The 72089-nt window shown below is 34.6% G+C and overlaps 3 long non-coding RNA genes across 3 annotated transcripts in view; all 3 read right to left on the minus strand.

Annotated features, from left to right (window-relative positions):
- Positions 1-21121: 21121 nt before the first annotated feature.
- On the minus strand, positions 21122-34822 carry LOC137644055 (uncharacterized). The gene is made up of 3 exons (XR_011045120.1): positions 34709-34822; positions 32696-32831; positions 21122-31726 (listed from the first exon to the last, which is right to left on the minus strand). It is a non-coding gene; the product is annotated as an uncharacterized lncRNA (long non-coding RNA).
- A 3611-nt stretch (positions 34823-38433) lies between these two features.
- LOC137644056 (uncharacterized) lies at positions 38434-47397 on the minus strand. The gene is made up of 3 exons (XR_011045121.1): positions 46369-47397; positions 45440-45636; positions 38434-40478 (listed from the first exon to the last, which is right to left on the minus strand). It is a non-coding gene; the product is annotated as an uncharacterized lncRNA (long non-coding RNA).
- Positions 47398-64564: 17167 nt separating this feature from the next.
- LOC137644057 (uncharacterized) overlaps positions 64565-72089 on the minus strand; it is a 19523-nt gene continuing 11998 nt past the window's right edge. The window contains exons 2-5 of the long non-coding RNA XR_011045122.1: positions 69847-70070; positions 68882-69152; positions 66510-66677; positions 64565-66210 (exon numbers count right to left, since the gene is read on the minus strand). This is a non-coding gene — a long non-coding RNA (uncharacterized lncRNA). The remainder of the gene's footprint in view (positions 66211-66509; positions 66678-68881; positions 69153-69846; positions 70071-72089) is intronic.

The raw sequence follows: 72089 nt of genomic DNA on the forward strand, positions 1-72089 counted from the left end.
GTTTCTCTCTCTACTAAAGTTTCTCTCTACTAAAGTTTCTCGCTACCAAAGATTCTAGTTTCCTAAAGATTCTCTCTAGTAAGGTTTCTCGCCACTAAAGTTTCTCTCAAGTTTCTCTGTAAAGGTTTCTCTCTCTACTAAAGTTTCTCTCTACTAAAGTTTCTCGCTACCAAAGATTCTAGTTTCCTAAAGATTCTCTCTAGTAAGGTTTCTCGCCACTAAAGTTTCTCTCAAGTTTCTCCATAAAGGTTTCTCTCTACTAAAGTTTCTCTCTACTAAAGTTTCTCGCTACCAAAGATTCTAGTTTCCTAAAGATTCTCTCTAGTAAGGTTTCTCGCCACTAAAGTTTCTCTCAAGTTTCTCTATAAAGGTTTCTCTCTACTAAAGTTTCTCTCTACTAAAGTTTCTCGCTACCAAAGATTCTAGTTTCCTAAAGATTCTCTCTAGTAAGGTCTCTCGCCACTAAAGTTTCTCTCAAGTTTCTCCATAAAGGTTTCTCTCTACTAAAGTTTCTCTCTACTAAAGTTTCTCGCTACCAAAGATTCTAGTTTCCTAAAGATTCTCTCTAGTAAGGTCTCTCGCCACTAAAGTTTCTCTCAAGTTTCTCTATAAAGGTTTCTCTCTCCACTAAAGTTTCTCTCTACCAAAGTTTCTCTCTACTAAAGTTTCTCGCTACCAAAGATTCTAGTTTCCTAAAGATTCTCTCTAGTAAGGTCTCTCGCCACTAAAGTTTCTCTCAAGTTTCTCTATAAAGGTTTCTCTCTCCACTAAAGTTTCTCTCTACTAAAGTTTCTCGCTACCAAAGATTCTAGTTTCCTAAAGATTCTCTCTAGTAAGGTCTCTCGCCACTAAAGTTTCTCTCAAGTTTCTCCATAAAGGTTTCTCTCTCCACTAAAGTTTCTCTCTACTAAAGTTTCTCGCTACCAAAGATTCTAGTTTCCTAAAGATTCTCTCTACTAAGGTTTCTCGCCACTAAAGTTTCTCTCAAGTTTCTCTATAAAGGTTTCTCTCTACTAAAGTTTCTCTCTACTAAAGTTTCTCGCTACCAAAGATTCTAGTTTCCTAAAGATTCTCTCTAGTAAGGTCTCTCGCCACTAAAGTTTCTCTCAAGTTTCTCCATAAAGGTTTCTCTCTACTAAAGTTTCTCTCTACTAAAGTTTCTCTCTACTAAAGTTTCTACTACCAAAGATTCTAGTTTCCTAAAGATTCTCTCTAGTAAGGTCTCTCGCCACTAAAGTTTCTCTCAAGTTTCTATATAAAGGTTTCTCTCTCCACTAAAGTTTCTCTCTACTAAAGTTTCTCTCTACTAAAGTTTCTCGCTACCAAAGATTCTAGTTTCCTAAAGATTCTCTCTAGTAAGGTCTCTCGCCACTAAAGTTTCTCTCAAGTTTCTCCATAAAGGTTTCTCTCTCTACTAAAGTTTCTCTCTACTAAAGTTTCTCGCTACCAAAGATTCTAGTTTCCTAAAGATTCTCTCTACTAAGGTTTCTCGCCACTAAAGTTTCTCTCAAGTTTCTCTATAAAGGTTTCTCTCTACTAAAGTTTCTCTCTACTAAAGTTTCTCGCTACCAAAGATTCTAGTTTCCTAAAGATTCTCTCTAGTAAGGTCTCTCGCCACTAAAGTTTCTCTCAAGTTTCTCCATAAAGGTTTCTCTCTACTAAAGTTTCTCTCTACTAAAGTTTCTCTCTACTAAAGTTTCTCGCTACCAAAGATTCTAGTTTCCTAAAGATTCTCTCTAGTAAGGTCTCTCGCCACTAAAGTTTCTCTCAAGTTTCTCTATAAAGGTTTCTCTCTCTACTAAAGTTTCTCTCTACTAAAGTTTCTCGCCACCAAAGATTCTAGTTTCCTAAAGATTCTCTCTACTAAGGTTTCTCGCCACTAAAGTTTCTCTCAAGTTTCTCTATAAAGGTTTCTCTCTCTACTAAAGTTTCTCTCTACTAAAGTTTCTCGCTACCAAAGATTCTAGTTTCCTAAAGATTCTCTCTACTAAGGTTTCTCGCCACTAAAGTTTCTCTCAAGTTTCTCTATAAAGGTTTCTCTCTACTAAAGTTTCTCGCTACCAAAGATTCTAGTTTCCTAAAGATTCTCTCTAGTAAGGTCTCTCGCCACTAAAGTTTCTCTCAAGTTTCTCCATAAAGGTTTCTCTCTACTAAAGTTTCTCTCTAAAAGTTTCTCTCTACTAAAGTTTCTCGCTACCAAAGATTCTAGTTTCCTAAAGATTCTCTCTAGTAAGGTCTCTCGCCACTAAAGTTTCTCTCAAGTTTCTCTATAAAGGTTTCTCTCTCTACTAAAGTTTCTCTCTACTAAAGTTTCTCGCCACCAAAGATTCTAGTTTCCTAAAGATTCTCTCTAGTAAGGTTTCTCGCCACTAAAGTTTCTCTCAAGTTTCTCTATAAAGGTTTCTCTCTACTAAAGTTTCTCTCTACTAAAGTTTCTCACCAAAGATTCTAGTTTCCTAAAGATTCTCTCTAGTAAGGTCTCTCGCCACTAAAGTTTCTCTCAAGTTTCTCTATAAAGGTTTCTCTCTCTACTAAAGTTTCTCTCTACTAAAGTTTCTCGCCACCAAAGATTCTAGTTTCCTAAAGATTCTCTCTAGTAAGGTCTCTCGCCACTAAAGTTTCTCTCAAGTTTCTCTATAAAGGTTTCTCTCTACTAAAGTTTCTCTCTACTAAAGTTTCTCGCCACCAAAGATTCTAGTTTCCTAAAGATTCTCTCTACTAAGGTCTCTCGCCACTAAAGTTTCTCTCAAGTTTCTCTATAAAGGTTTCTCTCTCTACTAAAGTTTCTCTCTACTAAAGTTTCTCGCCACCAAAGATTCTAGTTTCCTAAAGATTCTCTCTAGTAAGGTCTCTCGCCACTAAAGTTTCTCTCAAGTTTCTCTATAAAGGTTTCTCTCTCCACTAAAGTTTCTCTCTACTAAAGTTTCTCGCTACCAAAGATTCTAGTTTCCTAAAGATTCTCTCTAGTAAGGTCTCTCGCCACTAAAGTTTCTCTCAAGTTTCTCCATATAAAGGTTTCTCTCTCTACTAAAGTTTCTCTCTACTAAAGTTTCTCGCTACCAAAGATTCTAGTTTCCTTAAGATTCTCTCTAGTAAGGTCTCTCGCCACTAAAGTTTCTCTCAAGTTTCTCTATAAAGGTTTCTCTCTCCACTAAAGTTTCTCTCTACTAAAGTTTCTCGCTACCAAAGATTCTAGTTTCCTAAAGATTCTCTCTAGTAAGGTCTCTCGCCACTAAAGTTTCTCTCAAGTTTCTCCATAAAGGTTTCTCTCTACTAAAGTTTCTCTCTACTAAAGTTTCTCTACTAAAGTTTCTCTCTAAAGTTTCTCGCTACCAAAGATTCTAGTTTCCTTAAAGATTCTCTCTAGTAAGGTCTCTCGCCACTAAAGTTTCTCTCAAGTTTCTCTATAAAGGTTTCTCTCTCTACTAAAGTTTCTCTCTACTAAAGTTTCTCGCTACCAAAGATTCTAGTTTCCTAAAGATTCTCTCTAGTAAGGTCTCTCGCCACTAAAGTTTCTCTCAAGTTTCTCCATAAAGGTTTCTCTCTACTAAAGTTTCTCTCTACTAAAGTTTCTCTCTACTAAAGTTTCTCGCTACCAAAGATTCTAGTTTCCTAAAGATTCTCTCTAGTAAGGTCTCTCGCCACTAAAGTTTCTCTCAAGTTTCTCTATAAAGGTTTCTCTCTACTAAAGTTTCTCGCTACCAAAGATTCTAGTTTCCTAAAGATTCTCTCTAGTAAGGTCTCTCGCCACTAAAGTTTCTCTCAAGTTTCTCTATAAAGGTTTCTCTCTCTACTAAAGTTTCTCTCTACTAAAGTTTCTCGCTACCAAAGATTCTAGTTTCCTAAAGATTCTCTCTAGTAAGGTCTCTCGCCACTAAAGTTTCTCTCAAGTTTCTCCATAAAGGTTTCTCTCTCCACTAAAGTTTCTCGCTACCAAAGATTCTAGTTTCCTAAAGATTCTCTCTACTAAGGTTTCTCGCCACTAAAGTTTCTCTCAAGTTTCTCCATAAAGGTTCTCTCTAGTAAGGTCTCTCGCCACTAAAGTTTCTCTCAAGTTTCTCTATAAAGGTTTCTCTCTACTAAAGTTTCTCGCTACCAAAGATTCTAGTTTCCTAAAGATTCTCTCTAGTAAGGTCTCTCGCCACTAAAGTTTCTCTCAAGTTTCTCCTAAAGATTCTCTCTAGTAAGGTCTCTCGCCACTAAAGTTTCTCTCAAGTTTCTCCATAAAGGTTTCTCTCTCTACTAAAGTTTCTCTCTACTAAAGTTTCTCGCTACCAAAGATTCTAGTTTCCTAAAGATTCTCTCTAGTAAGGTCTCTCGCCACTAAAGTTTCTCTCAAGTTTCTCCATAAAGGTTTCTCTCTCTACTAAAGTTTCTCTCTACTAAAGTTTCTCGCTACCAAAGATTCTAGTTTCCTAAAGATTCTCTCTAGTAAGGTCTCTCGCCACTAAAGTTTCTCTCAAGTTTCTCTATAAAGGTTTCTCTCTCTACTAAAGTTTCTCTCTACTAAAGTTTCTCTCTACTAAAGTTTCTCGCTACCAAAGATTCTAGTTTCCTAAAGATTCTCTCTAGTAAGGTCTCTCGCCACTAAAGTTTCTCTCAAGTTTCTCTATAAAGGTTTCTCTCTCACTAAAGTTTCTCTCTACTAAAGTTTCTCGCTACCAAAGATTCTAGTTTCCTAAAGATTCTCTCTAGTAAGGTCTCTCGCCACTAAAGTTTCTCTCAAGTTTCTCCATAAAGGTTTCTCTCTCTACTAAAGTTTCTCTCTACTAAAGTTTCTCGCTACCAAAGATTCTAGTTTCCTAAAGATTCTCTCTAGTAAGGTCTCTCGCCACTAAAGTTTCTCTCAAGTTTCTCCATAAAGGTTTCTCTCTACTAAAGTTTCTCTCTACTAAAGTTTCTCGCTACCAAAGATTCTAGTTTCCTAAAGATTCTCTCTAGTAAGGTCTCTCGCCACTAAAGTTTCTCTCAAGTTTCTCCATAAAGGTTTCTCTCTCTACTAAAGTTTCTCGCTACCAAAGATTCTAGTTTCCTAAAGATTCTCTCTAGTAAGGTCTCTCGCCACTAAAGTTTCTCTCAAGTTTCTCTATAAAGGTTTCTCTCTACTAAAGTTTCTCTCTTCTAAAGTTTCTCTCTACTAAAGTTTCTCGCTACCAAAGATTCTAGTTTCCTAAAGATTCTCTCTAGTAAGGTCTCTCGCCACTAAAGTTTCTCTCAAGTTTCTCCATAAAGGTTTCTCTCTCTACTAAAGTTTCTCTCTACTAAAGTTTCTCTCTACTAAAGTTTCTCGCTACCAAAGATTCTAGTTTCCTAAAGATTCTCTCTAGTAAGGTCTCTCGCCACTAAAGTTTCTCTCAAGTTTCTCCATAAAGGTTTCTCTCTCCTACTAAAGTTTCTCGCTACCAAAGATTCTAGTTTCCTAAAGATTCTCTCTAGTAAGGTCTTCTCGCCACTAAAGTTTCTCTCAAGTTTCTCTATAAAGGTTTCTCTCTACTAAAGTTTCTCGCTACCAAAGATTCTAGTTTCCTAAAGATTCTCTCTACTAAGGTTTCTCGCCACTAAAGTTTCTCTCAAGTTTCTCCATAAAGATTCTCTCTAGTAAGGTCTCTCGCCACTAAAGTTTCTCTCAAGTTTCTCTATAAAGGTTTCTCTCTACTAAAGTTTCTCGCTACCAAAGATTCTAGTTTCCTAAAGATTCTCTCTACTAAGGTTTCTCGCCACTAAAGTTTCTCTCAAGTTTCTCCATAAAGATTCTCTCTAGTAAGGTCTCTCGCCACTAAAGTTTCTCTCAAGTTTCTCATAAAGGTTTCTCTCTACTAAAGTTTCTCTCTACTAAAGTTTCTCGCTACCAAAGATTCTAGTTTCCTAAAGATTCTCTCTAGTAAGGTCTCTCGCCACTAAAGTTTCTCTCAAGTTTCTCTATAAAGGTTTCTCTCTCTACTAAAGTTTCTCTCTACTAAAGTTTCTCGCTACCAAAGATTCTAGTTTCCTAAAGATTCTCTCTAGTAAGGTCTCTCGCCACTAAAGTTTCTCTCAAGTTTCTCCATAAAGGTTTCTCTCTCTACTAAAGTTTCTCTCTACTAAAGTTTCTCGCTACCAAAGATTCTAGTTTCCTAAAGATTCTCTCTAGTAAGGTCTCTCGCCACTAAAGTTTCTCTCAAGTTTCTCTATAAAGGTTTCTCTCTCTACTAAAGTTTCTCTCTACTAAAGTTTCTCTCTACTAAAGTTTCTCGCTACCAAAGATTCTAGTTTCCTAAAGATTCTCTCTAGTAAGGTCTCTCGCCACTAAAGTTTCTCTCAAGTTTCTCTATAAAGGTTTCTCTCTCTACTAAAGTTTCTCTCTACTAAAGTTTCTCGCTACCAAAGATTCTAGTTTCCTAAAGATTCTCTCTAGTAAGGTCTCTCGCCACTAAAGTTTCTCTCAAGTTTCTCTATAAAGGTTTCTCTCTCTACTAAAGTTTCTCTCTACTAAAGTTTCTCGCTACCAAAGATTCTAGTTTCCTAAAGATTCTCTCTACTAAGGTTTCTCCACTAAAGTTTCTCTCAAAAGTTTCTCTCTACTAAAGTTTCTCTACTAAAGTTTCTCTCTACTAAAGTTTCTACTAAAGTTTCTCGCTACCAAAGATTCTAGTTTCCTAAAGATTCTCTCTACTAAGGTTTCTCGCCACTAAAGTTTCTCTCAAGTTTCTCTTTCTACTAAAGTTTCTCTCAAAAGTTTCTCTCTACTAAAGTTTCTCTATAAAGGTTTCTCTTTCTACTAAAGTTTCTCTCTAAGTTTCTCCTAAAGTTTCTCTCTCTACTAAAGTTTCTCTCTCTACTAAAGTTTCTCTCTACTAAAGTTTCTGCTACCAAAGTTTCTAGTTTCCTAAAGATTCTCTCTAGTAAGGTTTCTCGCCACTAAAGTTTCTCTCAAGTTTCTCTCTACTAAAGTTTCTCTCTCTACTAAAGTTTCTCTCAAAGTTTCTCCTAAAGATTTCTCTCTCTACTAAAGTTTCTCTCTACTAAAGTTTCTCTACTAAAGTTTCTCTCTCTACTAAAGTTTCTCTCTCTACTAAAGTTTCTCTCTACTAAAGTTTCTCGCTACCAAAGATTCTAGTTTCCTAAAGATTCTCTCTAGTAAGGTCTCTCGCCACTAAAGTTTCTCTCAAGTTTCTCTATAAAGGTTTCTCTCTCTACTAAAGTTTCTCGCTACCAAAGATTCTAGTTTCCTAAAGATTCTCTCTAGTAAGGTCTCTCGCCACTAAAGTTTCTCTCAAGTTTCTCTATAAAGGTTTCTCTCTCTACTAAAGTTTCTCGCTACCAAAGATTCTAGTTTCCTAAAGATTCTCTCTAGTAAGGTCTCTCGCCACTAAAGTTTCTCTCAAGTTTCTCTATAAAGGTTTCTCTCTACTAAAGTTTCTCTCTACTAAAGTTTCTCTCTACTAAAGTTTCTCTCTACTAAAGTTTCTCGCTACCAAAGTTTCTAGTTTCCTAAAGATTCTCTCTAGTAAGGTCTCTCGCCACTAAAGTTTCTCTCAAGTTTCTCTATAAAGGTTTCTCGCCACTAAAGTTTCTCTCAAGTTTCTCTTTCTACTAAAGTTTCTCTAAAGGTTTCTCTTTCTACTAAAGTTTCTCTATAAAGGTTTCTCTTTCTACTAAAGTTTCTCTCTACTAAAGTTTCTCTCTACTAAAGTTTCTAGTTTCCTAAAGATTCTCTCTACTAAGGTTTTTCGCCACTAAAGTTTCTCTCAAGTTTCTCTTTCTACTAAAGTTTCTCTATAAAGGTTTCTCTCTCTACTAAAGTTTCTCTATAAAGGTTTCTCTTTCTACTAAAGTTTCTCTCTACTAAAGTTTCTAGTTTCCTAAAGTTTCTCTCTACTAAAATTTCTAGTTTCCTAAAGATTCTCTCTACTAAGGTTTTTCGCCACTAAAGTTTCTCTCAAGTTTCTCTTTCTACTAAAGTTTCTCTATAAAGGTTTCTCTCTCTACTAAAGTTTCTCTATAAAGGTTTCTCTTTCTACTAAAGTTTCTCTCTACTAAAGTTTCTCGTTTCCTAAAGTTTCTCTCTACTAAAATTTCTAGTTTCCTAAAGATTCTCTCTACTAAGGTTTTTCGCCACTAAAGTTTCTCTCAAGTTTCTCTTTCTACTAAAGTTTCTCTATAAAGGTTTCTCTCTACTAAAGTTTCTCTCTACTAAAGTTTCTAGTTTCCTAAAGATTCTCTCTACTAAGGTTTCTCGCCACTAAAGTTTCTCTCAAGTTTCTCTTTCTACTAAAGTTTCTCTACTAAAGGTTTCTCTCTACTAAAGTTTCTCTCTACCAAAGTTTCTAGTTTCCTAAAGATTCTCTCTACTAAGGTTTCTCGCCACTAAAGTTTCTCTCAAGTTTCTATAAAGGTTTCTTTCTATACTAAAGTTTCTCTCTACTAAGTTTCTTTCTACTAAGTTTCTCTCTACTAAAGTTTCTCGCTACCAAAGATTCTAGTTTCCTAAAGATTCTCTCTACTAAGGTTTCTCGCCACTAAAGTTTCTCTCAAGTTTCTCTTTTTACTAAAGTTTCTCTCAAGTTTCTCTTTCTACTAAAGTTTCTCTATAAAGGTTTCTCTTTCTACTAAAGTTTCTCTCTACTAAGGTTTCTCGCCACTAAAGTTTCTCTCAAGTTTCTCTTTTTACTAAAGTTTCTCTCAAGTTTCTCTTTCTACTAAAGTTTCTCTATAAAGGTTTCTCTCTCTACTAAAGTTTCTCTCTCTACTAAAGTTTCTCTCTACTAAAGTTTCTCTATCTACTAAGTTTCTCTCTACTAAAGTTTCTCGCTACCAAAGGTTCTAGTTTCCTAAAGATTCTCTCTAGTAAGGTCTCTCGCCACTAAAGTTTCTCTCAAGTTTCTCTATAAAGGTTTCTCTCTCTACTAAAGTTTCTCTCTCTACTAAAGTTTCTCTCTACTAAAGTTTCTCTATCTACTCAAGTTTCTCTCTACTAAAGTTTCTCGCTACCAAAGGTTCTAGTTTCCTAAAGATTCTCTCTAGTAAGGTCTCTCGCCACTAAAGTTTCTCTCAAGTTTCTCCATAAAGGTTTCTCTCTCTACTAAAGTTTCTCTCTCTACTAAAGTTTCTCTCTACTAAAGTTTCTCTATCTACTAAAGTTTCTCTCTACTAAAGTTTCTCGCTACCAAAGTTCTAGTTTCCTAAAGATTCTCTCTAGTAAGGTCTCTCGCCACTAAAGTTTCTCTCAAGTTTCTCTATAAAGGTTTCTCTCTCTACTAAAGTTTCTCTCTACCAAAGATTCTAGTTTCCTAAAGATTCTCTCTAGTAAGGTCTCTCGCCACTAAAGTTTCTCTCAAGTTTCTCTATAAAGGTTTCTCTCTCTACTAAAGTTTCTCTCTACTAAAGTTTCTAGTTTCCTAAAGATTCTCTCTACTAAGGTCTCTCGCCACTAAAGTTTCTCTCAAGTTTCTCTATAAAGGTTTCTCTCTACTAAAGTTTCTCTCTACTAAAGTTTCTCGCTACCAAAGATTCTAGTTTCCTAAAGATTCTCTCTAGTAAGGTCTCTCGCCACTAAAGTTTCTCTCAAGTTTCTCTATAAAGGTTTTCTCTCTACTAAAGTTTCTCTCTACTAAAGTTTCTCGCCACCAAAGATTCTAGTTTCCTAAAGATTCTCTCTAGTAAGGTCTCTCGCCACTAAAGTTTCTCTCAAGTTTCTCTGTAAAGGTTTCTCTCTCTACTAAAGTTTCTCTCTACCAAAGTTCTAGTTTCCTAAAGATTCTCTCTAGTAAGGTCTCTCGCCACTAAAGTTTCTCTCAAGTTTCTCTGTAAAGGTTTCTCTCTCTACTAAAGTTTCTCTCTACCAAAGATTCTAGTTTCCTAAAGATTCTCTCTAGTAAGGTCTCTCGCCACTAAAGTTTCTCTCAAGTTTCTCTTAAAGGTTTCTCTCTCTACTAAAGTTTCTCTCTACTAAAGTTTCTCTACTAAAGCTTCTCTCTACTAAAGTTTCTCTCTACTAAAGTTTCTCTCTACTTAAGTTTCTCTACTAAGTTTCTCTCTACTAAAGTTTCTACTAAAGTTTCTCTCTACTAAAGTTTCTAGTTTCCTAAAGATTCTCTCTACTAAGGTTTCTCGCCACTAAAGTTTCTCTCAAGTTTCTCTTTCTACTAAAGTTTCTCTATAAAGGTTTCTCTTTCTACTAAAGTTTCTCTCAAGTTTCTCTTTCTACTAAAGTTTCTCTATAAAGGTTTCTCTTTCTACTAAAGTTTCTCTCTACTAAAGTTTCTAGTTTCCTAAAGATTCTCTCTATTAAGGTTTCTCGTCACTAAAGTTTCTCTCAAGTTTCTCTTTCTACTAAAGTTTCTCTATAAAGGTTTCTCTTTCTACTAAAGTTTCTCTCTACTAAAGTTTCTCGCTACCAAAGATTCTAGTTTCCTTAAGATTCTCTCTAGTAAGGTCTCTCGCCACTAAAGTTTCTCTCAAGTTTCTCTGTAAAGGTTTCTCTCTCTACTAAAGTTTCTCTACTAAAGTTTCTCTCTACTAAAGTTTCTCTCTACTAAAGTTTCTCGCTACCAAAGATTCTAGTTTCCTTAAGATTCTCTCTAGTAAGGTCTCTCGCGTCTAAAATTTCTCTCAAGTTTCTCTATAAAGGTTTCTCTCTCTACTAAAGTTTCTCTACTAAAGTTTCTCTCTACTAAAGTTTCTCTCTACTAAAGTTTCTCGCTACCAAAGATTCTAGTTTCCTTAAGATTCTCTCTAGTAAGGTCTCTCGCGTCTAAAATTTCTCTCAAGTTTCTCTATAAAGGTTTCTCTCCACTAAAGTTTCTCTCTACTAAGGTTTCTCCGCCCACACTATGTTCTCTAAAGTTTGTCTTAACTAACGATTCTATTAAGGGTTTTTTTCTGTCTTTACTAAGGTTTTTCTTCGCTACAGTTTCTCTAAAGTTTCTCGATACTAAAGATTATCTCTACTAAAGATTTTACTAGTTTCTTAAAGGTTCTCTACCAAGGTTTCTCTACACTATAGTTTCTCTCAAGGTTCTCTATAAAGGTTCCTCTCCATTTAAGTTTCTCTCAAGTTTCTCTATAAAGGTTTCTCTGTCTATTAGGGTTTCTCTCCACTAAAATTTCTCTGTAGTAAAGGTTCTCTTTACTAAAGTTTCTTTCTACAAAGGTTTCTCTTATCAACATTAAAGTTTCTCTCACTAATACAGTTCCTCTACTGAAGTTTCTGTCTCTGACTCTACTAAGGTTTCTCTCTCCACTAAAGTTTTTAAAACATTGCTTTTCTCACCACTAAAGTTTTTCTAAAGATACCATCTACACTAAAGTTTCTTTCACATAAAGTTTCTCTTTAAAGTTTCTCTCTCTCTCTACAAAGGCTTCGCTTCAATAAAATTTCACTAAAGATTCTTACAACTAAGGTTTCTCTCCACTAAAGTTTATCTCTTACTTAAAGATTCTATCTACACTAAAGTTTTTCTCTAAAGGTTCTATCTACACTTAAAGTTTCTCACCAATAAAGTTTCCCTTCACTAAAGATTATCTTTCTCTACTTTAAAGTTTGTTCTCCACTGAAGTTCCTCTACTAAAATTCTCTCTCTCTCTCTCTCTCTCTCTCTCTCTCTCTCTCTCTCTCTCTCTCTCTCTCTCTCTCTCTCTCTCTCTCTCTCTCTCTCTCTCTCTCTCTCTCTCTCTCTCTCTCTAAGATTTTAGTCATAATACAAATAAGATTTTTAACTACGTGAAAAGAATACATTTAAGGCGAAAATGTCAGTTGATTAAACTTTTTGAATATGTCAATAAAGGGAATCATTATCATCCAAACAGGATGATGTAATTCTCTAACCTCATGAGTTTTCCGTAATGTTAAAGTTAACTAGATGATGTAAACAAAACTCAAATTTTCTGCTAAGTTAAAGTTGTCAAGATGTAATATTCGCTTGTCATGAATATTGTCAACTTAGTGGTTCTATATGCTTCAACTACAGTATGGTGACCACAGTTTATTATTTATTTTAAGTATATTTTTGTGTATGTGATTTCATGTTATTTCTGCTGGTACATGGTACTGGCATAATGTAAAATAGTATAGTAGGAAAATAAAATTTGAATTTCAACCGGACGCTCTTTTAATTAAATCTCCAAAAATAAATTTCATGAGAATATACTGGTTACCCTCTTGGAATTCAAAGAAAATGGGAAGATTAAAAAAATATTTTTTTTTGTTTCCCTTGAAGCCAGCATTGCAATGACCCAAGGGAGGTTCTCGGCAGGGAGTAACCAGCCAGTTATCAGCTTCGAAGCAGATTCAAAGACCTGTTTTCTAAGGCGACAGTTCATTACCGAGATGGTAAAGCCTCCTTCCCCCCTCCCCTTGTGCTCTTCGAGATGTATCCCCGTTTTCTATGTTAACATTGAAGAATATTAGTACTTTTCCATTGTAAGGGAAGACTGCTATACACAGAAGTCCATTGGGTGTAGGAGGGGTACCCCTGAGAAGAGCCAAAGCTTACTCTCTCATATGGCTGGGATTTGGTACGTAGACAAACGCTAGTCTGACAAGTAACGGCTTGTGAAATATGGTGTGGGAATCCGTAGAGTCTCATCACTCGAATTTCGTACCACTGTCTGAGCGGAATGGACAAAATAAATTTCTCAGTACAATTCCTCTATGAATACCTTATGAGGAAATCTAAGGGGTGTAAACATAATGTTCGACATCCTACTTTCAGTTATCCATGACATTTTACACAGGAATTTGTCCATCTTGTTATAGAAAATGGATATGTTGCTTTCTTTAACCTCATAGAAAACCACGAAAACTCGCACTAAAGAGACAAAACAAGATATTACCGAGCGTGATATTGACTTCGTGGTCGATTGAAATCTAGACTTAAAGCTTTAACTTATGATTTAATAGCAAATATTAATCGATGAAGAGTTTCATCATACTTTACAGAGCTACTTATAATTGTAATTTACTTTAATTTCTCGACAAGAACAAATAACTAAATTCGCATAGCAAGTTCAGGTGACTTCACACAGCCAATTCCCTGACATTTTCCAGTATTCTAATGCCAATTTTTACATCAAGAAGTCAACAAATGTGACGAAACTTTAGTCATTTCATGATCATATATTATAACCACGAAAAAAATTGATTTTGTCACAACTCTAGACTCTTTGATGTAAAACATGAGGGTAAAATACATGTCAAGAAATATGCCTGCGTGATACCACCCACAGACGCAATTACTCTACTCAAGCGACTGCAAATTATTTCGATTTCTTAGATAAATTACCGAATTAAGGAAATTTTGATTTAAGATATAAAATGCAGATATTTTATCATTGTTAACAGAGCTGCTTATAAGTAACATTTACTTTAATTTCTTCATATGAACAATTTACTAAAATTACTTAGCAAGTCTAAGGAGCTCCGTACAGCATATTCCCAGACATTCTCTGGCATTTTGACGTCAAATTATACTTCAAGATGTCAATACATATGACAAAATTAAAGACACTTAAATTTTGCCACTGGAATTGACTAATTGATGTGAAACCCGATGCCAAAACTGCCTAACTATGTCAGACTATATGGCTGCATGACACACCTCAGAACATGAATATTCTATTTAAATGACGATAAAATCTTTTGATTTCTTAAACTGAGATTACGAAAGTATACTTTATGATTTAAACTGAATTACTAAAGTCTATTTCATGATTTAAACTGAACCACGGAAGGTTATTTTATGATTTAAAGTGAATTACGAAAGTTTGCTTTACAATTTGAACGGGATTACGAAAGTGACTTTACGATTTGAACTGGATTACGAAAGTTTACTTTACTTTGTGAACTGAATTACGAACGTTTACTTTACGTTTTTAACTCACAAAAAATTACTTTGTGATTTAAATTGAATTACGAAAGTTTGTTTTATGATTTAAACTGAATTACGAATGTTTCCTTTATAATTTGAACTGATCTACGAAGTTTATTTTAATATTTGTGCAGAATTGCGAACGCACACTAAATGATTTGAACTGAGCTTATGAAATTTAACTTTACAATTTCAATATTAGACTTAGTTCTTTCAAATACTCTTTTCCTGACCTTTTTCATGTGAATTTGATGATTTAATACTCATCTTTGTGACTTTGAAAACACCCAAGTTTCATGATTACAAACCTATCTATTGATAAGAGAAATTATCTACTGACTTCAATTTGATGCAGCTTTTGATGTAACTTGTATGAGAGAGAGAGAGAGAGAGAGAGAGAGAGAGAGAGAGAGAGAGAGAGAGAGAGAGAGAGAGAGAGAGAGAGAGTTAATGACAAGATTTCCTTACTGTATTTTGATTTTTCTCCAGTTTAATTTGAATTATACTGAAATTATCTTTTGTTTAAATTCTTTTGGTTAGTTTAAATTTTGCTGAAATTATTCTACGTTAAATCTTTTGATGACCAATGAATTTCACTAAAATTACATTAATTTACTTCTTTGGATTATTACTTGTGAATTTTGCTAAGCTTACTTTATTTTACATGAAATCTTTCGATGATTACTCATGAATTTTGCTAAGATTACTTTATTTTACTTTAATTCTTTCCTTAATTTGCATATTTATTCAATAAATTTATATTTTTTACCATTTTACTAATTTTACTTTAAATTATTTTCATCAAAATTTTAGCGGTATCATAACTTACTTTTATTAAGACTTTTATAAATTTACTTTTATAAGATTGGAAATTGATTTTTTAATTATCTTTTACTGATACTAGCTGCAATTTTACTTTACTTTGAAAAAAAAAAAACCCTAAATAAGCTCTTGGGGTTTTCTAAATACTTTAATTCTTTTGTAGACAAGTTATATACATACTGAATTTTACTTAATATATAGCACCTTACCTTGTACCTTTTGATTTATGAGAATTTAAATTCTTTTAGGGTTGCGTAATCTAGGTAACTTACATATCAATTTTGAATCAAATTTGGATTAAGCTAAAATTTCATATATTACCCAAACGATTTAATTCAAAAGGCAAAACTTTTAAACTTTGGTGGCAAAGTCAATTATACGTCAAAACTTAATCAGATTGGAGAGAGAAACTTTGTTATTAATTTGCATCTAGCAGTTATTTTTGTGAGAAATTTCATTACTTTAAATTATTTTATAACGGCATAGACGATATTTCTTAGGAGGATAAATTACGTTATTCCATTAAATTAAGTCATCTAAATTGAATTATTTAATCAAATTTAAGTTATTCAATTGAATTACGTTATTTCATTTAAATCAAGTTATTTTTAAGTAGGCTATGGAAAATTACGTTATTTCTTTAAATCCCCTTTTTAATGGCACATGAAATCTGCTTCATGGCGATAAATCAAATTATTTCATGAAAATTACCCTTTTTAACGCCATAAAAATATTTTAGTGGGCGGTGGACAAATTACGTTTTCTCATTAAACTTTATATTTAAAGGCATACAAAATCGTCTCTTGGGTAGGGGTATATTACGTTATGCAATCGTCTATATAAATACATATACCATTATGAAATACTAATTCATTATCTAATCTGGTGCTATAGTCAAAGTAAAGGCTTACAAGACTATCTACAAACGTTGTTAAGTATAAATTATACAACTGCATATTCTTTCCAGATGTCTTATGGGAATTTCACATGTAAACGAAACAAACATCAATAAACTTTTAATTTTATTCAAAATTACAAGTCATCCTTCAGTTTAGGTTATTACAATACAATTTAGTTACAAATATACACACACTGCTGGAGTAGGCTTTACAAAATTACCCCCTTTTTTTTAGAGAGAGAATTGTCTAAAATTCGATTACAACATTCCGCTGGGAATTTAGAAATTATGATATCTTTTGTTTTCCACTTGATTTTATACAAGGATATCAAACCACAGTTTCTGATTGCTTACGAGAATGGGTATGCAAATTTTGCTCACCAGAATAAACCTATAAATATATAGTGTGTTCACTGGAATAGCTCAACAATATATAGTGTGCTCACCAGAATAGCTCTACAATATATAATGTGCTCGCCAGAATAGCTCTGCAATATATATTTTGCTCACCAGAAATGCTCTGCAATATATAGTTTGGGCTTGCCAGAATACGCCCACAGATATATGGCGAATTTAACAGAATAGAGCTCACCTACAATATAGGGTGTTTGCCAGAATAGGCCTACAATTATATTGTTTGCTCACAAAAGTTCGTTTACAAATATATAGTGTGCTCACACGAACAAGCCTAAAAATATATAGTTTTCTCCAGAATAAGCCTACGAATATATAGTAGTGCTGGTATGAAAATTTCAGGTTTCCTATTGATCACTAAAAGGTGGTGACGAACAGATATAAGAGCTTCAAATTTGCTTACGACACTATAGATACATAGAGAGCACCATAAAACATTCCATTTTCATATTCCAATTAGTCATAGCTCATTGCTACATTCTTCACGAACTAGCAGTGGTTTGGAACAGGCTGCGGCGAGTGTCTTCTATTCTCAATACCTTCCTGATACCGATCATCTGATAAACCTAAAGTAACGCGTCATCATCATCATCTCCGCTATTGACGCAATGGGTATCAAAGTTACAGTTACTAGCCTTTTATCTGTTTTGGAGGGACTGAATTTTAGCCTATCATCTTACTTCAAGAGAAATTTAATTTACTAAAACTTTTAGAAATGATAATTATACTGTACTCAATTTTAACAACTTTCAAATAGTGCAGTATATTTTTGTTATTATTAAGTGATAAATCAATTTATGTCATTCTTCGTGCATTCAGATTTTCATCTCCATTCCAATAACTTATCATACATAATTCAGTTATTGAATTAATTCTTAACAAGACAGTCAACATGTTTTCAAAAATTCAAAGAAAACACTGTTATTACCACTGATGAGATTGGTAGAACTCCCGAAATGTTGGATGATCAAGACAAGCACTCTCAAACTGACAGACTTCCTAAACAAAAGAATTTTGAAATTATTGCACAGGCCCTTTGTTAATAGAAACTATTGAACAAAAACTTTAAACACAGCAAAAGGCACTCTTGAGCAGACTTTATAGCCAGCAAAAGGCACCATTGAACAGAGAATCTATAGGCTAAAAGGCAATCTTGAACAAAGACTTTATAGATGCAAAGGATACTCTTCAACAGACTTTATAGGCCGCAAAAGGGTCTCTTGAACAAAGACTTTTATAAGCAGCAAAAGGGTCTCTTGAACAAAGACTTTTATAAGCAGCAAAAGGGTCTCTTGAACAAAGACTTTATAAGCAGCAAAAGGGTCTCTTGAACAAAGACTTTATAAGCAGCAAAAGGGTCTCTTGAACAGACATTATAAGCAGCAAAAGGGTCTCTTGAACAAAGACTTATAAGCAGCAAAAGGGTCTCTTGAACAAAGACTTATAAGCAGCAAAAGGGTCTCTTGAACAAAGACACTATAAGCAGCAAAAGGGTCTCTTGAACAAAGACTTTATAGGCAGCAAAAGATACCATTGAACAGAGACTTTATAAACAGCAAAGACACCATAGAAGAGACTTTATAGGCAGCAAAAAGCAGTCTTAAACAGACTTTATAGGCATCAAAAGGCATTCTTTGAACAAAAACCATATAGGCAGTAAAGGGCACTTTAGAACCGGCTGTACAAGTAGGGCAGACTCTCTTGAACAGACCTTATAGACAGAAACAGGCACTCTTGAACAGACTTTATAGGCAGCAAAAGGCACTCTTGAACAGAGATTTGAATTTACAGGCAGCAAAAGGGTCTCTTGAACAAAGACCTTATTGGCAGCAAAAGGCACCATTGAACAGAGACTTTATAGGCAGTAAACGCCCCTCCTGAACAAAGCATTTATAGGACGCAATAGGTACTCTTCAACTGACTTATAGGCAACAAAAGGGTCTCTTGGACAAAGACTTTATTGGCAGCAAAAGACACCATTGAACAGAATTTATAGGCAGCAAAATGCAGTCTTTGAACAAGGGCTTTATAGGCAGAAAAAGGTACTCTTGAATAAAGATTTTATAAGTAGGAAAAGCTCTCTTGAACAGACTTTATAGGCAGTAAAAGGCATTCTTGACCATACTTTTTAGGCAGCAAAAGGCACTACTGAACAGAGACTATTTAGGCAGCAAAAGGAACTATTGAACAGAGACTTTAAAAGGCTACAAAAGGGTGTCTTGAACAAAGACCTTATTGGCAGCAAAAGGCACCACTGAAACGAAACTTTATAGGCAGTAAATGGCACTCTTGAACAAAGAATGTATAGGACGCAATTAGTACTCTTCAACAGACTTTATAGACAGCAAAAGGGACACTTGAACAAAGACTTTATATGCAGCAAAAGGTACTCTTGTAAAAAGACTTTATAGGCAGTAAATGACACTCTTGAACAAAGAATTTATAAGCAGGACAAGGCACTCTTGAACAGACCTTATAGGCAGCAAAAGGCACTATTGAACATGGACATTATAGGCAGCAAAGGGTACTCTTGAACAAAGACTTTTTAGGCAGCAAAAGGCACTACTGAACCTGGACTTTATGAATAGCAATAGACACTCTTGAACAAAGACTTTAAAGGCAGCCAAAGGCACTCTTGAACAGAGACTTTATAGGCAGCAAAGGGCACTCTTGAACAAAGACTTTTTAGGCAGCAAAAGACACTATTGAACATGGACTTTATGAATAGCAATACACACTCTTGAACAAAGACTTTAAAGGCAGCCATAGGCACTATTGAACAGACACTTTATAGGCAGTAAAGGGCACCCTTGAACAAAGACTTTTTAGGCAGCAAAAGGCACTATTGAACGAAGACTTTTTAGGCAGCAAAATGCACTATTGAACAGACTTTTTAGGCAGCAAAATGCACTATTGAACAGACTTTTTAGGCAGCAAAATGCACTATTGAACAGACTTTTTAGGCAGCAAAAGGCACTATTGAACAGACTTTTTAGGCAGCAAAAGGCACTATTGAACAGACTTTTTAGGCAGCAAAAGGCACTATTGAACAGAGATTTTATGGACATCAAGGGTTGTGGTGGCCAATGTCCAAAAGGCACTATTGAACAGAGTTTTTATGGACATCAAGGGTTGTGGTGGCCAATGTCCAAAAGGCACTATTGAACAGACTTTTTAGGCAGCAAAAGGCACTATTGAACAGACTTTTTAGGCAGCAAAAGGCACTATTGAACAGACTTTTTAGGCAGCAAAAGGCACTATTGAACAGAGATTTTATGGACATCAAGGGTTGTGGTGGCCAATGTCCAAAAGGCACTATTGAACAGAGATTTTATGGACATCAAGGGTTGTGGTGGCCAATGTCCAAAAGGCACTATTGAACAGACTTTTTAGGCAGCAAAAGGCACTATTGAACAGACTTTTTAGGCAGCAAAAGGCACGATTGAACAGACTTTTTAGGCAGCAAAAGGCACGATTGAACAGACTTTTTAGGCAGCAAAAGGCACTATTGAACAGAGATTTTATGGACATCAAGGGTTGTGGTGGCCAATGTCCAAAAGGCACTATTGAACAGAGATTTTATGGACATCAAGGGTTGTGGTGGCCAATGTCCAAAAGGCACTATTGAACAGAGATTTTATAGACATCAAGGGTTGTGGTGGCCAATGTCCAAAAGGCACTATTGAACAGAGATTTTATGGACATCAAGGGTTGTGGTGGCCAATGTGGTAACGTGTCTGACTGGTGAACGCCAGACTATGGTTCGAGTCCCGCTCAAACTTGTTAGTTTCTTTGGTCATCAGCAGCCATTGCCTGGCCCTCCCTCGTCCTAGCTTGGGTGGAGAGGGGGCATGGGCACTGATCATATGTAATATGGTCAGTCTCTAGGGCATTATCCTGCTCGATGGGGCAATGTCACTGCCCCTTGCCTCTGCCATTCATGAATGGCCGTTAAACCTTTAAAAAGGCACTCTTGAAGAGAGACGTTATAGACAGCAAAAGACACTCTTGGAATAAAGACTTTTTAAACAGCAAAAAGCCCTATTAAACAGAACTTTATAGGCAGTCAAAGGCACTATAGAACAGAATTTATATGCAGCAAAAGGCACTATTCAGCAGACTTTTTAGGCAGCAAAAGGCACTCTTGAACATAGATTTTATAGACAGCAAAAAGCAATCTTCAACAGTCTTTATGACATCAAAGGGAACTCTTGAACAAAGACTTCTTAGGCAGCAAAAGCACTACTAGGCAGCAAAAGCACTACTAGGCTGCAAAAGACATTCTTGAACCGAGGCTTTACAGGCAGCAAAAGGCACTCTTGAACAGACTTTATAGGCAGCAAAAGGCACTCTTGAACTGAGGCTTTATAGGCAGCAAAAGGCACCCTTGAACTGAGGCTTTATAGGCAGCAAAAGGCTCTCTTGAACTGAGGCTTTATAGGCAGCAAAAGGCACTCTTGAACTGAGGCTTTATAGGCAGCAAAAGGCACTCTTGAACTGAGGCTTTATAGGCAGCAAAAGGCACTCTTGAACTGAGGCTTTATAGGCAGCAAAAGGCACTCTTTAACTGAGGCTTTATAGGCAGCAAAAGGCACTCTTGAACTGAGGCTTTATAGGCAGCAAAAGGCACTCTTGAACTGAGGCTTTATAGGCAGAAAAAGGCACTCGAACTGAGGCTTTATAGGCAGCAAAAGGCACTCTTGAACTGAGGCTTTATAGGCAGCAAAAGGCACTCTTGAACTGAGGCTTTATAGGCAGCAAAAGGCACTCTTGAACTGAGGCTTTATAGGCAGCAAAAGGCACTCGAACTGAGGCTTTATAGGCAGCAAAAGGCAATCTTGAACTGAGGCTTTATAGGCAGCAAAAGGCAATCTTGAACTGAGGCTTTATAGGCAGCAAAAGGCACTCTTGGACAGGCTTTATCGGCAGCAAAAGGCACTCTTGGACAGGCTTTATCAGCAGCAAAAGGCACTCTTGGACAGGCTTTATAGGCAGCAAAAGGCACTCTTGGACAAGCTTTATAGGCAGCAAAAGGCACTCTTGGACAGGCTTTATAGGAAGCAAAAGGCATTCTTGGACAGGCTTTATAGGAAGCAAAAGGCATTCTTGGACAGGCTTTATTGGCAGCAAAAGGCACTCTTGGACAGGCTTTATTGGCAGCAAAAGGCACTCTTGGACAGGCTTTATAGGCAGCAAAAGGCACTCTTGGATAGACTTTATAGGCAGCAAAAGGCACTCTTGGATAGACTTTATAGGCAGCAAAAGGCACTCTTGGACAGACTTTATAGGCAGCAAAAGGCATTCTTGGACAGACTTTATAGGCAGCAAAAGGCACTCTTGAACAAAGATTTTTTAGGCAGCAAAAGGCACTATTGAAAAGACTTTACAGTCAGCAAAAGGCACTATTGAAAAGACACTACAGTCAGCAAAAGGCACTATTGAAAAGACTTTACCGTCAGCAAAAGGCACTATTGAAAAGACTTTACAGTCAGCAAAAGGCACTATTGAAAAGACTTTACAGTCAGCAAAAGGCACTATTGAAAAGACTTTACAGTCAGCAAAATGCACTCTTGAAGAAAGACTGGATAGGTAGCAAAATCCTTTCTCAAACTGACAGACTTTTGAAAAAAAAAACTCTAAAACCGAATATTTTCCTTGACAAAAAGTACTAATTTTGACCTTTCACTAAAAGCAAAACAAAAATGAGTAAATTTTCCAACTTTCTGGTTAGTTTTTTCCCCTCACAATGAAAGACATTCTTAGTAAAAACCTATCCCGATCTTCAAAAACTCTCTCTGCCAAAATTAACTCTCGAATTTACACCAAGGTTTTCCCAAAATAAACATCGAAAGTAAACCTTTTAGATAGCAGCAAATTAAAACTGTATAATAAAAAGATTTCACGAATAATACTTTCCTATGAAACAAACTTAGAAACACAAAATAGAAGGTTCGATCTTTGGGTAAAAAACACCACTTTTTGGGGAAATGAACATACTTTTCATAAGAAACCTTACAAATTTCTTGATAAAAACTAAAAAGGACTTTACATCTTGAATGAACATCTTGGGCAAATATTAAAAAAGCATTTTATGGAAATATTCCCGAATCTTATAACAATGTATGTATATATTTACATGTTATGCCAAATAATTAGAATAAATTTATGTCTAATATAGAAATTTCTGAGTCCGTTAATCAATTAATAAAGGTGCGCGCTAACATACTTTCTAGGTAAAAATTTAGATAAATACAGACTTCAAAGCTGGAAACAGTGTTTCAGGGAAATGATGAAAAAGGGAAAACTCGCAAACCCATATACATTCTTAGCATGTAAATTATTAAGAATTAAGCCCAATTAAGCCTAGACTTTCTAATATAGCAAAAAGTAAAATACAGTGAGGGACTTTCTATGTAAAATATTTTGCTAACTAATATACAGGCTTCTTAGATAAAGATAATAAGCCCAAAATGAAGTTTCTACACACGAACAGACTTCTGTTATGAGCAATTTGTATTACTCTTTCTGAATGCAAAGAGGGCAGAAAAATTCACGAATACAAAAGCGGTAAACTAAGATTAGTTCACAAGTCTAAAACTACTAAAGTCTAGTTCAACTTCGAGACCTTAAGTGCCGTAAACTAAGACTTCCTAAACCAAAACTTGAAACAGGAAGATTTCTTTAATTTGCATTAGTGTGTACTGAAGCAAAGAAAACTACCAAAGGCTAATTCATGAATATCATGAACTAAGAGGCTTCCTAAACCAAAAATTAAATAGTTTGAGCACTTCTAGACAGATTATTGTCTCCTGGAGCCAATATTATTAAAGAGGACAAAAATCTCGAGCAATAAACGTTTTCTGAATCTCTAACCTCTTCGAAATATCATAAACTGTAAAGTTTATAAGATGAGTTCAAAGATAACAGATCCTAAAACTGTCATGTAAAAACGAGGAAACTTGGATTCAACAACCACAAATAAATAGATATTTCAAGCTCCAAATCACTAACTCGCTCTGAAGTTACAAACTAATAATCAACAAATGTAAAAATCCATAATTAGGAATTAGATTCTGAATAGTATACTCCAGTCATAATTGATTTCTGTTTACCTCTATTGGGGATTAAATTTTGTATACAAAAAATCCACTATTACAAATAAATTTCTTACTAATAAACTTCTCTTCCCCATACTTGATGGTTGAATGGTAAATCTGCTGTCACTGCCTAACATCTTAATATCAAATACAACGTTCTCTAATAACATCAGAATACAAACTAGTGTACCACAAAACATCAACGGAATTGACAAGGTTGCCTTTGTTGGGAAATTTTAATGACCATGTTGGAAAAAACAAGATACGTGCAACATGAATGTTAATGGCCTGCGATTACTTTCCCTATGTGCTGAGCCTGATCTTGTCATTATAAACAATATTCCAGCTCAAGAGCAGGCTCTAAAACACAGACAAAGTGACAGCAAGTATGTAAGCAAAACTAAAGTCCTGCTAAACATATAATCGAAAAGTGAGATCCATCTTCAAATTCTAAATTTGACATACAAACCGGAAATAAGTTGCATTTAAGAAATTGAACTGTGTTGCACTGAAAAAGAGATGAGAAATCCTTTTCGTTCTCAAATTGTTGATTTCTTTTCCTTAACCCACACTCCTAAGGAAGATTCGGACACCGAGTGGGCAAAGTTCTGTAAAATATTGAGATACTACAGAAGCTACGATCAGTTTCATTGAGTACTCTCATGCAAACTGTGTCATTAAGAACTCTGAGACCATACACCAATTACTTGAACAACGAATAGCATGTCATATTTAAGAAGAAAGGCCCAGTCACTGAAGTCACCGAAACAGAGGCACAATCATCATAAGACACGGACTGAGGCTCTCAACTACCGAGCTGTACATTTCACTGTTATAAGCCATAATTAACATTGTTAACAAGACTGTTATTGATGCTCTATCTAACTTATCTCTTATCTATTACCACAAAATCCCCCCAAAATTGCACAAAGTTCTGAGTACAATAAATAGCATTAAAGAAGGCAGAAGCTGTTGTCCTGACAACATTATAGGTTAGATTTTAAAACAGAGGGACTACATTCTAAATGATCAACTGCACAGGATTATCTGTGCAAATACCTGTCCTGAATAGATTATTATTCCTCTATATAAGGATAAAAAGAACGGAAGCTACTGCAGCCGAGGTATTTACCTTCTATCTGCAACTGGTAAAATTGAGAGTTATGGTCTAGTACATAGCTAACCGTATTTCCGAATCTATGGTTCATATTTATACAGTATTTATTGACCTTACCAAGGCCTTTGAAAACTTGCTCTGTGAGCTTCCTTGGAGGATACTTGAAAAATATGAAGTTCCTAGAAAATCTCTCAAAATACTTCGGAATTCTTCATCTGTTTTATTCCATGTTAATCAAAAGTCTCTATTGATGGCTTAGAATTCTTATCCTTTTCTATGGAAATGGGAATAAAGTAGGGTGATTTTCTGGTTGCTCTACTTTTCAATCTGTTCATTGCCTTAACAATGACTGTGAGAAATATGGAAACCTGTCCAAGGTCAGATGGTTAGATGCTCATACAGAAAACAATCAACTGCCTATTGATTGACCTTCATTATGCTGATGACACGGGCATTTTGGTCCACACGCCGGAACCAATGTAAAGCATATTAAGGGCTCAGTCTTTAACATACCAGGCCCTTGGCTTACAGATACAGTAAATGCAAGGAAAGTAGAAGTCATAGCATAAACTAGACCAAATTAGAATGTACCTCTCTTCACTGTTAATGATACACAGTTTGTAATGTAGCATTTTTCACATATCTTCATAATATTGTTTTATATGGTACCAAAATTGATTGTGTGCTGGAGATAATGAAACGGCTTTGCATGTGTTTAGTAGGCTGAGGACCAGGGTTTTCCAGAACGAACACCCAAGATTGACCACTACAATCCAAGTATATAAAGCAGAATTTATTCATACTCATTTCTATGGTACAGAGGCCTAGACTGTACATTGATGCCATCTAGAACAACTAGAACACTTTCACGTATCCTTTTTGCAGAAAATTATGTACCTCACAAAGAAAGATCAGATTCAATGCATTAGAAATTTTAGTATTAACTAGATGCAAAAGCATAGAAGCCATGGTCACTAGACGCCAAATATGCTGACTTGGTCGTTGATCCTTATGGCTGAATAACTAATCAAAATAAATTTTGATAAAGGAGAAACATGTGGTTTATTAGCTATTATGAGGGTTTAATGTTTGTTTCATAAAATTTTACTTTATTATATACCGGTATTTGTTTGGACAACTAAAATAGGGCCATAGAAGACAAGGGGGCCTAAAGAAGGGATATACAGTAAGAACAAACCCAGATCAACCTTAAAGAACTGCAACATTCCAACATTTCCAGAGACATGGTATAGAGAATGATAGGCAATAAGGTGGTAAGTTCCCTGAAGGAGTGGTGAGGCGTCAGAAATATTATCCTGCAACACCAAATCTCCCTCCAACTTGTCCACGAAAGGGTCTTGTAAGCCACATAAATGCATCCATACTGCAGAAGCAAGGGTTGTGATAGCCTATTGAAAACGTTCCTGCCTAGCAATCTGTTGGACGGGAGTTTGAGACCCACTCAAGCTCTATAGTTTCTAGTAGTGTCTGCAACCTTACCATTCTTATGAGACAGGGATGGGGGTTTTGGGATACCAAATAAGTTAACCTGCTGAGTCATCAGCAGTCATTGCCTGACCCTATCTGGACTTGGGTTGATAGAGATGGGGTCTTGGGCTGATCATATATAAATATGGTCAGTTTCTATTGCACTGTCCGGTCTCTCGCTTCTACCATCCATGAGTGATCTTTAATCTAGGTATTAAGAACTCACCCTGTTCTAATCATCCCTTGTAGTAGAACTTCAAATGTTGTCATCAACTAACATGTTTGTTAGTCCAAAGCTAGACCATCAAGAACAAACTCTTAATGAATCCAGTACCACCAAAAATCAGAAGGCCTACTTCCTGGAAAAATCTCACGATTTACCATTTATAATCACATGCTGACATTGACAAGATTTCTTGTGTACCAAAATTAACAAATACGAAGTTGGATCAAAATAATCTAGGGAAAAGACTTTCCCCAAGATAAGTAACTACAAACAAGTGTTTGTCTAATGGAAGACTATGATAGGATTTACAAGGCTACTCAAAATGACATATCATAATATCCATCGTGACATCTGTCCTTCCTTTATGTCAAATACATTCAATGGATGTAAAGTCCAAGACGAAAATCTATTTAACCCCCAAATTTGGTGCCACCTTTTGAAACAACAGTGTGTGTACAAAATGTAAAAATATAGTACTGTATTGCAATATCCTTTACCAAAGGAACCACTTTGGTCTATTTCAATTAATATATCTAAATTCAACCTTTAAGACATCTGGCAGGAAATAATATATATTTATACTTATCAATATGTAGAATAAATTTTCAAGTAAACTACCGTAAAATTCAGCATGTGAAACAGTCAATCAAATTCACACTGTAAAATGACAAGTTCTGATCTAGAAAAATACAATTTAACTCTTGTCAAGAGTCCTTAGATTAAATCACAAATATCACACGAAATTGGCCAGAAATCAGTAGCTCAACGATTTGAATGAAAATATGGCAATTAGAAATTAGAAATATTTAACGACATGATAACGTTTCTAAACAAATAAATTTAAAAATCTAAATGTCTCTCGGCTTTCTATGAGGCTTTGCGAGAAGCAACAAATTTTCTTAACAAAATGACCTGTGAAAAATTGCATGAAAATTTTAAAGTAGAGAATGTCGATATGTTTAAACCCAACAGAGTTCCTCATGAGTTATTCATCCAGGAATTGCACATCAAAATTTTTGATGGCCATTACTCTTCGACAATGCTACACTGAAATTCGACTGGAAAAACACTACACATTTCTACATCATACTTCAAAAAACCATCACAAGTCAGACGAGTAATTTTGCCTACGTACTAAATCTCAGACATCGATTTGAGAAAGTAAGCAAATGGCTCGTCTCAGAAATAACCCTACCACCCCCCTTGGACTTCTATGCATAGCAGCTTCTCTTACACCAGAAAGGGACTGAACAGTCTCCAACGCTTACATATAAAACGGATATGGATCTAGAAGAGCACAAGGGAAGAGGAGTGGGGGACTTTACCACCTCAGCAATCAACTGTCGCCTTAGAAAACAGGTCTTTGAATCTGCTTCGAAGCTGATAACTGGCTGGTTACTCCCTGCCGAGAACCTCCCTTGGGTCATTGCAATGCTGACTCCAAGGAGTTCTCTTTATTTAAAGTCTTTCCAAGTTTTCTAACTACTACAATCTTTCGGAGTTTTTCTAACTACACATTTTATATCAGTGGACTTCTGTACTTCAACTTTGTTTTGGAATTGATAAGCAATAATTCATAGCTCTTTCTATGAAGCAATGTTTAAAGCAATTGCTCAAGTTCTCATTTTGTCCCTAACTCTCTAAAATAAGAGGTTTTCTTTCTTAAAAGCAAGAAAAAATTATACTTAAACTACAACCTAATACAGGACATTAACTAATCAAAATACTGTATATTGACAAAACTTGAAAATTTACTTAAGACATCTTTTGAATTTAAAAATATTAACCAGCAACGTTTTAATATAGTTTACCTTTCTGCTACGTTAAGATAAGAATGTCAAGAATAAGAAAGTTGAAAATGAAATATTATTTACGAGATGACTCAAGCCTAGAGTACTGTGATACTTTGAAGCTTGTCAAGTGTTCTGAGCAGCTTTCAGTTAAGAAATACTTCTATGCAAAGACTTCAATTTGTAATATCGGTATCTAGAGTAATCCATCTATTTTCTATGGTTGTCAACACTAAAAAGGATTATGGCTACTTCTAATTTCTCAACCTAGATTGTGAGGTCACACTGTATGCACCTGTGGGAACTCTATATACAGTTAATCCCTCAATACCTTGATGAGGACTAAGCTGGTCATTTCATCACGAGGTTTTATATGATTTGAGAACTGAGCTAGCCATAATCCCCAAGGGCTCAATATGACTTGAGAAATTAGCTGGTCATAATCTCACAAGGTCTTATATGACTTGAGAAATGAGCTGACCATTATCCCACAAGGTCCTATTTTACTTGAGAACTGAGCTGGCTATAATCCCACACGGTTCTATATGACTTGAGAACGGGGCTGGCCATAATCCCACTAGGTCCTGTATGACTTGAAAACTGAGCTAGCCATAATCCCACAAGGTTCTATATGACTTGAGAACTGAGCTGGTCATTATCCCACAAGGTTCTATATAACTTGAAAACTGAGCTAACCATAATCACACTTGATTCTATTTGACTTGAGAACTGAGCTGGCCATAATCCCACAAGATCCTCTATGACTTGAGAACTGAGCTGGCCATAATCCCAAAAGGACCTATATGACTTTAAAACTGAGCTGGCCATAACCCCACAAGGTCGTCTATGACTTGAGAAATGAGTTGGCCATTATCCCACAAAGACCTACTGTATATGACTTGAAAACTGAGCTAACCATAAGCTCAGATCCTATTTGACTTGAGAATTGAGCTGGCCATAATCCCACAAGGTTCTACATGACTTGAAAACTGAGCTGACCATAATCTCATAAGTTCTTAGTTGACTTGAGAACTGAACTGACCATAATCTCAAGTTCTTATTTGACTGGAGAACTGAACTGACCATAATCTCAAGTTCTCATTTGACTGAAGAACTGAACTGACCATAATCTCAAGTTCTTATTTGACTGGAGAACTGAACTGACCATAATCTCACAAGTTCTTATTTGACTTGAGAACTGAACTGACCATAATCTCACAAGTTCTTATTTGACTTGAGAACTGAACTGACCATAATCTCAAGTTCTTATTTGACTTGAGAACTAAACTGACCATAATCTCACAAGTTCCTCTTTGACTTGAAAACTGAGCTGGCCATAATCACACAACGTTCTTTATGACTTGAGAACGGGGCTGACCATAATCCCACAGGGTCCTATTTGACTTAAAAACTGAGCTAACCATAATCTCACCAGATCCTATTTGACTTAAGAACTGAGCTGACCATAATCCCACAAGGTTCTATATGACTTGAGAACTGAGCTGGCCATAATCCTATCAGGTCCTATATGACCTTGTAATAACTGAGCAGGGCAAAGTCCTGCAAGGACCTATATGACTCGATGAGAACTGAGCAGAGCATCAAGTTGAAATTCAGAAGTCTTGTACAATAAAATTGATATACAAATTGGTATTACAAAATTTTTCCCATTGTTTGAATTACTTGAATTTGCAAATTAAAATGTTGGACATAATATAAAGCTTATTAGGTCTAATGGGAATTATGTGTAGCACTTTAACATTTTTATATGATTTATGCCTTAACCTAAAAAAAAAAAAATTCCATATGTCAAGACACTGTGGCAATGGTAATTAAATTTTAAAAACCTTTCAAATTAGAGATACCAAAAAAGGGTCTCGTGCCATTAATATCTCCTTGCTAACATTGATCTCAAACAATGGCTGAAATAAAAGAGTTTATCCCTAATATGAGAGGAAGCTCTTTCTATAAACTGTTACTTCTGATAACTAGAGCTTGAACTATCCCTGATGTTCTGAAATTACCTAAACTTCAAGTACTGTAGCTACTTAAAAAGCTAATTTACAAAATCCTATGTGTAATTAAAGAGAAAATACCCAAATAGCAAAGCATGGCTTAAGGTAATAAGTTTTCTCTTTTTCTTACTAGATTTATAAAGAAAAAAAAAACAATGATCTGGGAAAATCCTAAGCTTTCAATTTCCTTTCCTCAATGGGCTATTCTTTCCTGTTGCCTGTTGGAGCCCTTGGGCTTATGGTTTCCTATTTTTCCAACTAGGATTGTAGCTTAGCTAATAATAATAATAATAATAATAATAATAATAATAATAATAATAATAATAATAATAATAATAATAATAATAATAATAATGTCAAGAAAACAATTATCAAGGTAAAATCAATCAAAATGAACCCTAATGTTATTGAAGCTACTTATCAATCTTTATATATACCAAAAAATATCTTGGTTTACTATCCAAAACTCCCCTTAAACTTGCACTTGTTTTGAGTTCACCTAATAACTTAGATCCTTAAAACTCTCTACATCAATAATGAAAAGACCCAAAAATCCTCAGTTATGAATTTTGTTTACTTATCAATTCAAACATCTACAATATCAATTTCCTATCTATTAGCACTTTTAATTAAACAGTGGTTAACTCAAATTCTCCATACCACTATCAAAATTCCCTTGAATCAGCATTTATCTTTTGAATTTATTTAGTAATTCACATGCTGCGACTAAAGTTGTCAGGGTAAAATCTTCCATTTTGAATTAGATACATTCAAAACGAATATCAACCTACAATCCTAGACTCCCTGTAAAACTGCACCTTTGAGTGTACTTGCTAATTCATACCCTATCCTGTATGCCGAATATTCCTTCACCAACTAAGCCATTTTAATTTAGATTGTGTACTAATCCATGTCCTTTACACGTGCCAGCAGTGTCTTGAAATATGCAGACATGCCATGATAACAATGCACTTGAGATATAAACAGTATTTAAAGATAATTTGCTTCTACTTAATTTTGGTTTTACTAAAACTTTGGTTTTACTAAATTTTGTCTCTTTAAAGTTTATCAAGATGCATTATTTTCAAGGCAAACTTATAAATATACGAAACTATCTAACGCTCAAGAATTATGGCAAATTCTCCATTGGTCAATAAATTCTATTCAGAAATATTTGCTATCAACGACGGTAACAATCTGAGAATTTAAGTCTAATAGGCTGCCTGCATTAAACTAGATTTTTTTTACATAACCTACCAAATGCCAATGCAATATCACAGTGCTGCAAAACTTTTAAAAGCTATCAATGAATTCTGACCTTTGCCATAATTGGTTATTTGTAATGAATACCCTAACTAAAAATCCCTATCATAATGGAAACTAATTAAACTAATCTATAAAACCGTGTAAAACTTTTCGCATTAATTTGCAGCTTTGCTAAAATTGACCGGGCCAATGTAAGTATTGACTCAGGTTCTACGTCACTAAATCATTCGTAACTACTACAAAGAAATGTTTGCAAAACATCATTCCTAATCTACATAACTAATGTAATGCCTGAAATAAACATAAGCTTCAGTTAAACTAGTACAAATCATGTGAATTACCTTACTGATCTACTTAATGTTGGTAATGATGTAATAGTTGCCGGTAGATAATTATAGAATTTGATCAGCTTAAATCTGGCGTTAAACTAATATACTGTATTGAGCTTGGCCTACCTGATATCACATTAGTATATTTCCAGGAGATTATATACCTAGAAATGGTAAATTTCCCTAATATCTGATTAACTAAATTAGATAAATATATCCTGATACTTGAAAATGCCTGACACCTGATACTATGGTAATCATGACTCTAAGCAATCCGAAATTCAATGAAAATGCCATTGGTTTCTCTAAAAAAAATAATGTTGACGCTTTTTTCTATTACTGCAGAGGCATCTTGATTTCGTAGGATTTTGATGTATGAATTTGAAGATTTCTTGATCACACTTTTCAAGATTATATCTGAGGAGTTGAGAAACAAGTTAATTAAGTCGTGTTACACCAAGATCTATCATCTTACAAAATATTAGGATGAAGACAATGAGCTACAGTATATCCAGGCTTCATACATAGGAGTATAGTATCTAGGTCCCATTTATATAGTGGAAAAGTTGGGACAGAGACTTTTGACTAGTCTTTTGGACGTCTGTAGTACTTTATCAAGAACAAATTTCTGGAAGTTTTATTTAGTTAAAATTACAATTACAGAAAATTTAATTACCCATGGGGTTAGTAATGCAAAATTTACTAAATAAAAAGGGAGTAGATTATATATATATATATATATATATATATATATATATATATATATATATATGTATATATATATATATAATATATATATATATTTTTTTTTTACTTGGGCTGGATATACCCTGTATTGAACAATTTCAACTTTTTCACACATCTCGTAAAATATTACAAGAATAGACATTGTCACAACCTTCCCTGATATGGCTCAAACTCTACATGTACTCCTGTAATTCGATCTCTCGTGTTTATATACAAGTAATTACTGTTCTCTATAATTTGCTTTCTCACGTTACTTGTCACATACCTTACCACTTATATAACGCACATAATTGACCTACAGTTATCAAGGAAAAGATAGAATGCAAGACGAGTCATGATGGTTGAAAATTTCACACGAAAAAGGTTTCTCTTTTATAAAATTTTAAAGAATAGGACTGGGCCTCCTAAACTCATTATATTCTTAAAATTAATATATAAAAAAAAGAGAATGCAGTATCAAAGATATATTGCCTGAGACTTATACAAACTTTAAAGTTAACATTTAATTCAACTCATTCAGTTTCGTCTCTGATTTACCTGTAATTTTCGATTGTTACAGTAATTTGATTTTCTTTAAACACCACTTAAGTTTAACATTTCACCCCAATAAAGCATATTTCTTGTTTACCGTGAACCTACCTCACTACGATGCTCCATACCAATAATTTCCTTAAAGATTTGTATTTCCTCTCCAAGACATTTTGAGCCGTATATATTGCAAAGAGCTTCTTAGCTTTTTAGGACTCAGATGTCAACCGAAAACTGCAGTTATTTTCTGAAAGAGAAGAACTCTGTGATTGCAATGGATAACATTTTAAATTCCTTCCTTCTTAAACTATATTAATATAAGGAAAATGAGCTTTATATTACCAGGCTTTAAGCATCTATATAGGCAGGCTCTTATTACTAAAAGGGTCATTAGATTGGACAGGAACCATTGGTTCGTGTTGCGATCTGTTACTATTCATTGAAGGCAATTTAATCAAATTCCTTTCAGTCATTGTTATAACAACTGTCTTTGCAATACAAACAACATTGATTACGAATGACATTATAAGTTACTGATTTTTTTTTTTTTTTTTTTTATAAGATTAACGCCACTGAGGCAGCTATTATTTTCAACGATATTATTATTATTATTATTATTATTATTATTATTATTATTATTATTATTATTATTATTCAAGCCTGGATATATACAGTAATTTTTAAGACCATTTCAAATACTTTGAAAATTAACAATGCTTACCGAAATCAGCAAGGAAGAGAAATTAATACAACGCCTCACCGTTGTTTACCAATTTCTTCTGTTACTCTCATATTTGACTCAAAATGATCTATCTAACCGTTTTAGCTAACTCTATAACAAAAAATCTTTCATTAAAAATGATTTACCTTTCCCCAAGTTCAGTTTCCCAATGTTACTTTCACTGGTTAGTTAAGGACTATTTTAAGAGCAACTTCCAGTTATAGTAATAAATTAATAATGAAATCAGCTTTCACCAGTATTGCGCCTTAAATGTCTCTTTCAGTTCCTAAACCAAAACTTTTAACAGCTTTACTTTGACTCCGTGAAATTAGAGAAATAAGGTATCGTATTGCAAAAAGGATTTTAAGCTGTTAAAAAGAATACAGTAGTTTTGATGGACTGAAATAAACCTGGATGATGATCATTATATTTGTTACTTCTTTTAAGTTCCATCTTAAAGCTTACTGCCAGCCTATCTCTTAAAGAAGCCCTTATTTTATGTTCAGTACACACCACTCTCTTGGAGCTTCTATTTCTTACATTACCAGAAAACGATAGGCAATTTTACTCGTTACAAACAACAGTTTAACCTCAAAATCTAAGCTGCTGCTAAAGTATTGAAACGACATAGCTGAGTGGGTTGAGCTTTAGTTATTAAATAAAAGCCTGAAGTTGAAACAGGAACAAACTCTCATTGAAACCACAGGGATATACCAAATTATGGGTCTCAGACTTCAGACAATACTATGTAATTATCTAAAACTAGCATCTACTCAGAAAAGTTTCTGCTATTTTCTATAACTAATATCAGTAACTCTTATGCATTACTTTATTATACTTTTCAACCAATACGAAAAGTTTGTTCTTTATGCTACTAATGTGAGTTTTATTCAAATATTCTTGCATCATTAAATTAGTTCTAGATTTTGAAGACAAAGTACACAGTACTTTTAATCGCTACAACATACTTAAGACACCAGTAAAATACCCAGATCAATTGCATAAAAATAACCCAATTATTTGCGGAAGACAAAACAACTACAGTACCATGTTTAGCATTGAATTGTACAATACAGAAATAATACCCTTAACAAAAAAAAAAAAAAAAAAAAAAAAAAAGCCTGCGTGGATACTAACATTCGTCGGCGTGCTCACCAAAAACGCTTTCACTTCTAACTCTTTACCACAGACGTATCAAGTATTATATATACTCAAATTCTATAGCTGTCTTCAAGATGGCCTGTTATTTTTGAGAGCCCTGTCCGTTTGAAATTCTGTATTGGTGTTCATAGATAAAGGTATTTACGGCTACACCATACTGTATTTTACTATCAATCAAAGGCATTCTCCTATTTACCATACTCCTGTAAAAAGAAAAAGCCTTAGTTCTAAAAGGATCTTACCTCTGCAAGATGTAAATCCTGACGACAAATATGCCATGTGAAGCCTTGGTTAACATTGCTATATAAAGAATAGACCTTAACATGTATTTTTAGATCTGGGTAAGCCATAGGTACCTGAAATATCATGATATTGTATAATATATCATAATAAACTTTCTAACTTGTTGTCTAAACTCTTCCAGAAAAGTCAAATTATGAAAACTTTAATGTTATAACTAGTTCTTTACTCAAGGCTATCTGCACAATGTACTGTGTACAGCATACTTCTAAAGAAAAAAAAAAAAAAAGATATGGGTTCTCTGGAGTCATGGGCAATGATACAGCATTCTTCTAATAAAAAAAAAAATATGGGTTCTCTGGAGTCATGGGTAATGATACAGCATTCTTCTAATGAAAAAAAAGAAAGAAAAAAAGAAAGAAAAAAAAAAGATATGGGTTCTCTGGAGTCATGGGTAATTCTTGTATCCTAACCTGACAATTACTTGAACTATGCAAATAAATAACGTAAATTAACATTTTATAGTTCCCTTTGTGAAATATAATAAAGTAATTTACACAATCAGATGCAAGACCATTTTTTAAGGAGTCATTAGAGAAACCAATGCATTTTCAGACAAATTCAATATTACTGGAAATTTGTTTTATCCCTTATGAAATATGTCCAGGAACACTTAAATGTTAGTGAATGATTTTGGGTCATACGGCCACATGCTGGGCTAAGTAATCCCATTAAGCAACCAAGTACAGAAGGGGTAAAATCAGCAGTTAACCATGAGGGGGAACGTTGTTTTTTGCTTAAAAAATACTGAATGCAGTTGTAACTGAGAATATCCTAACACATCATGAACTACAATTCTCTTCTATAACCAATAATTTCATATTCTCTTTACTGACCAAAAATATATTCCTTTTAGAATCTTACATTGACAGATTTCTCGTAATGACCATCAGACTTCACCATTAAAATCTTTCAGATACTCTTCATACTTTAAATTCATGATCTTTTTCTTTTGCAAGTAGCTATATTCAAGTGATAAGAATTAAGGATGGTATAGCCTGCTTAGCTATAGTCTCATTAGAAACAAACTAAAATATTTGATTACTAAATACTTCAAACTCACCCACAGAAATCTGGTTCCAATGGTCTATAAGCCTGATTCCTTCTGGATTCTTGGTAGTCCTTCTCTCAACTGTGTCTTGTGGCCACCTGCTCTGTAGGCATCTCAACTTTGCAAGTCTGGTTGTTCCGAGTTTGTATCGATTCTTTCCATACACCTGCTTAGTTCTATCAGTGGCTTGCCTTTACATGCTGTAAATCCTGACGACAAATATACCATGTGAAGCCTTGGTTAACTTTGCTGTATGATGAATAGACCTTAACATGTATTTATAGTTCAACGAATTTATTGTCATGGTCAGATGTTGATCCGCGAGTGAAGAGGATTTTTGACATGGACACAGACTTGCTTGACTGTTCCATGATTTTCACTAAAATTCATAAGCTTCATCGTTATAGTCTGTTTTGTTTTCTTTCTTCCTTCTTTTCATTAATGATTTTTCAAAACTTGCTACTTCTATGTTCATTCCTCTTATGATTAGCTTGTTCCAGATTTTCTTTTATTCAGATATATTCCATTGATCTTTCAGTCACATTTCCATAATAGATGGTTTTGTCTTCTGTCCCATGATTTGTCAAACCTTAGTTATTTCTCTGGTGTCCTCTTCTATTCTTGTCTAAGAGTTATTTCTTAATTTGGCATGTACAGTACTAATATTTCCTTTATTTACCATTTGTCCTTGGTTCCTCGTTGAACATACCATAGCACAAGTTTGAGAGCTATATCACTTCACTGTTAGATGTAAAGCTCCTTCTTCTTTACAGCATTATTAGCCCTTAAAAGTAAAGTAAATAATGAGCAAATACGGAGAATCAGAATGCCCAGCGGGCCACTTTTGGCAAGCGGAACTGGCGCTGTAGGATGAACCAAACTTATGAGTTATGGGGTCTAAAAGCATGCTAATATAGGCGCTATGAAAGGGTATTGGTTGCTATAGACAGCAAGGCTGTGGCCATGAAGTTGGAATCCGCTGTACCTAACTTGTTTCATACACTGTAATACTATTGTTTTAACAGGTTGCCATTGCATGTTTTACATTGTTGGAGTTTTAGTGACATTGTTGCTTTCAACTGTTTATTTATAAGCTCGTTATCTTGTTGAATACAGTCACTTACATTCACCTTGCCTCTCTGTTAGTACCTATCAGCTACTTTGTGACACCGCTAAGGAATGCATAACCACACGCCTGCTGAAGCAACTAGCCCTTAAAACGGGGTGGTGTTCAAGCATTCTCCAATTACTCGGCCGCTGGGGCACTGTCTTTGGTACTGAGAGAGGCGCTATGGAAACCTTGGCGAGTAGGAGGGTCGCAGAGACTTGGCATGAGCTGGCCTGGAGCAGCAGCTGATTATCTACCTAGGCACTTCCCCCATTTTTGGGGGTATCTGATATAAAACAGCAAACAAAAGGAGACTACTTCTCTTAGCTCCTCTCAGCCTGACGAGGGATTCCACTGAGTTTGGTTCTTACTGCCAGGGTGCCACAGCCGACCCTCCGTTATTAACCACAAATTAAGCTTCTATTATGCCAAATCCCCTACTGCTGCTACCCCAGGGGTCACCAAGATCTTAGAGGTAGAAGCAAATAATCAAGAGAGCGCCTCGTTAGCTGATGTGGAGAATAGAGTATTATCATATATTTGCATGTTATTCACTACTTTAATATTATATCACCATCTCACACTATTTCAGATGTGATCATTATTTTCTGTCAATATCAGTTGAACATGGGGTGAGTCAGGCTTAAGGCCAAGGATAAAGTTCCTGTGTCCAATGTGATAGATGCAAAGCTTATAACTACTATAATTGCAAGAGACCGACTAATAAACAGCCTTTTTACTTATATCGCTTTCTACGACAATTTACTACAGAATTGTGGTCTTGTATATTCCTTTTCAGTTTGATGGCTTGTCCTATAGCCAGCTCTACGGCTTGTCTTTTTTTTTCTATGCCATATCCTCCGGAATCACTCATTATTTACTTTACTTTTAATGGCTGTTTTTCTGGTCCTATACTGTAGGAGAATCCTACTCTTTATAGAACCTTTTGCAATTCATTTTATCATATTAATTCCAAGGCATTCAGTATTTCACACTGCATATTGCTTGTTTGTCAAATTCACATCATCGAAGCAATTAGTAAACAAAAAAAAGTCTTCAGTTTCCTCTTGGAAGCCATCATATCTTCAGTCTTTCGAATGCCTAGTAGGAGCTTATTGTACAGTATTGTCTTGGAGCTACATATAACAAGCTTTATAACCCCCAGTAGACATTATCTTGGCTACAATAATTCAAAACCAACTAACTATTGTCGTGTTAATAGTATTTGTTGGATGTACAATATGTAGCAATTCTCATAGATATTTTGGATGCACTGTTCAGAAAAATTGATGGGTTATTGTACATATTTCAAATTCAGTTCTTTCTTTAATAGGCAGCCAGTGTAAACCAATTAGCATACAGTAGAAGTAATCCTTTTTCGGGATGAGATACCTTTTATCAGTCTTGCTCCTCTTTTATGTTTTGTGATTTAAATTGCAATTTTGGTAGATTGTGGTAGATGGAGTTGTTCTTTACAGAATGTTCATCCTGATACTTAATATAAAAGCATTGTCTCGAAGATGATATTCAACAGTTTTCATTACATTATTTATTTAGCATTGAAAGACAAGTTTACAGTTAAGAGATACTCCTAGATAACAAACTTTATTAGATATCAGGACATGTATGTTTCTTAGGGATGTTTTTCTTTCCAACCACTGTAAAATCAGTTTTATTCTCATCCAATTTTAGTTGTTAAATTGTCATCCATTCCATAACACTGGTAAGAATTTTGTTTAAGAGTTTCTGCAGTGCCGTATATATCATTTATGAAGAAGTAAAATTGTGTATCGTCTACAGATAGTTTGACTTTCCTTCCATGCCTTTTTTTACTTTTTGTTGCTGATTCTGTCACTTCTAAGGTAAACGTGGCATTCTACGACTGTGCAAATCATCATTAAGTGATCACTGATATCTGCTTACGAATGATTTCCTCTCCTCGACTAGTTTTCAAAACTAATTTTCTACAGACACTAATGATAAAAATGCTTCCTTTGTTCTAAAGATATTTTTGGCTACTTTTCGTTCTTTACATGTCTGTCATTTCAATTTTGTTCTATTCAGCAAATCTACGTTTCAGGTCTGCAGTTGAAGTCTTCTTATCGGCCCTCATTTGGCACTGCCTTTGACCCGTCTGATCCTGAAACCAGCCCTCTTCTAGCTCTGATACCAGACCTCATCCAACACTATCATCATCCTTATATGACCCTATAACTGGCCCTCATCTGGCACTGCCATCGACCATTGTCTGACCTTGCAATCAGCCCTTATCTGACCCTACAATCGGTCCTCATCCGACTACAATTGGCTCTCAGCTGACCCTAACGTCGGCTTTCATCTGGCTCTAAAACAAGACCCTTTCTGGTACTAGAATCGAGCCTCATGTGACTACGATTAGCTATAATCTGGCCCTGCAATCATTCCTCATCTGGCCTTGCAATCAGTCCTCGTCATGCCCTGTAACCAGCTCTTATCTGGCCCTAAGATCTGTCACCCTCTGACTCTACAATTGGCCCTCATCTGGTTCTGCTACTTGCCCTAAAGCCAGTCCTCTTCTGGATCTGATATAAGCCCTCATCTGGCATACAACTGATCATGTAATCTAGTGACCCAACAATAATTCTTCATCTGGCCCTACGATCGGCCTCATCTGCCCTTGCAATCAGCCCTTATCTGGCTTTGCAATCAGCCTTAATCTGGCCCTACAAAAGGTCTTCATCTGACTCTACAATTGGCCTTCATCTGGCTCTGCCATTAACCTTCGTCTAGTCTTAAAACCAGCCCTTTTCTGGCTCTACAATCAGTTCTCACGTAACTGACCAAGTAGATAATTTTGGCCCATTCTCCTGTTTCATAACTTCTATGCCAGGCACATGAAACTATCTTTTCAAATATGCATTTTATGCCTTGGTTCCACAAATCCATATTCTTCTATGATCCTATTCACAGATGGACTCGTACTCTCCTCTAATGTTTTCTAAGATTTTCTTTTTTTTCAGTAATTGCAGTAATTGTCACGTTTTGAAAATAACAACCTTTTCATTGTCTTTTCAAGGATATTTAGCCTATTATATATCCTTAATATATAGAGCTCCAAAGTATTTCCAACCTGCCCTCGAGAGGAAATAATTAGGATTTTTACCGATTTTATGCAAAAAAAAAAAAAAAAAAAAAAAAAAAAAAAAAAAAAAAACTAATTGATTTACACTAGTTTACATGATCAGCTGTATACCATTTTTTTATAATTAATAATTAAGTGTGTCTTATTTCATGTTATATGAGTTGTGGTCTTCTCCTATTTTGCTTCCGTGCATATTATGTCCAAATTTCTGTCATTTCCAACATTTATTCAACGATGTTCATCCTGGCTATTGTAGCTTTTCTGGGTATTTCCAGCAGTTCATCCTCTTGATGTTCAAATTAACTGGAGTGATTTTCTCTGAGTAGCAGAGGGATTCTGTAGCCATAAGTATGTGATAGGTTTTCATTTACTCTTCACACCTTAGAGTTTCTTTGTTAGCAGACGATTCCTTCAGTAGCTCTACTAAAGAACCTGCAAAGAATGATATCCATTTAGAAACGAAGCTTATCTGAATATAAGATATTACAGCCTCACTTGATATAGTTTGTTAATAAGATACGTCATCTACATTCTTCTATATTCTTCCTGACTTTTGCACAGTGCATTTTGAAAACAAATAAACATCAGTGATGAAAGTGGGCACATGTACCCAATTTGCTTTACTCTATTTTTGAGATATTAAGGTAATGCACTAAAGATATATACTATAGGTACTCTAAGCTAATTATACACTGGAAAAAAAGAGACCACAATGTCATCTCTTACTTTTAAGTGTTTAGGTTTGTGCAGCACATTCAACAAGCAGTACTGCAGTTTGACTACACATTACAGCAAAAGACATTCTGAATGTTTTAATGCCTGCCATACTTAAATTGTTTTAACCTATGCACAAACTTGTTACTTGAAATATAAATTGCTATCAATAAGCATTGCATTAGATTTAAAAGGGATATCGTTACAAAGCTCTTAAATTTATATGGAAAAGTCGTTATTGGATATATTTTCCAAATAACTTTGAAATGAGAACTAGATATAGTGATCAATACCAGAGAGTTCCTTTTAGCTTCACACTATAACAGTTGGGCGTCAAATTTTCATCAGTGAAAACCAACATCGGGCCAAAATAGCGGAGATCAAATTTATTTGACTAAATAAGTGAACTCGTCATGCTATGCATGCTACGTTTCAAGTCATTCAAGAATGGGGTGTCAGTTTCATTTTACTAAGAACTTTATCAGTGAACTAAATTAAACCTTAATAGTCTGTATTATCCTATTTGTTTCCCCCTCTTTAACAAAGTCAAGAAAGTAGATGACGTTCTTTTTAAAATTCCTAACACTGATTTTGTAGTAACAGATCCAATTCTTTGATTATGGCAGAAGAATATATTCACAGATCTATATTGCATGACTTCAACATTTATAGAAACCAGACCTGAGAAAAAAATTGCATCCCTTAGTTTATACTTTCTTCAGTAGCTGTATTAAAATAGCTGTATAAATTTGATATCAATTTAGAAAAAAAAAATAAAGAATATAATGGAGTACAGTCTAATGTTTCTCTTGATATCGTTTGTTAATAAAAACGATCTACATCCTTCCTAACTTTAGTACTTGGAGGCAAATATTCTCGACAAAAATAAACACTAGCGAGCCCATTCTTTCACAGACATCGTAAATAAGTGAAGCTTAATATCCGAGATTCCGAGTTAAAGGGGTGTTGAACATGAAGGATCTATTCTAGGATTATGAAAATTACTGCCTCTTGTGAAAGGGAAAAGCGAGTTGTGTGCACAATATTTAGTACTTATGCAAAGCAAAGATAGCATAGAATTTAGTAAGAAGGGGAGGGTAATCTCAAAGAATATAATCTGTGAAATACATACATACATACATATATATATATATATATATATATATATATATATATATATATATATATATATATATACTATATATTATGTATATATATTATGTATATATATATATATATATAATATATATATATATATATATATATATATATATATATATAATATATATATATATATATATATATATATATATATATATATATATAATATATATATATATATATATATATATATATATATATATATATATATATATATATATAATATTACTAGCTAAGCTACAACCCTAGTTGGAAAAGCAAGATGCTATAAGCCCAAGCGCTCCAGTAAGGAAAAACAGCCCAGTGAGGAAAGGAAATAAGGAAATAAATATAAGTAAAGAAAAATTTAAATAAAATATTTCAAAAACATTAACAACATTAAAACATATTTCACATATAAACTATATAAGGACTCATGTAAGCCTGTTCAACATAAAAACATTTGGTGCGAGTTTGAACTTTTGAAGTGCTACTGATTCAACTATCTGATTAGGAAGATCCTTCCACAACTTGGTCACTGCTGGAATAAAAATTCTTGAATACTGTGTAGTATTGAGCCTCATGATGGAGAAGGCCTGACTATTAGAATTAACTGCATACCTAGTATTACGAACAGGATGGAACTGTCCGGAAAGATCTGAATGTAAAGGATGGTTAGAATTATGAAAAATCTTATGCAACATGCATGAACTAATTTAACGATGGTACCAGAGATTAATATCTAGATCAGGAATAAAAAATTTAATAGACCGTAAGTTCCTGTCCAATAAATTAAGATGAGAATCAGCAGCTGAAGACCAGACAGAAGAATACTCGAAACAAGGTAAAATGAAAGGATTTAAAACACTTCTTCAGAATAGATTGATCACCAAAAATCTTGAGACTTTCTCAATAAGTCAAATTTTTGTACAATTGAAGAATTTTTGTACAATTGAAGAAGAGACAGACCTAATGTGTTTCTCCAAAGTAAATTTACTGTCGAGAATCACCCCTAAAATTTTAAGTCATACAAAGTTAAAGAAACATTATCAATGCTGAGATCCGGATGTTGAGGAGCCACAGTCCTTGAACTACTTACAATCATACTTTGAGTTTTGTTAGGATTCAACTTCATACCTCATAATATGTACCATGCACTAATTTTAGCTAGATCTCTATTAAGAATTAGGACATTATATATATATATATATATATATATATATATATATATATATATATATATATATATATATATATAAAAACAATAGAAGACCCTGAGACAAGTTACATTGTCCAACAGACTATTTGATAGAATTTAAGTGTTCCAATGTTAACTCATATTGCATCTAGCCAATATGTGCGACAGGCAATGTCCGTTGAGTCAATGAAACACAGCTGTCTACCCTTTGCCATCAATCTCTTGAACAATAACAAAACACTAGAATCCCAGGCTGTACTGTATGCCAGTGATGCACTTCATATGTATTTACTTATGCCTAGTGAGGGGTACACCGTCACTGCTATAACTGAAAGTGGGCCTGTCCTCATTAGTTCCTGTCACGATATAACCCACCCACCCTTCATTCAGAAATTAAAGAGGCAAAAGTGTAGACTGATCTACCCGATATTTAGGAGGTTCAATTGCGCAGAGGGAAAATGGAGATATATCTAATTGTCAATAATTAGTTTAATATGGTCATGACCTAATTGTTAGTTACATTGATATATAAACTACCATTTCAATTAAAAAATGGCACTGAATATCTTAGCCAGCTTAACTAAGCTTCTAAGACAAGGAGGCTAAGGTATTGCTTCTCTTATTCTATAAAGAAAATCTAATCACGAACTAAAACTTCGGTTGCTTCCACCTCTTAGACATCTAGTAACTATTTCCTTGTATGAAGCTATTATATTTCTGAAAGATACCTCCTTTGAATACAAACAGGTCATTTGCCTTTGCATGACATTCCCAATCGATGCTGTTCACAATGTTGATTATGTAACCTTAATATCAAGCAAAGCATGAATAATTTATTTTTACATCTACGGAACATCAAAATTAGCCTTCAAGGTAATATATATGTGAAATAATTCTTTTTCTTCATTGAGCCTTCATTTTCCTGGGAATAATCATACTAACTACTAGAGTTAAATCAAATCAGTGAGAAAATTCCTAGGGAACTAAACAAAACGTTATCTTGTAATCAGTAGCCCACGTAACCCTACTAAAAAAAAAAAACGTTAATTTGTTTTAAATGGGATGTTCTAGGACTCAATGGGATAATAGAAATAAGGTAATGGCTTCCAAACATTACAGATTCCTGAGATGGCAGAGCGCACAGTACCAGTAGGCTCAACTTTTACTACCATACCCTTGAATATTTCTTTTGAGGGCCGTTTTTGTCATTTAGAATAACAGATAATAAACACTAGGGTAGTTAGTGTACAATTAGATTCCATTTGGCAAAACCAGATCGATATCTGTCAAGGCATTCGTTGTTGCCATTGAACGATAAATATCTTATATAAAAAGTAGGACTACTTATGATAATAGAGTTAAGAGAACTGCAACATAAATTTTGCCAAGCCCAGCTATACATATATGCCTTCTGGCTCAAGTTTACTGGCAAACAAAAATCGGTTTGTGCTTTCTTGAATGGACAAATTCATGAGGGGGAAAAACCATTCACACTTGAGCGGGGTTTATACGATCGAACGGTTCGTCCAACTCGGTTGTCTATCCTACTGTCAAACAGTTCGAAGAATGAGAGTCAGTCACAAATGCATAAGCTTTGTAGACAATGAAGCCCCGCCCACAAAAGTCAGGCAAGAACAGACTTTCTTCGAACCGTTCAACAAACGTGTTCGATAACCTAATACCCCGTTCACACGTTCCAACATAACGTCGAACATAACTGTGTTCGACGAACCGTTCGACCGTGTAAACTCGCCTATAGGCACATGTTTTGGTGGCTAACGTATTCTGCTATAAAAATCTATCAAAATTGTAAAAGGCATGATAACTGTTAGCCGACATCTTGTACCATTTAATAGTTTTCTACTTACGAACCTTGGTACATTGGTTGAGTGAAGGCGACATAGGAATAGAGAGAGAGAGAGAGAGAGAGAGAGAGAGAGAGAGAGAGAGAGAGAGAGAGAGAGAGAGAGAGAGAGAGAGAGAGAGAGATTTTTTCACATTGACCTCCCATAAGGTCACAAAGGAATCAAATTATTTTTCATTAACTAGAAATCTTATTACTTTCCTCAAATAATAAAAATCAAAACCGTGACAGCTGTCTCAATGCAGCTGGTCATAGTCAAGGTAGCACCTTGTAAAAACTACCTGTAATTTGCGGTAAGTAGACCTTGTCGTCATAAGTACAGGGTCATCTTCCGAGAATATCTACCACCAAGTAGTAATCATAACCCAATAGTAACTGTAAATAAGTTGTTTAATTTGCATATGGTTTAACGAACCAATTGGAATACGTGCGGTATGAATCTTTTAAGTGTGCGAGACGAAGACAATTTATATTTACCTTTACAGTAGTTAACGCATTCGTTTTGATTTTCTTAACAAGCACAGGTATCGAGCTCTAATGAATTTTAATTGACGGTGGTTTCCAGTTGAGGATGGTTTCCAGTTGAGGGTGGGTTCCAGTTGAGGGTGAGGCCCACTTGTTGGGGGTGGCCTCCAGTATCGTTGATTGAAAATTTGAGGATTTTATCCAGATATCTGAAAAAGTTCAATAATCAATCATTTCCTGAAACAAGATAACTTTTGTGCGCTCATTACATATGTAGGGTACCTTTATAAAATTTCTTATGATTTTCTTTTAATAATTCAGACTTGGGACAAACATGAGTAAATTAATAATCTGGACAAGTTATTCAACACCAATAATCAGAGAATGAATATTGGTTTATAAGTATTTTCTGTTCAAATCATTTTGTGCCCTCAATAGTCTTTTAAAATTAATGTTTTTATACAAAACAATTGTCACAATAAAAATCTTAACTTGGTTCTTTATCATGACATAAGCCGAATAAACTTGATCACATCTTATCTTTCACACGAGCATTATCAAGAAACCTTCAATAGCATTATCCAAAGCTGGAGGACAAAACCAAATCCTGTCCACTGCAGGACAAGGGCCTCACACATGACAATTCATGTCTGGGGTTTGACCAGTTTTCATCACCACGCTGGTCAGTTCAGATTGGTGAGAGATTTTCGTCTGATTGTGCACAGCAAACCAACCTATTATGTGGGGTTCTAACTGATCATGGCCATAAGCAAACCCTTTCACCACGATAAGATATCCCCAATCATAGAGTGAATGCAATGTAAAATTAAGGCATTTTAAATGTAGACTATTGATCTTACTTGATGTTAAAATTGGATCCGAGTGAAAGATGACGTTTTTCAAATGGAAATTAATGAAAAGTTCAAAATACGTAAACTTACCTCGACATCTGCTTTTCCATTTTGATGTTGAAGGAGACTTAGGTCAGATCGACTTGAAGTAATTGTTTACAAATTAAAGTCAAATCGATACTTCCATATAACGTCGACTCGATACAACAAAAGTTTATTATTATTATTATTATTATTATTATTATTATTATTATTATTATTATTATTATTATTATTATTATGATGCTACGACAATACTTGGAAAGCAAATTACTCTACACAATTTAAAGAAAAGAACTAATTTCTTCAAACTACTTTTTCATTAGTTGTATTTATGTTTTATTGATGGACCTTTATCGCAGTTTTATTCAAGTTAATAAGTAATTTAACTTATTGAAATTTGATAAGTATCCTTATCAATGTCTGAATTCAAATACACAACTAATTATTATCCATACTTAGGAATTCTAAGTTCATCAACGTCTTAATTGCATCGAATTCCGACATAAATTTACTACAAAAACGTTTGCAATAACATTAGTTAATGTTATATATTCTATATGTTATGTTATATTTGTATGAAACAACTTGCATGAAACAAAAACATTAATGATTAAAGATTGTTCTTTTAGGCTATGATTGGGTAGCAATTATAACAATTAAATAGCCCAATAAAAGTCACTTTACCTTTTGTTGAATACAAATCTCTAGAACATCAATGATAGAAGGTCGCTCTTTTAGGCTATGATTAGATAGCAAATATAAAAATTAAATGACCTAGTAAGTAAATTTACTTTTTGTTCAAAACAATCCCTAGAAATAAGTCCTCGTAGTAGTGTCACTTTGTTAGAGGACACTTTTACGCTTTTAACTAATGGTAGAAGCCAGCTAGTTTAATCATGCGATCGAATTAAGCGTTCTAAATGACTTCGGCAGTCTCTTACGGTGGAGTTAATTTTCAAAACTATCAAAGTTACTCGAGAGAATTTGACACTTGGCTCATTCTTTAAGGTAACTTGAGTTGTATTGAATTGAATTGATGGATGTATAAAACTGACTTTAATCGAGATGAATGGTGCCTTGTCTGGAAAGGAAAAGAACCTATATTAACAACTTACTGGATAAAGGTTCGATGAGACCTTTATAAATCTTCAGTGGCGAAAACAATTGCACTATATGCTCTCCATGGATATATAGCTATGTCAAAAATAATTATGAATTTCTTTCAGGGCAGAAATTATTCTGACTTTTATTCCAGTTTGTTATATATAATTCCGAAGCTCAGGATTTATTGCGGAAGTGTAATTAAATAGCAAAATTTAAAAAAAAATATTTCAGTTATGATGAAGATGTTTTGGGCATGCTCTTCGCTCTCTACAAGAGAGATTAGTTCACCAAACTTTCAAATGGGCTTCACAAGGTACTAGAAGAGTTGGAAGACCCAGGATTACATGACTGAGGACTATGAAACGTAATGTAGATGATGAATGGAGAAGTGTTGATTTAAGAGCTCAAGATAGAGACGACTAGCGAAATCTAACAGAGGCCCTTTGCGTCAATTGGCGTAGGAGGAGGAGATGATGATTATTGAAACCGGCTAAGAATGGGTTGAACAATACAAATATTAAAACTCAGTACTGGATAAAGACAATTGTTCAAAATCAGCCATGATTTACTCACAGGAATAGAACTTGTGGCAAAAGTAGCCCGCCGCTTCCCTCTTAAAGCAGTTTTGAAAACAATTTTGATATAAAGTGTGACAAAATTTAGCGGAGATAATGTCAGTATTTATTATATTGATACATCTAGCAGTCTTTTCCATATCACTTCACTGATGAATGTTCTCCCCGACCACGCTAAAGGGCTATATGGCCTAAAGTCACAAATTCAATATTCAAAATTAGCATATTTACATATATTGTAAAAACTGACACAGGACTAATCAACTGAAAATCAAAACTTCGGAGATCAACAGACTTAAAACCTATCTGTATTAAATATCAAGAAACTTAGCACGAGGCATAGCCAAACATATTTAGGAGAAAAATTAGGTTTAATGACCCCTATCAACTCCCTCGCCGTTGGAAAACTGGACACGACCGTTCTGGCCTTTTATGTTAACCAATACCACACTCAAATATTCGAACTTCCAGTAAGCATTACATAACTACTGCGTCACAAAAAGTGTGGTGTAATGTGACTTTGGATTATCTAATGAAAATTTACTCCAAATAATCATAGATATGTTTGTATATTCTAAGATATTTATGCGAACAAGATAAAATGTCTAATATAACCTATATATCTGGATATTTCATATTTTGAATAGAATTTCACATACACATTTTCTGGATGGTTGAACTAGTTTTCCACAGGTCCCTTAATACTTCCAACTCCTGACAAGGGCCTAAGCGTTGTCTTTACACCAACCACTATCATAGGGCCACTTTCACTTTTTATATAGCATAACTTTTATCACCTGTTTTCGGAAGAATTTTTCTATGTGAACAGATTACAACCATCAGGTTTAAACGGAAATGTTGCCTTATATTGCCCAGAAGTGAGCTGGTTAAAGGTATACTGATATAATTCATAAGCTTTACCGAGTAGCAGAAAACTAATATAAATTAAAATGCGATAAATCTAGTGTCTTAGGCTATAGCTATGTACAAACAGATTTTTAACTACAGCATCGATGACTCAAGTGGTTGGGCAAACCTATAATTTCTCCCTGATACTAATAAGGAACCGAGTTTGAAATTCACTGCAAACCCTCAGTATTTTTCAACTATCAAACACCTGAAACTATTTTTACATTCTTGCAAGTAATACACCTATAAATAACATTCCTTTTGCTACAATTTATCTTCCCAGCACTTTCAATGGACTAACAGTTGCCACGAGGTTTAGGCTACAACTATACAACTTTTTTACTTTTAATTCCAGCTAAATGCCAAAGAAAATTTCTGAAAACACGGTATAGGTAATCGGATTTTCTTGCTAACAAATATATCCTTACTTAATACCTTAAACAAAGGGCTCACTTTCCTGGGTCTGGATTTCCCAGAATGGGTCATTCAATCAATCATGAGCAGCAGTCCCCGGGTGGGGATGGGGGATGGGGGGTGGGGTGTGTGTGTGTGTGTGAGCTTGTTCTCATAAGCTTGGAGTATAGATAGTATTAATCCTCCTAGCTCATAAGACTCCCTATTTCCCTTTATCCAGATGCACATCTGCCACAAACTTTATCGAGGTCGACATCCTATCAGAACTGTGCATGAAATTCATCATGGCATACCACAATAATACCATAGGTGTAGGCTATTACTGGACTGCAACTTAATTACTGAACCTCTTATCTAATACAACCTACTCAAAGTGCATAATAAGATGTTAAAAAACATAAAAGGTGTCCAATCCCGAGAAACTATTACTCTGTACGGACACCTTCCGACAAGTGTGTTTCTATGTCTATAAACCTCTTGTATGTATTTCACGCATTCGAGATATTTTGTTCTGTATTAGTAAACGCAGAATTCTAATTCTCCGCTCTTTCTTCTGATGTAATAATAAAATATGTAAATTTGATATTAAGATTATTATTCCATGACTTTTGTACCAAAAGAAACAAATTTAAACCTAAGCCTGGCTAATCCGCTTTAGGGATTTTTCCGTGCTACTTATACGTCCGCACGTCTCTATGTAGTCCGACTCTCGTCAATAAATTATCAGTGTAGGAAACTGTTTCTCTGTACCCTCACAACTTCTATACTAATTTAAATACAGTAGCTACATATCAAAGATAAAATAGAGTTTAAGATATGTGCACAACCCATCAAGTTATTAGAATAGAACGTTAAAAATATCTAAGAGAATTGTTACATATTGTGCAGCCAACGCATCGTGCAGACACAAGAATAGTTACAGATGGTTTCAGGTGATTAGAGCCAATATGTACTGTGTGTTCTAGAGCTTTCAAAAATGGAGCCCCAGTACTATACACCAAGCGCCCACTAGACACGAAAGATTGTAGAGATTGAGGCTTTCAAGAAGAAAATGAAGGCTTTGTTTTGTGTGTTTCGATAAGGTGAATTTGATAATTAACACAGTACCCTGTGTGATACTCGAAATACCTAAGAATGCATACGACAAACAGATCTTGTAAGTCCTGTAGTGCGAAGGGTTCCCCTATGTGATAAGACCAGGAGACCAACCCTTAAATTAAGTAGGTAAAAGGGATGTAGACAGGACGTAATTTTGGGGTTGGGGGTGAGGTGCACAGTGCAATACGCTCCCCTAAAGCTTACAAGGGGACAGCCTCCAACTCAGCAATAGGGAAAACCTTTATGGATACAGATTTATATATAATTGTTATAAGGTCACGTCGAGTGTGTTGAAAAAAATATAACGTTTAGTGTAGGGAGGGATTAATTTAAATTAGTTAATTCTAACATGTTCGGAACAATATATATAGTACATAAAAATAGTTAGCTGTCAAAAATATCAATGAAAGGCAGTTTCCTTTAAGAGCTGAGACATCTAATCCCTTTATTCACAAATTAATAAATGTCTTGTCAGTTACAGTGTTTTCTTAATAGTGTGCAATATATTCCGGCTTACTCTATAATATATCATGCATTTACTAATTGAATAAAACTTTTCACATGTCACATTATGGAAATTTAAATCTCTACCGAATGCCATAATTTGCTGACATGTAAAGCCATATCAACCTGGTCAACCAAAACTGCCAAACTACCCAAGTAATCCAAACAACCGAAACATTATAAATATTTATTTAGATAAGTTTCGTTGCGAGTGCTCAGTTGTGCAATATGCTTGTTACTGCTTTCCTTGCAGGCATTTTGCTGGAAATTCTGTTCGAAAAGGTGAGGGACCAGGTAGGAGACGATTTATTGACATTGGATAAAATAAATTGAAATTTATTAGTATTGGTTAATGCAATACCACTTACACCAGCCATATGGTAGCTTGGTTTAATTTCACAGGTTCTTCAGTCCTCGATTATGTTGCCAATTCTGTTCTTAGGACAGAAAATTTGTTTTTTTTTTTTTTTTTTTTTTTTTGTGGGGGATGAATTGTTGGAGCAACCTGCGGTTACCTGCCATTCCCTCTACCCCGGCTGGATAGGAGGGTACTCGGGATTCATTGGCCGTGATTCATCTCCCTCGATGACAACGGACCTTAAACTCCCACTCAACCCACTACCCAGATGCCTATAAATCAGAATTCAGTGCGAATTAAGATTCTAAAATCATCATATTAAACATTAGTTAGTATCTCGATGTCAACTACATGAATACAGACTAAACCTAACTCGTATTTCAATTTCAAATTGACGTTTGCAGATAACTACGTAAGGCCATTTATAGTCGCCGGTACAGTCGAGAATTGTAAACCAAATTCTATGCCAATAAAAAAAAAAAAAAAAAAAAAAAAAAACATTGCTATAAACAAGACAATTTTTGACTGGTTCAGGAAAAGCCACGAATGGATAATACGTCCAAGATTACATGTGCCACATAGAAACACATGCATGATTTATCAAGAAGTACTTAATGAATTCGGTTTCTAAACATTGATCTAAAATTAAAGATTAACACGTTTGTATAATTTTACAACCTGCATTCCATAGCAACGTCAATCCATTGAATAGGAAAAGTTAAATAAGGTAAATAGGCTATAATTCTATAAATGTAGTTCACATAAGGCGTTATAGTTACACCTTCGACTGGAGTTACTTAGTCCACCATGTATTATGGCAGTTTGGACGTTTCAAGCAGTCATACACAATACAAATACCGCTTTGTTTCACCAATATAATATTTCAACACAAAAATACTTATCACTTAGCTATTGAATATTCAACTCCTATGCGAAATCAACAATTAGCTTCATATCAAGCAAAATGACGGTGTGTTTACCACTAAATATTTTTAGTCACTGACAACGAATGGTCCGTCATCGTAACAAAGAGCAATTCTGCAAAACACCACTTCTGTAGGACTGGCCAATAAACAGACAAGGAACCTCATCCACTTCTGGAAAGTGTTACGTCATAACTAATAGGATGAATATGCCTAGCACAAGGTTAGACAATCAAACAAGCAAGCAAGCTGTACACTGGTGGACTAGGCAAAAAAAAAAAAAAAAAAAAAAAAAAAAAAAAAAAAAAAAAAAAAAAAAAAAAAAAAGCTGATGAAATTTGTAAATCAATTAAGGCTTTTCCAAAATATATTGGACATGAAAAAAGAAGTCTTAAAATTAAAAGCTATGTTTTCACTTTTTTTCTTTTCGGACATAGTTCCAATGTACAGCAGTGTGTTTCAGAGGATTAGATGCTTTCACTTGGATCTGATGATTAGCTAATAAATGTGGATTAGGTTGGAATGTCCTTTGTCTACATAATGCTGATAATGAGAGAGAGAGAGAGAGAGAGAGAGAGAGAGAGAGAGAGAGAGAGAGAGAGAGAGAGATTCATTCAGGTAGGTGTGGCCTTGCTTATGATAATTTTGATCTACCTCTACGCAAAGTAGATGATATTATATGCATCTGACAGAGCATAGTACCACAATTGCAAGACGATTAATTTTCAGGGTTGGCTTTGCCGTGGGACAGAAAGGCTCTGGTAAAATGTTGAACAATGGAAAGTTTGGAATCTCCTGATTATTTTGACCAAAATTGTTGCGAAGTTTATCCTTGCAAATAGTAAAGAAAAAAATATAAACATTAAAATTTTACCAACTATAGAACTCCCTAATACTTACATAGGATATTAATTTTAGTTTCAATTAAATAAAAATATCACAAGGTTAACAGAAACGCCTAAATTATATATATATATATATATATATATATATATATATATATATATATATATATATATATATATATATATATATATATATATATATATATATATATATATATATATATATATATCAGAGAGAGAGAGAGAGAGAGAGAGAGAGAGAGAGAGAGAGAGAGAGAGAGAGAGAGAGAGAGAGAGAGAGAGAGAGAGAGAATTTTGGAAGTAACTAGTGGGCGTGTCTGGTAATACGAACTGTCAAAATAGGCTGTACACACCGAAGAATGTAGCAGGAAATTTTTCTCCTCTGGAATTCCCCTCGGGTTAATTAGCCTAGGATCGATTTCCCCTGGGGAAAAGCAGCCCGGGCTGTTATTCCCCCAGGGGGAATTTCAGCCGTAAGATATCACCCCCCCCCCTTGGCCATCTCTCCCCACCCTCCCTTACAGAGAAATTATTTTGATGAATTAAATAATCAACGGTAAGTTTAACAAAATATTAGGAATTATGTATGTATATATATATATATATATATATATATATATATATATATATATATATATATATATATATATATATATATATATATACAATGTTACACAACGTTACCAACGTTACGATGCCATTGCTAACGTTAGCAATGCTACGGTAATATTAACATGTGTATTTTAAAGCATTTTTCTATATACCCTTTACACAAAATATAAAAAGGTACAAAAGGGTACAGAACGTAACAAACTCGCCTAACCTAACCTAGAAGTTCCGACCCCATTCCCAGGTCCCAAACTTGTACTGGCAAGAGGTAATGTTGAACTGCGCATTTTAAAAACATTAAAATTAAAGAAATTAATGACTTACTTTTATGACCCGGCGTAATGGCCTGTTTTCCCCCCGTCCGAAATAATGGTTACCTCCACCAAGCAAAAGGGAAATCTCGGCCCAGAAGGGGTAATATTATCCTGGGACAAAGTTCTCCCAGGGGGGATATATATCCTGGGCCATATTTCCTCCGGGGGTAATTTCAGAGGGGGGGGGAACATTACACCGGAATTGATTTATTACGAAAAATGCTAAGCTGTACAGATGCAAAATTTCCTATGGCTACCGTTAAATGAAACCATGGAAACATTTAAAACCAATAATTGTGTGTAGTTGCCGGCAAATTCGTGAATTTGCAGACAAACGAATGACACTTGTGTATTCATACGGTGTATGCAAGTAGAGTTATTACCTAGGACTTATTTGGTGCATCAGTAAATTTAATAATTTCGTGTTTTTTTTTTTATTATATGTACGCTATTTTGAACCTTACATTGACTGTACGTAGTTATTTCAATTAATGAATTGTTTTGACTATTCATACACTTATGTATGTCTCAACAATTCTCTTACATCTGTCAACTGAAATTCAATTATACTTTTTACACAATTGCAAGGCCAACGTATGTAAAAATTACGCAGCCTTACACCGTATTACATCTACAAAAAAAAGAAAGAAAAAAAAAATCTGATCAAATTGCGTTCCAGATAAAATATAAATGTGCAATAAAAACCAACACTACAAATTTTGAATAAAACATTGATAAAAAATTTCGTAGAAAGTAATTTAAAGCCCACGACGAGGCACTGGAACTAATATATTCCTATTTTAGCAACCGAGATAAAATGCGATTTTAGTGTTATTACTTGTAATAACTCAAATTACACTGCAACAGCGTCGCATTGTTTAGTGATAATACACAAAGCCACTAGTGGAAAATCTCATAATATAACCTTACACAGATTCGAAATTACCATAAGCTAAAAAACGACTTTTGTACATAAAACTGCTTCGCCAATCTAAGACAGTGATAAAATCACTGGTAATTCAAGTCTCGAGCGTTTAAAATAGTTATATACCGCGTGAACGTTATAAAAACAAACCAGAAATGTCTAAGCTTACCCATTGCTTTCATATTCATCTTTAACAGAAGCACTAGTTAAAAGACAGGTCCTTCTCTACGTCTGTCAATGGCAGCAATGGCTTCACTGAATCTTCTTCAGCTGTCAAACAGGTCCCTAGACGACCCCTAAAATTTCCCTAAATCAGAAGTACTTTGTCCATGTTTCTTTAACAATTAAATAATGATAAATGCTGCATATATTTTTGTATATTCTACAATTATATGTATGTATTTACTTTTAGTAATTGTATTTGTGAAATCACAAACACTAAAATATAGGTTTTTAACAAAATGGTGAGCTCATCTGTGATTGATTTCAATGTGTGCGCCGAACGATATATCTATAAAATTATAATCATAATAAGTGTCATACACAAGGAAAACTTAACAAGAGGCTAGCCATTCACAGATACTAAATCTTATCGAAGACTGAAATTTCAAATAGCTAATCTGACTATGCAAGCTAAACTGATATATAGTGAATAAACATTTTAATAGACAACTCGTTAGAGTGTTTACGATAACTTTGATATGTAAGTAACAAATTGATGGGAAAATTCACCAGCTTTTGTAAAAAAAAAAAAAAAAAAAGGGGGGGGGGGGGGGGGCATTTTTCTCATGCTTGCCCCCAAACCATGAACATTTCTAAGATTGGGGACAATTCCCTATGAGCGAGCACCCTAGAATTGCTCAGCCAATCAGATACTTCCACCATGCTCATGGTTTCCATGGTTCTTTCCATTAACTGAAAAATTGCATTTTGGGTAAGAGCTATCTAGATAAAGTCCTATAGACTTGTTTGACCATAATAGAGTTTCAAATTATATTTGTATGAACACCATATAGTTTTTGATACGAGGGAAATGTATAAGAAAGCTGTTTCGCCTTGAACTGATTACTTTATGAACGCAACCACCCGATTCGTTTTACGGTTTTAGAAAAAGAAAACGATGCGTATTTAACACCAAAGAAAATATTATTAAAGGGAGACTAAGTCATATTTAATGAACACGCACACTGATTTTAAAATCTTTAATTGTAGGCCTAAAGGTATTTCAATTGTATGCTAGAAAATTTTATGAATTGATGAGAATAACACATTACTTAACTAATATAACTTTAGAATAAGAATCACACAAGATTTAATGGAGAATAAGAAATAATTCAGCTGAAAGTGACGGTAGATATTTTCTTAAACATAAAATATCTGAATAGACTATTTATAAACCATCATTAGGAAGTTCCTAAACTTCTGTAAGATCTAGTCTGAGTATATATATATATATATATATATATATATATATATATATATATATATATATATATATATATATATATATATATATATGTATATATATATATATATATATATATATATATATATATATATATATATATATATATATATATATATATATATATATATATATATATATATATACGGGGTGCATATACGATTACTGCTCAGCCACACGACTTCCTTATTTTCAATCCAACTGTATAGTAAGCTTTAGAATATAGACATAAAGACATACGTCCCGTTAACTATTAGCCTATATTTTCAATATATCATCATTTGTTATCACAGTCATCCTTATGTGCAATAAAGTAGTTATGTTATACCATGATCACCATAATTTTATCACATAACTGTTATACATAAATGTATTAATTTGATATCCTTACAACAAATATTACTCAAACGTAAAGTTTACTTATTGTTATTATTATCTCGAATATAGTATTTAATAACATTGTTCAACAAATAAAAGACAAAGTTAATATAACAATAATAATAACCAACAGAGATGATTATATAAAGCACCCAAAAGCTTGAAATAATGATTATATTTTCAATTCACTTATATACTTACTTTCAGGGCTGCTCTCCTGGTCCTATCACACAGGGGAACACAACACACTACAAGCCTACAGGATTAATTTATTGTATACATTCTTAAGGTGCGTCCACACGGTCGGACACTGTCTGTCGAACACCAACTGTTACCAGCTATCAATGGGAAGCAGAAAGAAGAACAGGTGACGTCAATAACGAGTACCAAGGGGGTGTATATTTAGTACCTATATTCGTACTCTCCGAAGGGACACATTGAACGGAGTTATACTTATTTACCGAATGAAATTTAGCTGTTGGGTAATTAGGTTTCACTTGCCCTGTAAACATAGCTATCTGTAATTCTGTTACGGAAGAAAGCTTCCATTGGGATCGAATAGAAGAGAGACAAGTTTCCAGACAGAAATAGACGTGTAGCGGCAATTTATAAAATAACGCCAGAACATCGGAGAAGTTGATTGTCTATTACTGATTTAGAAGTCAGAGAAGAAAATTCAATCCAATCGGGGTCAATGCAAGAGAGAGAGAGAGAGAGAGAGAGAGAGAGAGAGAGAGAGAGAGAGAGAGAGAGAGAGAGAGAGAGAGAGAGAGAGAGAGAGAGAGAGAGAGAGAGAGAGAGAGATTGGAGAAATGAAAAAAGTTGCGGGCTGGTACAGGAAACATTTGCACCCCCAACTTAAGGCAATGATACAGGATGACAGAATATGTTTCAATTTTGAACATTCAAGTCTGTCATATGCCTGAAGAAAAGTTTGATCACGAGGGAAGTAAGTAACTGTGTGTGTCTATATATATATATATATATATATATATATATATATATATATATATATATATATATATATATATATATATATATATATATATATATATGTACATAAATGTATATATATTCTCCAGACGTGTTTCTGGAGAAATGCTCCCCCTCATGCATGTGTCCTCCTTATAAGTTTCATCTTCTCCGATAAAACGTAGGTGTTTGGGTCCATCTGTAGGCTATATATTGTAGTTTCTAAAGTGTGTTTCATAACCAACCTGAGGTTCCTTTGAAATGGTTGAATGGCTTCTCTTATCACTTCGTTTCTGCAACCAGTCCTTCCATGCACATTCCACTGTCCTCAACAAATGGCAGGAATAATTATGCTGCATAATGCCATTTATCTGCTTTTATTTTATGGTGTATCATGCACCGCATTTGAACCAGACACCAACTACTTGTTTCTCAAGTATAGAATAATAATGACATAAAAAAACACGTGTATTTTCAGCGGACATCAGCTTCGAATATTGTCAGGCGGTTCTTGCCTAGTAAACGGAGTAGAAAATAATCAGACAACTTCATCTGGTACCACTGTTTGTTACCATATCAACTTCCCTCGTTTCAACGCTTATGACGTCATAATCCTTGCTTTATGATATGGCAACAGTGTTTGCCAGACAGACACTGTTCGTCCGTGTGGACACACCTTTAGGTAATTTGCATATCACACTGCATATTGCGTGCTTATTGTCAAATCCACATTATCGAAGCACTTCGATAACAAGAAAGTCTTCAGTTTCTTCTCGAAAGCCTTAATATCTTCAGTCATTCGGATGTTCAGTGTAAGCTTTAGACTTTGAAAGTTAGGCACCAGGAGCTCTAAGTAATGCATATTTCTTGTGATACTTATTCATTAATACATTATCATAACCATGCTGTATCTGGCTTCGTGCAAGCAAAGCACGGTATTGTGTGTTTGTTCTAGTATTAATAGGTACAGTGTGCGTAATCAGACTAGACTCAGGATGGTTGTGCTAGTTATTAATGCTAGTGATAGCTGGTATTGCAACTTAATAATTTTTTATGATTAATGATCCGAGATCATTAATAGCATGCAGTATAAACACATCTTTGCTATAAACATGCTACTTGTCGCAGTAGGCCTGCACATACAAACACCGAAATAATGGCTGTGTTACTGTGAGTAATATGATAGTAATTTATAGATTATCAGAGCACCTGTTCATAAATTTCTGATCAAGTGCATATTAAACCAATAGGTCTACTTATAAATCTTATTCTAGAGAGATCTTGATGAGCAGAAATTGTAAATTTCTCTCCATTCTACAATTGAAATATAAATTTGGTTTTGATATGTGAATCTATTTTTCAGTTCTGCACTAAGATAATTATGACTACTGTAGATTAAATAAGACAAATTATGATTATTCTGATGAATTTTATCACCATTGAGATAAACCATTTTTTTTAGCTGAAACAAGCATTTTTCAATCAATTTTTCATCCCATTTTCAGAAATTGATAAAAATAAATCACGTACTGAAAATAAAAGATTAATAGTAATCTTACATCTCAAGACTATTGAAAAGAAGTAATTAAAATGTCTTTAAAACAATCATATATTTTGAAAGAAAACCACAGCTTATCCACCTTTTTGACATCCAAAACAAGTATATATCCACGAGAATAAAAAAAAAAGCTTGAAATACATTTGTTTAACAAAGCACTATGCAAATACCACGTGCTTGTGTCAATATAAGTAGGCTACGTGTTTACTAAATCTTTTGCAGCATTGTCAAGGAAATGTTTAGACCAATCAACGACGGTGAAAGACCTACACAAAACTCATAATTTCCATCACCTCTTTTCATTTACATTTTAGCTTAGCAAATCCACGAAAATTCTCTAATTGGCTTGTTGGACTAAAGGTGTTTTTAATGGTATATGTATAATTGCCATTCATTATTTGTTAGATTCTCATAAAAGGTGCCCCCATCATATATACTTTAGTATATGCTATCTTTGAAAGAAAACATACATCAATGCCTATAGAAAACCTATCTTATGGAGGACTAATCAATTAAACTGACATGTAACAAACGTTCAAATTCCATACAGTAGTAGCAAATTTAATGATATATATATATATATATATATATATATATATATATATATATATATATATATATATATATATATATATATATATATATATATATATATATGTATATATATATATATATATATATATATATATATATATATATATATATATATATATATATATATATATATATATATATATATATATATATATATATATATATATATATATATATATATATATATATATATATCTATAGATATATAGATATATCTCTCTCTCTCTCTCTCTCTCTCTCTCTCTCTCTCTCTCTCTCTCTCTCTCTCTCTCTCTCTCTCTCTCTCTCTCTCTCTCTCTCTCTCTCTATATATATATATATATATATATATATATATATATATATATATATATATATATATATGTGTGTGTGTGTATGTGTGTGTGTGTGTGCTTGTACATATATAATTTTATGAAGATTTTATGGAAAATTATAATCAAGATTGCTTAGCAAATTGGAGGAAATGAAGGAGGAGTGGAGGTAGAGTAGATAACCACGAGCAATAATTGGCCGTAACGGCAAAGACTAAGTAATGCTTACAATACATCGTATGCAGTGCACAGTGCCTTTGTACCATCATGTGGTTGTGAAAGAGCAAATACGCTGACATGGACTGGCACTGCTTCCGGGAAGTCTTTCATGTAGCTTGAAACAACCGTGCAGGTACACTACAAAGTAAAACTGATAATGTTTGACAGGATGATGGAAATAGGTTAGGAATTAAGGGAAGTGGTTAACTAAAAATAGGGTCCAAAATGGATGCTACAAAGGTCCTTTAGAAATTCCTATAGTTTGCTTTAGTGTTATGCTTTTAGCTTCCATTTACCTGTTTTGTCACAAAATTTTGGCTTCTTTTTGTGACCCCGGAGCTAGTTGGTTTCTATTTAGCTTGGTGTGCCCCAAAATGGATGGTTGACGTATTTGGATGAGGAAACAGCACAGTGTAAAATCCGGACGTCGGACGTCGGATGCCGTCCGGGAGAATAGAAAATCGCTTGTATCACCGGGAAAGACGCGAAAATACACCTCTTTTTTTGTGTCTGGTAATGTTCACTGATACTTTCTGTTATTTTCTGAATAAATGTTCGAAAAATATTGGTTTATTTTCATGTTATTGAGAATAATCTCAATCGGACATCAACATTACACTATTTAACTGCCCGCTATTTTACCCTGTTTGGATAAAAGCCGGACGTCGCCAATCAGCAGTCACAGTTAAGAATTTACCCGGCTGTAAAGTAACATAAGGAGAAAGGGCCTACCACTCCCTTTACCCTGTATTTAGTTGCCAATAGCTTTAGTATGATCCACTAACCAATTAAAATGTTGCCAACTTTAGCCAGACACAGGATACTACATGTAAGAAATGAAGCCTATTTCACTTGAAATGTACTGAAATTTTATCAATCAATTTGTTTTTATTCGTTTTATAATAGCCTGTGCCTGTTGCCCAGTCAGAGCCACGGGAAGGCAGTTGACAGTCTAACCAACTAATCCACCACCCTACACCATATTATTTCCCATAACCATAAATATAAGCAAATATACTCAATTGAAAGAAATTATAAAACAATTAAGAAAAGGTAAATATTAAAATTTATGTAAAGGTAAATGTAAAAAGTTTTATCACAGACACAAAAAATTTACAACAATGATAACGGCATCCGACGTCCGACGTCCGGATTTTACACTGTCCCTGAGGAAACAACAGGAAATTTCAGGAGTTTGTGCCTATCAGGATATAAGAGTCGTGTAATAATGTAGTCTTTTAATGGTCCTTTTAAGGGTCTAATCACACTGATAGTGATTTTAATAAGCCTTTGTCAATTACTGAAAGTAAAGCAGCCAGTGAGAATAAACAGGTGGATTTAAATGGAAGTGACAAGTTTTGCCAAAGCTTGTGTGAAGACTGTATATTGAAGTAAATTCCGATTACAATTATATATTAAAAAGTGGAAAACCGAGATGACAGACTGAATAAGGGTTATTGTATTTACACATTATTCGGGGTTTGAATTTGTAATGATTGTGCAGGAAAAGAATATTGTGAAGTTTCTTTCAAGATCTATATGGGGCATTTTTTACCAATGGAATAAGACTCCTTTAAGGCTTAAAAATAATCTCATGGTATTATGACAAAAGTGTAATAACATTTAATAATAAAAGTTATAGAGGTTTGGCTGTATTTGTTTGTGTTAATTAATAAAGACATTTAATGTTAGATTGAGAATTAGTGATATTAATTAGTTGTTGGTTTATACAAATATTAAGGTTGCTTTTGCATGAGATTCAACTCTGGTAGGCCTACAGTCGATCTATAAAATAATATGTAGGTCAGTTTAGAGTAACAATTAAGTCAAAACTGTGAATGTATGTGATTGTATGATAAAGTGTAGATAGTTTAATAAGCAAAGAATAAACAAGCAAGTTTGATACTGGTTCATAGTAACCCTAAGAACTCCGACGGCATTACCACATCTTTCCAGAGAAAGTATAGACTTAAAAACCTAAAGATCTTCAGAACACATTATTCTATGTAGCTGAAACTAATCCTATCGATTGTAATTTTTCCTTTATTACCTCTACTTTCATGATATAAAGTGCACAGCTGGTGGTCATGGTATATCACATTATTATCCCCCTTCTAACTATGCTACTAATTTATAAATTCTTTAAGTTTAAAATTTCATCTGACGAGATCAGACACCATTCATATCAAAACACTAAACTTGGATAAAATCCTTAGTCACTACACATTATCCTGGCTTTATCTTTATAGAATATTACCCTCCGATTTAAACCTATAGACATTAAAAAGTTCAAGACTATTAGAAAGCAATACTTATGTTACCAGTCTTTTTATTTTAGTAATGCTTTAGTATGTCATTCTATTAACCAGGGCAGGCATGGATTTGCCGGCAATTCTCCGATTTTGAAAGTGTTACCTGATCAGACGGTCCAAGAGGGGTAGTCGAATAGGCCAGACGTCGGGCAGAGAACAGTTGTGCCAGACAATAGTCAGCCGTCCATCCAATGCCTCAACAACGGGCCCAGATACTTACATGGTTTGCCTGACGTCATCTACACTCGTGATAGTCACCCATACAATAAAATGGGTAACAGTCTACCCGCGCTGCATTTGCCCCCTCATGCGAGAGGCCCTTAAGCCTCCCCCATCACTTTGAGGAACAGCTAGATTTAAATATCCGAGGAGTTGCCAATAACAACAGTAGCAAGGCCTCGTACTTATATAAAGCTGCGAATTGGATAAAATACATATGAATTAAAGGTAATATAACATGCGTGCTTTAAACACGCCCAAGCGTTTTACGTAAAAGCCTATTCAGACGGGCGGCCGGAAGCACGTTTTGCTGTCTAACCGTGAATGTTGACAAGGCCTGACGATGCCAGCAAGATTCTTAACACAATCCATATACACATGACAGGGATACTATAAGCCTCGTACGTTTTAGTATTTTTAACTTTTTTTTTTTTTTGAACGCCGCGCACTATCACTCACATGTGCCCTACTATATGCAGTTACCCAATTATAAAACTGGTCATTAAATTTTCGTGTTGCACTTCGTACGAGAGAGAGAGAGAGAGAGAGAGAGAGAGAGAGAGAGAGAGAGAGAGAGAGAGAGAGAGAGAGAGAGAGAGAGAGAGAGAGAGTGTTCCTCAGTATCAGATAAGTCTGCAAACAAATCTTCGGTATCCTCGTTATAGTTGCTCCCATGTCTGCCAATGGTTGTCTTGTATCAACATCAGCGAAGAATGTCAGGTCACAGAAAAACCACAACTCAGTGGTGTAAGTATTCTCACTCGTCCTGACTTTTGAGTGTCTCCTTTTCTCGAAGTCACGCCTAAATTGGTGAAGTATTGTGCACCTAACTGAAGCTCCATGTTGCCGTTTCTCTGCAGGGAATAAATTTTGTCCATTCAACTTCTTGCAACAAATCACCTTTCAAAAAGAGTTTGACGATAAAGTCGAATCAAGGTGCACGTCAGCGGTCTTGGGGTAGTGGGGAAACCATTTTGTCTAAAGTAAACTAGGTTAAAATGTGTCTGGCAGGGTCAGGGCTAGTGCCATATGAAAATATATTTCGTATTTAGTAGCCAACAGGTTGGCCAGGGCACCAGCCACCCTTTGAGATACTACCGCTAGAGAGTTACTGGGTCCTTTGACGACCAGACAGTACGTTGGAAACTTTTCAAGTTAAGATTCATTTTCCCTTTGCCTACGTATAGGCCGAATAGTCTGGTCTATTCCTCACATTCTCTGTCCTCATACACCTGACAGCACTCAAGATTACCAAAATAATACGCTTTCACTAGAGGGGTTAACTGCAGCAGTAATCGTTCAGTGGCTACTTTCCTCTTGTAAGAGAAGAGAGACTTATGCCATGGCGAGCAGCCCTTCTAAGAGGAACACTCTTAGAAACAAACTATTGTTCCCTAGTCTTGGGTAGTGCCACAGACTCTGTACGATGGTCTTCCACTGTCTCTGGTTAGAGTTCTCTTGCTCGAAGGTACACACTAGCACACTTTTATAGCTTAGTTTCTCTGCCTCTTGTTTTTATAGTTTATGTAAGAAAAAATAAAAATCGAAGTATTAAATATATATTTATTCTTTTTTCCTTTCCTCACTGGGCTATTATCCCTGTTGGGGCATCCGGGATTATAGCATCATGCTTTTCCAACTAGGGTTGTAGCTTAGCAAGTAATATTAGTAATAGAAAACGTAATTTACATCCTTTTTCAAGTTCTTTTACCATCTGACCCCCATTGATTTATATGGCTGAATTTAATCAAACTCCCATACATGGGATGTTAAACTATTTCTGGTATCCATCACGAACTAGACAAGATTAAGTCACCCGGTTCCAATAGTGGCAGTTCTTTCAAAATCTGAGAATCATTATATTGCCTGGTACTTACGGTTAGCTACTGGCTCTAACTATACCTCAGAAATGTAATGTCAAATACTTCATTGAAACCCAAATCACGGGAAAATCAACTTCCAACGATCTTTAAGTTAAAGATACTTACGACACTTCCTAAATATTAGTGGTCAATTAAATTTGTTAATTTCAATGGTTAAACAATTTATTTTGAACTTAAATCATGTGCTGAAAATTAAAGAACTAAATCCTAACATTTGGTATCTTAACTGTATGCAGTTTTGTAACAATCCGATAACTAACCAGGTATGGAGGCTTATTCAGTGCTTATCAGGATATGTACACAATTTTTTTTTTTTTTTATCAGACCCACAGGTTCCAACCATATTTCATAAAGTTTCAGAACTAAAAGATATATTTCCATAGTTAATTTTTCTCCACAAGGGCAACTAAAATCAAATAACTATGGGTCCCCAACAACAGTTTTTCGCTTTAAGACCGAAATATCTTTAATAGGTTATCCTTTATCTTACAGTCCAGCTAGGTATATCCAATTCAATATAAAATTCAGACTTATTCCAGAAAAGAATGAAAAATTCAGAACCTTCTTGCTGCGTTCATGGTTAGATAATTTTATAAATTCATCCCTAATTTATACAGTTAACCTACATTTAAATTTAAATTAAAGTCTTACTCAAGAACAGACTGAAGTGTTTGGAGGTTCAAAAAGATGTTGCTCCCAACATTTAGTTTTATATATTAAATACCACTGTTATAGTTCAATAGAAAGGTAAATTTAACCATAATATAAAACTCACTCCTTTGAGTTTTGAAGTTTAATGTAAATTTTGATGAAATTTATATAATATCAAATTTAGATTAAGGAAATGAAGTACTTCGGATTTATGTACAGATATGGAACACCACACCAATTTCTAAAGTCACCAAACTCAGCTGATCGAAATCTTATATGATTAAATAAATTGAAAAATAAAGTTTCAATAATATGAATTCCACAAACCTAACTGCCTGTTTTCAGTTACAAGATAAGCTATAAACAGGTTTGGAAGTCTAAACTACATTATTGAAAACCTAATGTTTTGTTAATGGCAGAATTCGAAAAAATGGCATTACACTTTCAACTCATTTCACCATGCGTTAGCATTTAATCCTTTAACTTCTTGAGGTATAAATCTTAAGGCCTCTCCAGCATCTCAAAGGTTTCCTACAGTGGAGTTGAAAAGCAGGATATTTCTCTTGTCTCAAAGTTTGTACTTTTGGTTACTGGATTGTAAAAACTGATGAATTGCCTTTTGCAGTGTTGCCCACGGTGTGTACAGTTATACAAGTTCCATAGTAGCAGGTTGACGAGAGACACTGGAGTTATCCATCACGTGATTTACACAGGAGCACCAATCACCACCTAGAAGAGAAAATTTTTAATTTCTATGGGAAGATGTTATTGCACTAAACTTTCCACAAACAGGTTTTAAAAAACTAAAAAAGGCAAAGCCATCTAGTAGGAATTACTTGGAAATTTATTTACCACAGATTTTCAAAGGTTTCCAAGTTAACAGATGAGAATAGAATCCAATAAAATTTTTCATTACTGTACTTAAGTAAAAAATATATGACAGCACAAACACTACTTTGTATTAGGAACTGCGAGAAATAAAAATATCAGCCAATGTTAAAGACAACGCAATATCCATAACTAACTACCTTTGCGGCCATTCAGTGTTCAGCGGCAAGAGGACTCCAGAAGATATATTTTTAGGTAAAGTTATTAGGTTGGTCAGATGAGGTGAAGAAATTAAGCTCTAAGGTGTACCACAGGGTAGTGTTCTAGGCCCTCTCTTGTTCAACATATACACTATAGAGCTATCACATCTTGAAAAAACAAAAAGTGGGCTTTAAACTATATGCAGATGATACTCAGTTCTACCTTTCAATTTCAACACTACAAGATAAAGAAAATTGATGAGATAATGACAAATAAAAACATGGATGCAGAGGAAAAAGCTTAAATTAAATGATAAAACAAAATGTTTTTTGGCACAAAGGTGGCTTCGAAGTATTACCAGTTAATTCAAAGTATAAAAATTGGTGACGCTGATGTTGGGATTGTGCCTGTTGTGAAAAATTTGGGTGTACTGAGATTGTAATTAGTCAATGAGGGACCAAATAGTGAACAGTGAAAGTGTAACTAACCTGAAAACATAGCATTAGAAAATATTTAACAGAGGGCAGTACAAAAATTTTTAGTGAAGAGTCAAGTAATATCAAGGCTTTATTATTGCAATTCTCTGTACTATAAATTGCTCAATCCACTACTAAGAAAGCTTCAAAATGTGCAAAACCGGGCGGCTTGACTGATAAAAGGCATTAAACTAAGGGAGAGAATAACTCTTGCTTTAATCTATCTACATTGGTTACCTGTTAAGGCTAGAATTGAATTTAAGATTTGCTTGTTAACTCGCAAAGCACTTACAAGTGATAAGCCTAAATATCTTCGCGATTGCATGGTCCCCTACCCTCAAGCTACCAGTGCTGCTGTAAGAGTTAGACATGCCGATGACCCACAGACTATTCGAAATCAGTGTGAATCATGCAATAGGAGGAAGAACGTTTAGTTATGCTGCACAGACTCTTTTAACGACCTTCCACTTTATGTCAAGAATAGCAAAAAATGGCAGCTTTCAAGAAAAACCTGAAGACTTATCTTTTTAGATAAGGGTTATAACAGTAACCTGAAAACTAATAAGCCTGAATACAAATGCTAGCGAAATAACTGCTAAGATACAGCGCATAATATTAACTGGAAAGAAATTATTTTCACACACCAAGGCCCGCCTGAACAGACTGTCTGATGGAGGGCGAGAAATAAACTCGTAGAAGTAAGTATCATTAAAATAAGCCAAAGTTAAATCTGGAAAAATCTTAATTTACCCCTTATCCTTACCAAGTTGAAAAAAAATTAATGTTTCGTTTAAACCACAAAAATTGTAAATATAGTAGAGATATTTGATAGCGGAATGAATGGTTATGGCTTTAAATACCTATCATCGATTAGTTTAAACAGCTTTAAACAAAGCGCGCATACAATCTGAATAAAGTATCATGAGCCTTTAACGTGTGCATCACAATTACCATGTCAATTAGCTTGCTAAACTTCATACGCAGTCAAGAGAAAGCCAAAGTCACGAATCATACCGACGGGGGGGGGGGGGGGGGGGGGGAGGGAAGAGGTAATTACTCAAGTGTAGTAAAGTTTCGTAGTTCGCAATTTATTACACAAAATTTAGGCTACCTTGCTTCGCCTATAGAAACAATTGCAGACGTTAACTGCTACAGTGTATACAACTCCCAAGATAAAGTAGTGCCACTGATCTATACTGCAGCGGATTATAGTAAAGGGAAGTACCTTAGACATAAAGAGGCTCTTAAAGTTACTATGCCCAAGATCTACACACTTCACACATTGGCTATGCCTTGCTGGTCAGCGGCCTACGAACTTCCGGAGACGACCGGCTGATCGCGTTTACATCTTTTAGTCCTCGCTATGAAAGAAGGGAAGTGCAGCAATTTTTAATTCAACGTTTTCGATGAGCAAGTTTTTTTTTTTTTTTTTTTTTTTTTTGTCAGATTAAAAAAAAACACAACTATTAAATTCTTCAAGTATGAAATTAATAATTAATACAGAAAAAACAAGGAGTATACAAGTCTTCAAAAACATTTCGGTTAATACGCTAATTTTTTAAATATGAAAGGTTAGAATTGCCATTCAGGAATTTCAACACTATCTGAAAATTTAATTTTGTTTTATGGATAAAGTAAAGTTAATCAAAAGGACAAAAAATAACTACTACTAACGAATATTCTGTCCAAGTACCAAAATCACGGTCTCAAAGGTCGTACAGCAGATGACCGTTCTACAGTATATACAGCTCGGTTCTAAGTCCTATAAACAATAATGCACAAAAACCATTAACATTAGTAATCAAATTAAATGCACAATATCTAACAATACATAGGTAATGCCTTAGGAAAAAATATGGACGGTATGAATGATTATAAGAAAAAATAAGACTTACGCTTAAATTAGGCAACAACTTTATGGGTAAGCATTATCCAATAAAATTAACTTGACAGGTCAGGTCAGATTCACATTGAGGCTTCGCCTTTGCAACGGCGCCTCTGTCTTAGTTTTGAGTGTTCCTTATTTTCATTAGTTTCTCTTTTCATCCACATTTGTTGTACACTTGTTTTCAATATTTTCCTTACAAAAAAGGAATTTTCCAACTGTGCACTACTTTCCCCGTATGGTTGTTGAAGCTCAATTGCTTTAATTCTTATATCACTATACTGTGGACAAATAAAGTGGTTAGCATTTTCTTCTACATCACAGAATACAGTTTACATTTCCATCTTTGTGTCTTTTTATATTCAAGCCCAATTAGTTTGTCCTTGCTCAGAATAATAAAATTGACGAAAATGTGTTTTCATACTTCCTCCTCCTTGATTTCACGTTGTTTTATACAGTAAGAGACTCTCCTTGCACTCCATTTCACTCTTCCATTTGTTTGAGTCTCATTCTCTTGTTCTCTTTATGTCTTCTTTCGTACGTCTCTTAACCTCTCTCATCGCCATCCCACATTCTCCAGCATACTTCACATGTATCCACCACTTTTTCTTCCATATTGACTTTTCCTTCCATGTCATTAACTATTCACTGTTAATATGTCCTCCTCTCCCTTAAAAAGGCTATTAAGGTACCTCAGCTTTCCATCCATTACCCCTTGTTTTCATAGCAGATGCTCCTACAACCCCTCTCGGGGCTACATTAGCTGTATTCTTTACACTCCTTAATATCTTTCTATACACAATAATAAATTCTCTAAAACTTTCCTATTTCAGTTTCCTTTAAGTTAATTACATTTGTTCAATATAATACAGAAGCTAGCGCTACACTTTCCCAGTATGTTTTCCCTATCAGTATTTTACAGCAACTTTTTTTCTTTGATGATTACTAACTCCTCCCGAATTTTCGGAGACCTACCGATGTCATCCTAGAACTTTTTCGTAGACGTGAAGATCACAATGCGAAGGAGACATTCTTCCCGGTGGTGGTGGTGGCTGTTATTACTCCATATTCAATGTTCACACGGCTGAAGTGCCTTAAGCATGGAATGAAATAAGGTGCGTTGGTGTGGTGTGGTACTGGGAACTACTGCATGCCTTAAGGCCGTACCTTTGACAAAGTTCCTTAACCGATTACTAAACCTGGGAAAAAGCAAAGAATGACATGGGTAATTAGTAAATAGCCAAAGCCGCCGGAAGCCAGTGATCAACAACCAAGGGGGCAGTTAATGAGTGTTGAACAGACTTCCAGACACCCAATTCAAAAAAATTAAAATTTATTATTTAACAAAACTGAGCTAGGAAAAAATTAAAAGAAATAATAAAATATAGTTAATGAATGGAAGTTCCGATTAAGGGTATATTATGCAAAGCGAAATGAAACTTTAAATTAATATCCAAGTTAGAGTTGAAAAACGGGAATAATAGTTAAACCCTAATCAAGATTAAACAAGAAGACTATGTACATTACCAACACCACCATAAAATTTAAATATAAAATCAGATTTGAATTTATGTATAACACTGCCACCTCAGATTTTTCACAGGGACAGTGAAAAATACCATATTCTATCTTCACACAGAAGTCTGTAAGTGGCTGTGTGCATCCTGGAGTTCACTTCCAGTGTTCGCGATTAGTTCTTCCAATATCTTTACCTTAGGTAGTTAAATCTCCAATAATTAAATGGAATTGAGGAGTCCGAATGGAACCCTACTTTAAAATAATTTCCTATAAACCAAAGGCAACAGTACTCTTTTAATTGACTATTGCATCTGCAACCGTATCCATTTCATTAATTGGTTTGTTTTCTCTTTGATGAGAATCAAATCCCTTCTTGAGGTGTCAAATCCCCTTATTGGAGAGAGAGAGAGAGAGAGAGAGAGAGAGAGAGAGAGAGAGAGAGAGAGAGAGAGAGAGAGAGAGTGTGTGAGTGTGAGTGTGAGTGTGTGAGTGTGAGTGTGTGAGTGTGAGTGTGAGAGTGTGAGTGTGAGAGTGTGAGTGTGAGAGTGTGAGTGTGAGAGTCTCTTATCTGGATTTAGGATAGGCTTGTAGAATCAACTGGCCCAAGAAGCCATCATAAACTCGCTACCTTGAATCTAACTTGGTCGAGCTACGAATAGTTCTCCATTATGTATTCTTTATTCCATTCACCATCACCTAACTAAACTGACTGGAAATTAGGAATGGATGTTCAGAGATCATTTTATATCTTTTCAAAATACTTCTGGTGTAATGAGAGAAGGTTTGTTATAAAGACTTTAAATGTAACATGTCTTATTTGCTGTATGAACAACCTCTGCAATCATGAACTCATGTCAGTAAAAAGATTTTCTTCAGGATCAAACTAAAACTATACTATATTGCAGAGAGATTAAACTACTAACCCTAGAGCGAAGTTACCTTTAGAATATCAGAATTGCAGATAAAATTATCATCCAATAAAACTATACTATATTGCAGAGAGATTAAACTACTAACCCTAGAGCGAAGTTACCTTTGGAATATCTATCAGAATTGCAAATAAAATTATCATCCAAATAACTGCTAGTAGCTCAGCTAGTGGTGTGGGTCACAAAGGAACGATTTAATATTTATCCCATTTACTATAAATGTCCCAAGTACCGAAATTTTTTTTTTCTGACCGAACTGAAAAAAAATACGCCGAAGTGCTCGTTAAAAGAATAGTGTGTCATGACAGATCACAAGGTTCACTGCTCTGCACCACTGTCACGTTAAGACGAAACTATATTCTCGGTTATCTTGACACTGAAAGGTTCAATATTTTCTATAACTATAGTGAATAGGTTATGATTGGACGAGAGACATCATCCATTAAGAATTTTGATTGGCAGAATAGACTGACAATCTTAATAGTTTCAATGTTTAAAAACTTCAAAAAGTTTCTTCTGCCAACTTTATAAAAACTTATAAAGCTTCGCGACTGATTTAATCACTGGGCTAGTTTTTTGGCAATTACCGTTCATTTCCCGATTAACTGAGACTACCTACAGAATATGTACCCACGACTATCAAAACTCCTCGTTCATCTGAAATAAAGATATTTGATTATAAGATGTGGAACGAATATAGTAGAATATTAAAAAGGTCTAACTGCTGCGTGTCAATCGTGTTCTAGAGTAAGAAAGTTTTCGAAATGCTCA

The sequence above is a fragment of the Palaemon carinicauda genome, chromosome 7 (assembly GCF_036898095.1).
Source record: "Palaemon carinicauda isolate YSFRI2023 chromosome 7, ASM3689809v2, whole genome shotgun sequence".
Lineage (NCBI taxonomy): Eukaryota > Metazoa > Arthropoda > Malacostraca > Decapoda > Palaemonidae > Palaemon > Palaemon carinicauda.